The sequence below is a fragment of the Xyrauchen texanus genome, chromosome 1 (genome assembly GCF_025860055.1).
Source record: "Xyrauchen texanus isolate HMW12.3.18 chromosome 1, RBS_HiC_50CHRs, whole genome shotgun sequence".
NCBI lineage: Eukaryota > Metazoa > Chordata > Actinopteri > Cypriniformes > Catostomidae > Xyrauchen > Xyrauchen texanus.
In genome coordinates this window covers 32293603-32365691 of record NC_068276.1, presented here as the reverse complement: position 1 = coordinate 32365691, position 72089 = coordinate 32293603, and the positions used below count along the sequence as shown (strand labels likewise).

The 72089-nt window shown below is 38.2% G+C and overlaps 2 protein-coding genes across 6 annotated transcripts; one reads left to right on the top strand and one right to left on the bottom strand.

Moving 5' to 3' along the window:
* Nucleotides 1–15997: 15997 nt before the first annotated feature.
* Nucleotides 15998–41398, top strand: LOC127632183 (solute carrier family 12 member 4-like). The gene is made up of 24 exons (XM_052110813.1): nt 15998–16233; nt 22926–23023; nt 23352–23483; nt 24639–24785; nt 25046–25100; nt 25272–25402; nt 25772–26013; nt 26306–26520; nt 26706–26870; nt 27012–27110; nt 28725–28782; nt 29205–29379; nt 29846–29964; nt 36055–36153; nt 36458–36577; nt 36710–36814; nt 37270–37438; nt 37804–37999; nt 38188–38357; nt 39121–39252; nt 39351–39458; nt 40091–40278; nt 40756–40889; nt 41038–41398. The coding sequence occupies exons 1-24, from the start codon at nt 16095–16097 to the stop codon at nt 41127–41129; spliced, it is 3288 nt and encodes a 1095-aa protein (XP_051966773.1). The 5' UTR covers nt 15998–16094; the 3' UTR covers nt 41130–41398.
* Nucleotides 41399–41553: 155 nt separating this feature from the next.
* On the bottom strand, nt 41554–68700 carry LOC127633014 (dipeptidase 2-like). 5 transcript variants are annotated; one of them, XM_052112040.1, is made up of 12 exons: nt 68572–68621; nt 62989–63133; nt 62289–62437; nt 61295–61421; nt 60570–60699; nt 48065–48206; nt 47810–47879; nt 46447–46623; nt 46151–46235; nt 45970–46045; nt 45555–45690; nt 41554–44177 (listed from the first exon to the last, which is right to left on the bottom strand). In XM_052112040.1, exons 3-12 carry the CDS (start codon nt 62429–62431, stop codon nt 43986–43988), a joined length of 1278 nt encoding a protein of 425 aa, XP_051968000.1. In that variant the 5' UTR covers nt 62432–62437; nt 62989–63133; nt 68572–68621; the 3' UTR covers nt 41554–43985. The 5 variants fall into 5 exon arrangements, with proteins under 5 accessions (XP_051968000.1, XP_051968069.1, XP_051967867.1 ...); XM_052112109.1 differs by lacking the exon at nt 68572–68621 and adding an exon at nt 68400–68522 and having other exon boundaries at nt 62989–63079; XM_052111907.1 differs by lacking the exon at nt 68572–68621 and adding an exon at nt 68400–68481.
* Nucleotides 68701–72089: the final 3389 nt, after the last annotated feature.

Genomic DNA, 72089 nt, shown 5'->3' with positions numbered 1-72089 from the left:
TCCTGGAGACAATGCGTAGCAGTCATTTTAAGACCTAACGCTTACAGTGCAGTATTAATATATCTGTTATGATGTGGTGTGGAAACAGGGAAGGCAGACAGGTGATTAGGATCCAGTTGCGGTTTTATTGCAAATAACTAAATAAATAAACACAAAGCAAAGTCCACGATGGGAAAACCTAACTAAAACACAAAAGAACACACAGCAGGGAAAACATCCACGAAGAGAAGGGAGACCTCGAACGAACAAGAGCAGCAATCATACAACGATGACATTCACATACAATCAACGAAAGACAGGGACTAAACCAAAAACCAGGATATATATACATGAACATAGATCTAAGGGGCCAATGAACAAACAGAACACCAAACAAGATAACGAGGGAAGAAACAGAGGCAAGTGGCAAGTTAACGCAATGACGGAAAACACGAACGCTAACAAAGAGACTAAGGAGTTACATAAGGGACAAAAGTGAAAACTAAGGAATGCAAAAAGTGACGAAAATGGTAAACAAGAGGGAACAGTGAAACAAGACAGGGTAACCGTTACAATATCAAATGAATATGTCACCACAGTTTATTCAGATCCATTTAATGATTCAGTGACCATTACTGGTGATGCCAGAAGGTGGTGACAAATGTGTCTTGTGTGAAATTAGTTAGTCACTGAATCAACGATCAAAAGAACATTTTAATCCTTTCAAATTTGTATGTTTACAGACCTACAAAGAGACTTTAGTAGAAGTTTTAATATAAGGACAAAGCAAATCTGTGATTTCCCTACAGTTTGTGAGCTGCTGAGCATGACATTTATCAAAAGACAACAAAAATAGTATTATAATAATCATAATAAGTTTAATTATTGTCTATGTATTTTCATGTATGAAAAGGCGTGTGTACATACATATTCACTTCAGTAGTGTTCTAAGAACACAGCAGGTCTAACTTTTTTCTTACAGTTTGTTGTCTGCACACCAACATAGAGGTAAAAAACAGGAGATGATATAAAAAATAGCTTTTCATATTTAACACAGATCTAGTAATCTGCTTAAATTGTAAAAAAAACTTCAAAAACATAATGTAAAAAGCACAACTTAATGAAGACTCATGCGCTGATATACTCTCCACTTAAAATGTGTGCTTAAAAGAAAGATTGTCCTTTGTTTTTGTTTTTCTGCTGTGCATTTCACATAATGCTGCCAATAAAGAACAATATGCCAATAAATAACTCAAGTGTGTTCCTCTTCTCTAGATTATTAATTTAGATCAACATCAATGGCAATTAAAAAAACATGGATAAATTAGCCTTTTTGAAAGCAACATCGTAGAAATGAACGGAGCCACATTGGTTAGAATCTCTGACTCTCTGGCCTATTACGTAAGGGTTGTTTTGGCTCAAGAAACTCATCTGTGATTGGCTGGATGTTCGCTAAATCAGCCCAAAATAACAAAACACAACTAACACTGTATGCAAATCCACCATTTTGACTCTGTATGGGTTTAGCTGGGAAAAGTGTGGGGGACAAAAATCACCTTTTTAAAGAGTGCGGGGGATGTGTTCCCCATGTCCCCTGTGGCTACTATGCACTTGCCTGGAGAGTATAAGAGAAGAGAGCAGAGTCAGATATTACAAGATGTAAACTGTATGATTGACAAACCAAAAAAAAAAAAACCTGCATTGCTGTGGGAATTTTTCCATCTCAAGGACTCCCTAGTGTGTAAGTAATTGGTAGTTGTAAACTGGAAGAAAAATAAGATTAAATTTAGAAGTAATTGAGATAGACAGAAAAAGAGAGGGAGAGAGATTTGTCATATCTTGACGTTCAAAATTTAAACAACCATCTATGTTCAAGCAAACATTAGAGGCTTAAATTAAGTTGTGGACCTTGAGGTGGGTGTTTTTGTAACATGGTTAGTGGAGAAGCACATTCAATCAAAGTTGTTTTTCTGCCCTAATAAAACAAGACAGCACAGAAGCACACTTGTCATCAAATAGTATCCCACTGAGCCTTAAAGGGGAGACGTGAAGAGAGACTGGGAGTACAGACTTCGTGGACTAAACCAAAATCTACAACTAACTGGACCTTTACTATAAATGTATTGTACTATATACTTTATTGTACTATAAATAACATTCTACAATGTGCAATCGAGCATTCAGCTGGCTTTTTGGAGACCAAAAAATTCAAAGACGCAACAATGAATAATGGATGTTAGGATATAACTTATCAACAGGTGTCTGCTGTCATTAGATATTGGTTAGCTTAGTCATTTCTGAGAGATTGCAGAAAATGCCTAGGTATAAATCACTTTAATACATTCAGTTCATGTAATCCAATTCTAAATAAAATTGTGTATCTCAAGCCAAATGAGAAACTGTATATAACTGTTTAATGACACATGCCAAAGTACAAAAGACTCTCTGTCTGACCAGTCGTCCCTAATAAATACAATCCAACATAAAATCTTTTTTTAGGGTGGTGTATTTAAAAGAAGAACCAGTGAAGACAGAATACCTTGTGTAAATCTTTCAATTTAGCCTTTTTGGTAGTTCAGACTATCAGATGTTCCACAGGCAACAATCACACATTCCTATCAGCTGTTTTAAATGTTTGGTCTGATAACATGTTTTATCTTTATTTGTTCAGAGGAGGCTATTTTGAAATTTCTTCAATATCAGCTTTGGGGGGAGCATTAGAGCTAGTCATTCTTATACCAAACCAGTGTGTGGGATGGAAATCACACTGTTTGCCTGTACAAGACAGCAGCAATTCCAGTCAGTCACAAAACTGAACAGATTTGTTTAACACCACACAGCACACATGCATCCGGCACAGATGTTTTGTGTTTGAGCTTGATTTGTCTACTATGAGGTTTTGGTGACATGTCTTATGGTTCAAGGACATGTCACCACTTGAAGTGTCTCCTGTCAAACTAATGTGGACATTTCATCCTCATTGTCAACATGTTCTACTCATTACAACTACTTTATATATATATATATATATATATATATATATATATATATATATATATATATACATATATCATTTCATACTCTTTACTTTATTGTATTGTATATTGTGTATTCTATATTGTGTGTATTGTTTACTGTACATTGTATGTTATTATTGTGTTGTGTAAGTATATGTACATTTGATATGTAAATTGTTGTTGTGTAAATATGTTGTTTACTGTAATTGGTATATGTCTCGTCACTGTCATGACTGCTATGTTGCTCGGAACTGCACACAAGAATTTCACCTACTGTTGCACTTGTGTACATGGTAGTGTGACAATAAAGTGATTTGATTTGATTTGATTTGAATGTAACAGTCTGGTTCTGGAAGTAAAATTTCCATTAATTTATCCCATATACTAAATGATTTTCAGCTATAACTTATAAACCTTTAGAGGCAGACCTACTGCGAGCTACAAGGTTGTTCATCAATTGCTTATGCTTTCGTTGAAACCATCCATCTGTGCTATTTCAACTTCATTGTTTAAAAATTGTTTAATAGCAGACTTTATGGTAAACAACTACATTAACCATGGTCCAGCAAGAAAGCTTCACCAATCAGAGAACGCAGACAACGAAGCCTGCGAAACGTGCCTCATAGCGACCGCACACTCCCATGACGCACTGTGAATGACATAATTGAGTCATTCGCCGTTCACCTTTAAATTACTTATCTATTTATACATATCAGGATATTTTGCACAAACCTTAAAATAGATTTGTCTATATACTTGATTGTAGTTCATGCCCTAATAATAGACGGTAAGTTCATTGCCTTGTAACTTTGTCTTTTTGTCCAATTTTCAACTAATTTTTTGGCCTCAAAACATAGTTTGTGATGTTGTGATTAACCTCAGAGCTGATTGGTTTGGTTCATGGTTCATAACACTTTTAAAAAGGATTTTAAGAAAAGCATATGGAACAAATGAATGGGGAAAACAAATCGGAACCCAGACTGCTAAATCAGTGGGCGGACACATTTAGTAGGCTATTTTTTTTTTTTTTTTTATTTAAGGGGAGTTTGTCTTAGTTTGTATCTGGGCCGTTGCAACAATATACTTTGAGGGGAAAATACCCCCCCCCCCCCATGTCATTTGAGCCAATCAAATCGATGAAGGTGGGACTCAAGCTTAAGACGCTAAGCGGAAACTTTGTGGATTATCGACTGACAGTAATTTCCAATGGTGCAAACTAATCACCATTTGGCGAAATTCGTAGTTTTAAATATGTCATGTACATGTACAGTACAGTACAGTGATTTGTATGTCATTCATAACTGTGAATGTCAAAGCATTAACAGAGTAGTTTTCAGTGAATCAGGCTTAAGACAAAGAGTGAATGTGTGTATATTGTAAAGGAATTTAGGGAATGTGGTAATCTGGCAGGATTTTGAAGTAGCTTTTTAAAAAATTTACTTAACATTGTCTAAGAAAATTATCTATATAAAAACACAAGGTAGAGCATTATTATCACACTCAGATTAGAACTAAAACATGGAAAGACCTGTGACTTGTGACATCTATTGTGCTTTTAGGTTTTGGCAAGGATATTGTCATATATTGCATATTTGGGCAAATCTATGAGTTAATTTTTATTAATAATAATTATTCTGTCATCATTCACTCACCTTTATCTTGATCCAATCCCATAGGACTTTCTTTCTTCCATTTATGGAAAAGGTGCAATGAAGGTGAATGGAAAAAATCGAAAAGATTAGGCCTACTTCTGTGTAAATTTGTATATGCTTACTGAAATTTAAAACACTGCCCCCAGTGACTAAAATGGCAAGTGTTGTAGTGGGTCTCTTCAGATATTCTAAGACATTGCTTAAATCATTAGGCTGTGTTCTGCTGAATTCATATCATTCTTGTTCAAATAAAGTGTCTAAACAAATGCATACAGTTAAAGTCACCAGTTAATTTTATCCCTTTTGTCTAGTAAAAGGATTTTGTCTAGTAAAAATAATGAGTGGCTAGTGACTTATGAATACCACTAGCCGATGAGCCAAAAAGTTAATGTCATCTTTTATACATCTGAGAGGGATACATTTAGCTAAGCCTTCTAGTGTAAAGTTGTGTGTTAAATATTTCTGACTATACCATGTGCTGTTACAAATTAATAAAGTGGGAAAGAGTGGGGGGGGGGGGGGACTCATTTTGGCTTAAAATTGTTTTTGTATTGTATCAAGGAGCAGAAATTTGATCTTGACATTGACCTTTAGAACACTTTCTAAGGTGGAAATTTGAAATAAACAGTGTTTTCCTAAGGTTATTGTGAGAATTTGCCATCAGCCATGACACGCGTGTCTCACGTCAGCAAGTGAGGAACAGTGATGGGTGAAAGTTCATTTGGTCATGATTGTTTATGAAATGTCAATTTATCTATTAACCAAACACATTATGACAATAACATAAACTATTGCTATCTTGCAGTTTGGTCTCAGTGTTCCTTAGAGATCACAGCATAAGTCAAGCTTACTGGAAGTGATTTAAACTAAACATAAAACATTCACTGCATTTGTAAAACACAATATTTCCATCATAACACTTAAAGAGGATACAAGCCATTTCAAGGCTGTTTGGCCAATCTTATGTTCTTGTTCTAAACCTGTGACATATTCTACCCAGGAAGCCTTGAAGAGCCAAAACAAACAGAGACTGACAATGTGGAGGGTGTTCCCCAAATAACAGAGATCTTCTCCAAAAACATGCATGTGCTCTGAAAAGATTTTATGGAGAAAGCAACAACTTGTCAGTAAACTTAAAAGATAGCTAAAATCTTAAAAATGTATTGTAAATGTCTAGATTCATTATGACAAGTACCCCAAGTATGTCACTATTTCCTCAGATTATACAAGGTTATTTCATGTTCTCTCTGACTGTCATGCACGGTCATACATTTTCCCATTTTAGCAGGCAGAGAAGAGTTTTGTAAAGTAAACTAATTAAAGAGCTTAGTAAACTAATTATAGAACAACAGATTTTGAGATTAAGCAATGGGAAATGGGTGTTTTTTTTGAAAGAGGCAATTAAACGATTCATTGAAGGCACTTCATTGAGTTAATGTTTCTGAGTTCAGTTAAGTTTGATACAAACCATTCTTTGAGCTTGCTATGGCAAAAATTACAACTTCAAACTAACTACGGTCAGCTGAAATTAAATTTATGACATGGCCTACTAAACAACCAATGACCTGGCCCTCTGCTGCCAAAAAAAAATCAATTAAGGAACCCCACAATCCAGCTACTGTAATCAGTTTCCAATTCTAATTAAAGCAAACTACAAACAAACCACAGTACATTTCGATACATAGCTATGCGTTCAACATTACCTTCAATAAACTGTCAAAAAGGTGTCTCTCTGGGCATTTCACATAAAGATAATATGGTTTAGTTTTATTTATTTTATTATACTACATAGAGAGTGTTTTATTAATTTAAGTTCTTATTTATTTATGTTTTGGAAACTGGCTTCACAAGTTATCAATATCAAACATACTGCACAGTTACAAATAAATGTCCCCTTTGTATGTACTTTCATTATCTCTATCTCTTAGACAATCACAGTTTCCCTTGAGTTACTTGAAAGATGGTGGGAATATCAATTTGACCATCATTAAGTCTAATCCTTAAACATGTACGACAACACTAGAATCAGAGGAACAATTCATCCAAAATTATGTGCAAGTACAGCAATCTAGTTTTAGGAGATCATAACGAATTGGCACGGCAATCAATTAGTGTTATCAGATCTCTAAATCACATTGCATGTCATTACATAATCATCTTCACTCATCAGCAAATGTGCTGCAACATCACAGGGACTATTTCCCCATGTGAAAAAGTCCATCAACATCCATGACAACAAGTGAACATTAAAGGAAAACAGAGAACTGTCTGGAGTCTGGATTTTAGAGACCACAGTGGTGGTGGACTGGCTCAGATCATATCTTCATCCCTACAGGCCTACTAGGGAACAAACAGACTCAAAGAGAAAGCAAAGAATCAACATTGGAAAACAAATGTTTCAGAGTTAATGTTTTATTACATTTCATTGTACTCCATATAGTTCACTTATACATATGTGATTTTACTTGAATTGGTCTGTCTCGTTATCATCCTGTGGACCACATAGAGAAGGACATATAACTGACGTTATCCTGTCTACCTATAAAACACTACAGAGTGGAGCAGCTCTCTTTGTGTCAGTCACCCAAAAAGGTTCCAGTTAGGGTTGCAGTGGTATGACATTTTCACAGTACGATAACCATCTCAGAACATTTTGCGGTTTCACAGTATTACACAATTATAATTATACACTTGAACAAACGCTTTATTATAATTGAAACTTGAAACCATTTTTTTAATGGATATGTAAAAAAAATATATTATTTTGAAAATAAATGACATTTATTTTGATCAAAATAAATTAGGTGGAAAAAAGAAGCAGGACCTTTAAAAAGTAATCTCTCTTTAGAAACAAATCAATCAAACTTTTGAATAACATAAATGGGAGAGAAAAAGTGCTGGACCTTTTTGTTACTATTTTCCTGAGATCAGATTATCATAGCAGCATGTATTTCTTGATTTCTTTTCAGGCCAGTTTATGATGAAGAAACTTAAGCTGCTATATATTTATATTGAATAAAAATGATCTCAGTAATGAGTTTAAATAAGTTAAAATACATAAGGCTTGTGAATATTCACACTCATTGTGGTGAATTTAACCTGAAATTGCTTATATGATTACAACATTGCAACACAATGTTCACCCTTTATGTATTTTCCACAGACCCCCTGGCTATTTGAAAAGGAAATGTCCGCCACTTTGAGAAACGAGCCTAGCCGATACTAAACGTGACGCCAAAACCCTGCAGATCACTGATTGAATCTGATTGAATCAGAGAGAATCTATAACCTAGATGGCAGTTTAACTTACCCTTGTGCATCGTCGATCTAACAGCGATGTCCTTGTCTGCACTTTGGTGTATGATTTCCCAAACTCTCCTGCTTTTTTAGCGGTATTTTGTCTTGCTGCCTTCAGTCTCTTTTGAAACAAAGTTTGTCGGCTTGCTGTGAAAAACAGTCACATGCCGAGAATCAAGAACACCATTCCTTCAATATCCTCCATTGCTCATTAATTGTGTGTTTGTGTCACGTTTAAGATGATGTCACAGCATTAGAGCCAGCACAGCGCAACTATGACGATCTGCCTGTAATCCCACCCACGTTGAGACTGCACTAAACTGCAGTGTTTAGTGTGAGTGAAGCTCAGAAAAGTAAAGCGAGCAAAGTCGAATCGAATCGAGTCGAACTGTAACGTGCAGTGGAAAAGTGCCATAAAACTAGCCTGGCCTGTACGTCTGCTTGATGGGGAGCTTTGCGGCTACTAGACTTAATTCAGTTTTATTTGACTCTCAGTCAAATAGGGATCAATCTTTAGGACTGCAAATTAAAAAGGTGTTTAGGGTTCCATAAAAAAGACGTTTTGACTTTGAATTAGAAGTTAGTTCAGGAGACATTTCAAAGCTGTGGTACTTGAGAGCAGTGTTGGGTAAGTTACTCTAAAAAAGTAATGAATTACTAACTACTAATAACATCTTCTACAGTGTAATTATTCTGTACTGTACTAATTATTCTGTCTGAAATGTAATTGCATTACTTATTTCTAATTACTTTCTAAAACCCTTATCAACCTCGACCAGATCAAAAATAAAAGGAAACATGAAATTATTATTTTAAGTCTTTAAAATAAATAATATAAAAGCAAATATATTATTCATGAACTGGCCAAAGAATTTAACGGGGCTGCATTATATAAGAAATGAACTAACATTAGACATTAAATTTTGTTTGTAAATTAACTATTGTTTTATATAGAATTGTTCTAGATTATTCAGTCTTTAACTAAATTACGCCAGAATTAAATGTAATTAAATTTCTCAAAATTAAGAGTAATCTTTTTTACTTTTTTCGAAGAAAATTTTATTTAATTACAGTAATTAATGCATTAATTAATACAGTAATTAACTTAGTAATTCATGCATTACTCCCAAAACTGCTTGAGAGCAAGGGGCAGGATAATACAGGTTAATAATATAGTTTAGCTTCCTCTTGGACAGACAATGCTCCACTCTCATATCAACAGGCCATATTTAAGACAACGGCCGGAACTCTCTGTACTTCCTCAGAATCTGCACACTGGAAAAATCTGTTTTAAAAATTAATCTGAAGGAAATAGAAGGAAAATAATTTAACAGAGACAATTATATGTGTTACATAAAAACAAGTGTTAAATAATAAGAGTGCCGATGTTAAACAATGTACAGTAAACACCCTTGAGCAAACAATGCTCTCTTGTGGTTGCTAAAAGAATATGCATTTTTCAGGTTACAATTTAACAAGAAGAACTTTGGCTACACCCTCAGGGCAATAGTAGAAATTATCTATTTGTCAAAAACTGAAACGTTCAAAACAAGAATTTCAGAGATTGGGGTTTTCACGGCTCTGAAAACTTAATTCTTAGTTCTCAGTTTTTTTTTTTTTTTTACTTACATTGTATTTTTAAAAATATCGCAGTGTTCCACAGAAGAAAGTCATACGAGTTTGAGACAGCATAATGGTGAGTAAATGATGAGAGAATTATCATTTTTGGGTGAACTATTTATGTTACTAATTACTTTTGTAACTGTAGACTGGGAAAATGGAAATAACACAAGTCTCACTGCCAGGACCACAATCAGGATTTATGGACAGGGGGACAGCATTTTCCAAATTGGGCCCTCCATTTAAACTGTTGTTAAACTGTGCGGAGTGCTTGTATATGCTCATTGCCAACCTGGATACAAAAAACGAATATCCTAATAAAGAACGTTGTCTTACTCTTAATGATTTTATTGTTTTTTTTTTTTGTTTTTGTTTTTTTTTTACTAAATAATTGCTAAAAATATATTATTATTTTTAAAGAATGTTGTTTCTAGAGTAGCAACGTTAATGTTTACAACAACAAAGTCACTATATAAACTCAATATCTCACTGGAAACAAACCTAAAATGTCAATAAAATAATTGTATCCAATGGCTGTGAAGAAAGCAGGGAAAGCTGTCATCAAGGGGCTGTGTTTGATGTCAATCAAACTGCGCACACGTGGGTCAAGTGCAGGTGGACCTGTCACCATCTTTGCTGCCTAATAGGGTTGTAACGGTATGATAACCGTCACAAAAATTACCAGGATATTACGGTTTCGCTGTATTTAGGTGCATTGATAATATTAAAAGCAGTTCAATATTTGGTTATAAAATAGGCTATTTCTGATTATCACACAGATAAATATTTCTGTTATAACCAATTCTTGAACTTTATTTTGGATTTCTTCAACTTCAATCCTTTAATTTTTGATCTTGAACATCAGGACACTCTTAATCCAACAAGGTAAAAAAAGAAAGAAAAAGAAACATGTACAGTAGTCAGATGATTATAACTACAAAATATGTTTTTATTGTTATTTTATTATTTATTAAATTGAATTGTAATCATTTGTAATGATTATTGCCCAGGTTAGCACTTCAAATATGCATTTGCATGCATTCAGTGATTTGTTGCATTTTTTTATTTAGTTCAATTCTACAATACATACTGAAAATATATTATTCATGTGCAGTTTATTTATTGGCATTTTGTCCAATAATGAACATTTCTGCAACAGTTTCACTGTCAATTTCTTGCATGCATATTGTCAATGTCAATTTCCTAAAAATGTCAATTTCACCAAAAGCCATGCATTTTGTACCCTATTTAGTATACTACAATGTTTTACAAATAAAGCATTGTATTAGCATTATCAAACACATTGGCCTGCTGTTGCGCTGCACTTAGGCAAAAGAACAGTTTTGGCACATCATAAAGTTGAACGAGGTCTTAAATAAAGCATGACAGAAAGCATAAACATAACTTAAGCCTAACTGGTCACTACAAATCATGTAAATCTACATTGAATCTTGTGTTTTTATGAAACGGGCTATGATTTATTATCCCGTGTAGCCTACTGTATTTCCGCATATATTCATCTCCGCAAATTCGGATGGTGCTCACGGAGATTGTGCTTAAGGTTTGAAGTGTTTCCCGCCTGAGCTGATGAAACTTTACAGACTGGGTAGCCATCAACAGTAATGGTGCTTCGTGGGTCTTTTACATAGCCAAGTTATCCCAGACAGCGGAAATAAAGGTTCAGGCTAGCCCGGACATGTATGAATGATGCGCTCGTGCTGGACTTCAGATTTGCTCGTGATGCACAGCGCTCATGACACCTGCATGTCACCTTTAAAATTGAGTGACAGTCAAAGGCAACATGAGGAAGGCGCAATTTAAATATGTATTTTATCTAGCCAAGTTTATATGTTGATGTGTAAATGTCGCAGATTCTGTCTTAATTAAACTGATTAGGATTTTAGAAAAGTTCTGAAAAAAATCTGTCTTTATCTTCATGCAATAGCATCAATGAGAATATTTCAACGGTATAATAACCATCCATTTTAAAACCGATGTATATAGTAAAACCATGAAACAGTTACATTGCGATGTTTATTTTTTTAATTAGCTAGATGGTGAGGCATTTTGACAATGCACGTCGTGTGTGTTCCGCACATCTGATTGGCCAGGTGTTTCGACCGCGCCATTTACACATAACAGCGGGGGGATGGGGATCAGAATCAAATGACAAGGTGAAATGTGTTTTAATGATAACAATTAATGTATTTATCATGTAAATACATATGCATTGTATTTTCGGTGATATAAGTCAGTAAGGAAATTGCTGTATCTGATCCCATTACATTCCAACCACAGACCTTTGAAAATAAGCTTCAGGTGAAAGTAAAGTAGGCCTAAATAAGATAAACATATTACTACTGTATACAACAAATCCTGTAATAATTAGTAATAATAATATTACTGTGTCATACTGAAAAACTCTATAATTTATAATTATATTACATGACAACTGAATTCCAAAATGTTAGTGAGTAAAGTAGTAGGTTTTTACACCCTGTTCATCAAAAAAAAAAAAAAATATATATATATATATATATATATATATATATATATATATATATATATATATATATATATATATAAATTAAAGTGTTTTGTAAAAATATATGTAGGTAAATATTGCTTTTTCATCACTGTATTGTTGTACAAACTGGAAAACATGCATAATCTTTAACTAGAATTTTATTTAATTAAACATTTTGAATTTGCTTGGCAACCAGGGCTGATAGAATGAATTTAAAATTATGATTTAAAATCAATTTTATGTAATTTTTCAATATATATATATATATATATATATATTTAATGCGGTCCGGGTTGATTGGTTGGAATCAGAAATCATAATCACGCCCCTGGGAGCAGTGACATTCTAGTTTTTCTTACTGTAGCTTCTGTACTGTACAAACCCAATATTAATGATCAGTTTACTAACAATCAGAAACAACTGTGTTTTTTCTTACCTGGATTTTTTTTTTTTTTTACATGTTTGATAGCATTATGGCTGTCTTTGGGCAAAGCATATGGTCTGCCTACCACTGAGTGCCGAGTAGCGCACTGTAAAACCACTGCCTTAGGAGGGCGCTAGAGACACGTTATAGCTGAGAGATTCCTGTCTGAATGTAGAAAAAAGGAATATGCAAATTATACTTGCATGAGCATGGCTTGAGGTTGTATGACATCATCCAACCAGTAGCTACATTGTATTTCTTTGTTTTACTTAAAGGTGCATGCATATGTGTTGCAGGACATTGTAAATCCAGATAAATCAATAGTTCAATTCTAATATGAAACAATAACTGCTCTTAGCTCCCTCATGTCTACTTAAATTATATGAAATTACCTTTGGTATCCATGATTCACTACCATGAGCTTTAATACCTCTCCTTAAAAGGAGTGAAATACTGGATGTCTGGCTCATAGTATCCACCGTGGAAAACTATGTCTACCACTTCCTGCTACACGTGAGTCAGTAAGAAACAGAGACAACAGAGATTTTCCCTCTGTCCTCAGAGGAATATACTGCTTTCTCTTTCAAACTGCTCTTCTGAATCAATTTGGTTAAATCCCAACACAGTCTTTCAGACCTTTGTGTGATACACAACACCCATGTGAGACCTGTTTGTGTGTGCAAGTGTGTTTTGCATACGAACTGTTGGGTGTCTGTTTGAACAACTGTAATAGCTGTCAGTTCTTAAAAAATAATTTAAGTGACTCCCAGTATAATGTCAATATAAAGTTTTAAATAGACACAGGTAAAGTGATGTCAGTTTAAAAATGGAAGTGTTACGATTTCTTGTGGTTATTGAGTAGTATAGTTTAGAGAATGCACATGGAAATGATTACTGAACCCACAGAATCTACAGAGCAATTGTATAATATTTAAAGGGACATTCAGAAAAAATTATAATAAACAATAAAACTAGCTGCACTGATGCTGTTACTATAGCCATGCAGAAAAAAGTACAAGCACAAAACAATACCCAGTACCCAGCTTATTTAAAGGTGCACTCAGTAACTTTTTGTTCATGTCATCTTGGACTTACAGTGACACCTAGTGGTGTGGATGCAGTATCATTCCAAATCAATAGTTTTCTGTTAGAATTCACTATTCACAATCAGACATGATTCATTTAATCACAAGACCCTTGAGTTCCTGAGTCATTTACATTTTTACATTTATGCATTTGGCAGATGCTTTTATCCAAAGCGACTTACATTGCACTTATTACAGGGACAATTCCCCGGAGTTAAGTGCCTTGCTCAAGGATCGAACCAGCAACCTTCTGATTAACAGTTATGTGCTTTAGCCCACTACGCCACCACCACTCACTTTGATCTGTGATATTAAGTAGTATGTCATGTGATGCTAAAATTGCAGCCCCATGAGGTTGCCCCTGCCCCATGAAGAATAAAACTGCTTTATAAGATTACTGATATGACTTGAGTCATGTGAGAGGTTATGATTTTATACACACAATATGTTTCAAAAATTAATTACAATTAATTTCTTTTTTTTTTATTTTTTATTTTTTTTGAACTTTTCTTTTATTCAATTAATTTCTTTAAGAGTAAAACTTGTTTAAACGGGAAAACAATTACTGAGAGCACCTTTAATGTATAACACTGTGGGCAGTTTTCTAACCAAGTAATGCACAGCAGTGTGTGAAGACTGTTACACACACAAAAAACTTTACATTGTAAAGCCCAATTCAACAAAAAATGCAATGCATTTACAGTAGCTTTCTTTGGCAAGACAGAAGGACCTAACCTAAAATAGAAAGCTTAATTACAGACTGCTCCAAGGAACCCACATCTTCTGTGGCCTTGTAGTCCTTCAGTTCTTTGAAAGGAAATATTTAAAGTGACAGACACAAGAGACCAACACCCTTAAATGGAAAAACCCAAGATGATCTAAAGTCAATTAAAGGAATAGTTCACCCAAAAAAGTTTAGCATCGTCCCAAATTAAACACTTAACAGTTTCTTACTACAAGGAAGCATTAGCCTTTTAACAGCTGACGGAGGTGACATTTCAAATGCATGTGATGTGTTGCCCCTAGCATTAGCATGTAAGCCAACCTCAGTTCAACACTGATATCTCAAACAATCTATATATTCACAAAGTATGGGTTGATGGTAAAGCATTCAACTTACATAAAGTGCTGTCTTCACTGAAGTTTCGCTAGTTGCTGTAATCGCCATTATTTACAAATGTTTTGTTGACTAGCAACTCTGTCAGGTAACTTCGCCTCTTCCTCCATGCACGGCAAGCTGCTAGTTCTGAGTGCACGAAGTGTCCAACCATCCACACTCCGTTTTGACAGATAAAGAAGTACATCATCCGGGAACTTGTACTACACTTCTTTTTGTTGCATTTTCAGTGTACTGTAAACATACTACTCGCACTACTTACACTAAAAAAATGAGGTAGAATAGTGCAGAAGTTTGTGGTTTGGGATGCACCTTCTGTAATAAATTACTCGCCCTCGTGCTGTTCCAAACACATATGTTCCTTCTTCAAATTCTCAATTTTGGTTGAACTATTCCTTTAACATAGAGAATAATCTCGTCACAAAATGTGCCCTGATGTTATATTTACATAGAGATCCAAGCACCAGTTTTATGGTATTAACTTCTCTTGGTGCAGACACTGATGATGCATAATAAAGGTGCCAGTCACATGAAAGGGCATATCATTCTTATTCCAAACATTTGAGCAGAATTCTGGATACAGCTGAAACCAATTGGAAAGTAATTCTATAGATTGTGCTTTTTGATCAAATAATCAATGTTTTATTTTTCAATGTAAAGAGTTTTTCAGTTAATATCTATTTGCAATGCAAAGCCTTTTTTAGGGCAAAACTACTATTTTGTGAATGTGTGTGATTAAGCTGTTACCTATTAACTTGTTGGAACAGGCAGCTGTTTATACACGTATGTCTTGCCAAGGTATTTACCATTTCCTTTCGACATGCAGACAAATTCCATCATAGTGTTTTCCCTGTAAAGAAAATAGAGATTTTAAAAGATTAATTTTTTATCTCTGTCTTCTCATGTGTAAGTATACTCCAATTATATTCTCTCAGTCTTCAAATTAGAGCTGATTTCATGAGTTCAGCCCTGGACTAGAAAGAAAGTTGTTTTTATACAAAGACTTCAAAGGATTTGGGTTTTAACTGCTGAAGAAGGAGCCACCCATAACCCATACAGATCATCTTCCTTCACAATAATGTGATTCACATTTTAAGCCAGGGAAAATGAGTAAGAGGCATGAAGAGGAGAGTGAGACACAGCTTAGAGAGCAGGGGAAACAGTGAGACAGGCAAAAGTGGCAGGCCGCTCTATTTGCCCATAAAGGAGGAGGGGCTGTGGTGTAGGAGGTGTGGACTATGCTAATAGATTGAGAGGAAGTCTAGAGGAATGTGTTTGAGATTTGAGGGAGAGTTCAGCTGGGAACGTGCTATCTCCAAAAGAAGAGAAAGAGAGTAAAGGAGAGGGACACATGCTCACAATAAACAGATGAAAACATGCCCCATTTCACTGTGGTACCAGTGCAGGACAACTCACAGTCCAACTATGACAGTCTGGAGGGAATAAACTGGGTGGATTACACAGACACAGGACAGGGAGGATACCCTGGATATGGAGACACAGTCAGCTCAGATGGTAAGGATTTTTCTTATTATGTCACTTTGAGAAAAATGTTCTTCTAGGCTGAAGTTGTATGGGTTTAACTTCATGAGGAGCTGAGTTTTGTTTAAATTATATGAAGTTTGATAGGGATTAAATCTGGTATTCTTGACAATACCAAATACACTAAAGCCATCAGCAAGATGGTAACATGGCAGCTAAACAATCGCCAACGTCCTATGATCCATTGACTTCAACATTTTTTAGGAAATTCTAAGCTTTATAATGGCAAAGTTGTTTCTCTCTAAATTTACATATTTTTGCAATAAGGTGGGGGATTTAGGGGTAACTGAAGCAGAGACTATTGGCATAGTGCTGGCATATACTACTGTGGTGACAAAGGACAACAATCAAGATGAGATTTACAATAATAGGACTGGCCTCAAGTATTCATGCACATAAAAGATGTAGCTCTCTCTCTCATTGTGCCAAGTCTGTTTTTTTTACAGCAGCATCTGATGAGTTTAACATTAATTTCCTCCATCTTGTTCCTTGCTCTCTTTCCTTTACGCTTTCAAAGTAAATGTAATACATTTTAAAAGAGAGAGAAACAAACACCAAGAGAAGCAGGGAGAAATGAACAGCAAAATAAAGATGTTCAACCCTGAAGACATGATTAAGAGAGACCAGGTTCAGTTTAATGCAGCTGTAACTGGCATATGAGAGATCATCATGTCTGGTAAGATGCAGTCATCTTGTTCTTGGTGTGTAAGGGTGAGAAGATTCAAATTTGGGATGTGATATATGAGTTAAGCTTCTATTAATTAGATATGCAAACAATCTGTCACGATGCAGGAGGAGGCAGACAATGGGTTGGATCCAAATGCAGTGTACTTTATTGTAAATCAAAGTGAGACAAAACAAACAGGAACAAAGGAAATGACCACGATGGGTAAAACGACACTAAAACCTGGAAACACGGAAAACATGAAAGGTAGAACAGGCAGGATAAACATCAGGGGGAGCACGGAGACAGGCATCCACAAACATCAAAGACCGACAGGGGAATGGTGAAACAAACCGGGTTAAATACACAAACACAATGACGACTAAACCAGACACAGGTGAGACCAATGAAGAGTGCAGGCAGTGAGAGAGGCCAGGAATTGTGGGAATTGTAGTTTTATACACAGACAGTGAAACACGGGGCGGACAACAAGGAAAACGTGACATGGAATTTGACGTGCTGAGTGAAACAGAAAACACGGACCGGACCACAAGGAATGTGACATGGAATGTGACATGGAATGTGATAGGTGAAACGGAGAACATAGGCCAGACAACACAGGAACGTGACACAATCACACACACATATCATAATGAACTGGATGTATAATCCTAATTAAACAAATCACTACTAAGGAATAGTGATAGGGAGAGAAAGAGAGAGAAAGGGGCAGAGAGAGCTTTATGTTTGATTTGCAGTAGATGTATTTGTAGGTCCTTGCCTATTGAATGAGTTTGATTTGCTATGTGTGTGCATAGGTTGATGAAGACTGTTCTAGCGTGGCAGCTTCTGCACTGGTGGATTGTTTAACTTTAGGAGGGGCTGAGCAGAATCAGGGTGTTCACACTGCTAACTTTATTACACTGCGGTCATTGTGCTAAAACAGGCCTGTAGTAAATAAGCGACCAGCTCAGAGCATAAACCCCTACACCACATACTTCCACATTACTGAGGGGAAAAGAGAGGACGTGAAGGTGGAAGGTAGATAAAGACAGACTTTTTTACATGAATATGAAAAAAATATTAAGTCCTGTTCTGTGTGCCTGAAATCCTTAAGAAGTGCATACCTTAGAGAGAACATTAGCCAAGGAAAGACAACTTGATTCTATCAAAAAAATAGAATGAGGGAAAGGGCACAGAGAGAGAGAGAAAGAGAGAGAGAGTAAAGGTACGTTTCCACTGGCACATTGTGCGCAAAGCTGAGTGAGCGTTTTCAATTCGTTTTCGATTGTGGGATTGACAGCGCCATGGAGCAAGTTGTTTCCGTAGTGTTGTGAGCAGCTTTGAGCAGATTTCTTCTGCCCTAGTTGAAACACAGTGTAATGGCCTTAAGAGAGAAATGACTCTGAAGTTCACAGAATATATGGAGAGCACTGTGTGAGAGTTATACACAGGCAAATGACTTGCAGAAAAGAGCAAATATGAATGAATTGTGAAGAACATAGATACATTTTTTAATAGTTTTCAACAAAAACAAAACAGAAAGTTGAAGTGACCAACTGCAAATCTTAAATTATGTGTAACATGAATGTCAGGCTGCACATATTTATCCTGGCATCTTTAAGTAGTGGTATTAAAGATGTTGTTAGGATTAAATAACTGTTGTCTGACCCAGAGGCCAAGCAACATGGGTAAATGAAATGGCATGGAAATGTTATCCCTGTTGTTACATTTATTACATTTATGCATTTGGCAGACGCTTTATCCAAAGCGACTTACAGTGCACTTATTACAGGGACAATCCCCCCGGAGCAACCTGGAGTTAAGTGCCTTGCTCAAGGACACAATGGTGGTGGCTGTGGGGATCGAACCAGCGACCTTCTGATTACCAGCTTAACAGTTACGTGCTTTAGACCACTACACCACCACCACTCTTGTGTTTATGAGTGGGCATAGCACAAAACTAGCCAGTGTGTTTTACCTCAACTGCCTCCTTTTGAACAGGGAGTCAGAAATCCTCTCTAGAAGCTGAGGGAATAGTTATTTGACACAGATAAAAACACCACTGTGCTATTTTGGCGTGGGAGCTGCCTGGCAGTCCTCAACACCAAGAATGTCTTTGGGCACCTCATGTCCTTGCTGGTCCTTTAAGCCTGCTATAATGTTCTTACTGAGAGGAGGCCTGTATTAGTTTTTGTTGAAAGACAGCTTTTCCTGTGTCTCATATTGACTTATCTCTTACTAATCTGTCACATGAAATTGTTTTGTGGACTTACATAAAGATCATGGACAGATAAAAAAATAATTAATACTGTAGGTACAGTAAAAAGGCAGTCATTGTACCCTTTATTTATTATTAAGAGTTCACCTAAAGCTCATGTGCCGAATGGGGGCAAGTCAAGCCTCCAGTAACAGACACAATGTTCTCCTTGGCTTACTTTGGGCTTCTTTCCTAATGTAGGTTTGTTTGAAGGGCACTAACAGGACACTGGGGATTCTCCATGAAATTAACTCTGAAGATTTACGAGAACATTAGAGTAGCCAAGAATTTTTATGTAAAATGATATATAATGTAAAAAAAAAATATAATAAAGAAAATAAAAATAAATAAATAAATATATACTGTATATATATATATATATATATATATATATATATATATATATATATATATATATAGTGTCACTGCTTGATACGGCTTGATACTGTGGTTTTCATACAGTAATATTCACTTGAGCTGATCGACTAACCTGTGAGGAAGCATCAGGAGAGTTGTGTTTCTATGCAGGAACATCTTTCTCCAGATGAGAGAACAGAGTGACTTTGCTAAATACAATTCATCAGCACAGTGGTTAATCTAAAATGTTATAACACAAATAAAAAACATCACATGCACGCGCACACACACAGACACACTTTTGGGAATGTGCTCATACACCAGATATTATTATGCCAATCATGTCAAACAACCAAGTATTGCCAAATAAATTTTTAAGCTAAAATCGTCCTAAACAGCATGACTTTCACTCATAATGAAGACTTTAAATGTATATAATAAATGGGATGAACATAAACTCCTTAAGTGTTGCTTTCTGTGGTTAATCAGCTTGAGGATTTTCAAACACAAAATAGTTTTCAGACAAGAAAGGTGGGAACCAAGAATATTGATGAAGTCACCTTAAAGCAAAATACTCACACAAATCAACAAACTAAAATCTATGTGCATGTTTAAAGATGTCTGCCACTTGTTCACATATACCCATCTTAAATTTCAGGACTACTATGGGACTGTTCCATTCTCGACACTTATGACAGACAAGTGGTACTGTATAATTACAATGTCATAATAGACATATAATTTATTACTGCAGGATAATTACTGTACACCTTAGCAGACACTGTTCCACTTTAAAGGTTTAGTTAGCTAATTTAAAATTTGAACTTGTTGGTCTACCTTTGTGCTGTCATTTTATCAACAATTTGCAGATGTTCGAAGACAACTTTTCTCTACAGATGGTTCCCAAATGTGCCGAGTCCATGTACTAGTGTGGAACAATGGTTTGTGTGTGCAATGTTTAATGATTATAATTGGAAAGAAATTACACTGTAATCTTTAGAGAATGGCTAAAATAAAGTTTTTACTATAAAAATGTACTTACAACAAATACACAGGCCAGGGTCAAGTCTATAAACTGACTGTTCAATGAACATCTGAAAGGTTTACAAACATAAATCATGGATTGCATGCAGAAAAGAATAGAGAATGGTTTATTTTCCCTTAGAATTTTTAAATTCATTAAACAGTTTAATGTTCATCACAATGTACTTGTACTCTAGAATAGATACATTCCTAAATGTGTAGATTCCCTTAACACACACTAAACACTAAAACTGTGATGCTGGCTGCTTTGGCTTTGATCTGCAGCATTTGCACAGTCCTGTTAATGTGTTCAGACCTGTCACCATTAAGCTTTTGCTTCCCCCTCCTGCAGCCACCTAGCAAGAGACATTTTGTGTGGGGGCTGTCAAGTAATTTCAATTAGACTTCTAAACAAAGTATTACATCTGGGAACAAAGTTACTTTTAAACTTTTGCTCTTCAGAAACAAAATCACTGTTAACATTCAACATTTCAAAATGTATCCAAATTTGATTTTATATCTCACAGAGGGAAAGACAGCTGAAATTTCAGCAAAGCTTTTATAAAGCTCCTGAAATCTAGAGGGCAGCATTTGACCAATTTTAAGATCGTGGAGGCCTAGCATAACAGTGCTGATTTGTAAAAAAAGAAAGAAAGGAGATTAAGACCCCATCACTGAATGATAGCTGATGCGTTCTCTACAGTTTTAAATGTTTTAACATTATGTATTAGAAGTTTAATGGTAGGCCTTTTCTGAATTTAGATTTATTTATGCAGTATGTCCTGTGCTTGATTTTGGGGTGTTTCCTAGTTTTAAACCCCAGTGTGTGTTTCTGTGTACAGTCCTATTAGCACATATTGACTTTATTGCGTATTACTGTTTGTAGCAGTGTTTGTGATGCATCAGTACATGCACACTGAGCCTGAGGGGTTAAGTGGTTTAAGATGACTTTTTTAGGTTACAAACTGGTAATTACAAGGGTATTATGCTATAAATGTGGTTTATGAGGACATTTATAGTGTCCCCATAATTTAAATTGCTTAAAAATCATACTATGATACTATAATGAAAATGTAAAAATGCAAACTCTACCACTATTGGCACTCTACCACTATCTAATGTCTGACTTTTACCATCTAAAAGGCAAATATTTAATAAATGACACTCACGTCAATCAAAAGCTGTAAATCTGGGTGTTCAATATGAGTGTCAGCTTTGGTGTAAAAAACCCAAAGCTGTTTTTCTAAAAACAAAGAAGAAAATAGTGGACCAAACTGAGTAGTTCTAACGCTATAGACATATTTATTTGTATTATCATATTAAATGTTATTAAAGTTGACTGTGCATATGGATGTGTTGCTTTGTCAGTGTTATGTATTGACTCTTGTTGTATGAGAGCAAGTCTGAGCACAGAAGAGGGTGTGATAAAAAACAATTAAACTAAAGAAATCTTCTGGTTCAGTGGCCTGATATAAGGACAGAATGTTGGGAAAGAAGGGTGTGAGAGTGAAAGAAAGAGTGGAGGAACAGAAAGACAAGTAGAAATACTTGAGGTTTGAATACTTGCCCATGGAAAACCCCCAGGGTAACCATCAAATCCTTACTTAATCATTTCAAAGGTCAAAGATATCAAGTTTTACTCTTTTACAATATGCAACTTAAAGGAGTTGGAAGATAAATATAAAGTATAATAAATCTGAACATAACCAAGTTATGGTATAAAATGTCTGTCTACACACACTCCCCTTTTTTAAGACATAAAAATTGTATATAAGTACTGCACTGTTTTTAAAAATATACAGTGATGTGACTGATGTGTTGCACAGTTCTAACCATAATTACATAACATGCAGGACATTAGTGAGACAGGAAGTGACATCAGAATGTGGGCAAGAACTAACAGTGATTTTGAGATGAAAAAAAAACTCCACACTAAATGTGGTTGGATAATATGCTATTGACAGCAGAAACTGCAGTAAGAGTGGTATGGTAGCATGCCATTCTGAAATCAGACTTTTCCTATCTTTTACTCTTTACCTCTCTCTCTCTCTCTAAGTTCTAAATGTGCAGTAGATTCCTGTGATTCTTTACATAAACTTGAATACAAATATTTAATCAATCTAGATAAGATAGGGTAATAATATCATATTTGTGCAATAATAAAATACAATGGAGGTAAAAAGAAAAACATAAATGTATAATGGAGCAAATTAATGATAGAAGACTGTTGGTATATATATATATATATATATATATATATATATATATATATATATATATATATATATATATATATATATATATATATATGTCTGTATTGTCCATTAATGTAAATAAGGTGTAAATTTCCTTCTCCTTCAGGTCATGACAACAATAAAGAAGACAGTCCCTTCCTGAGCAGTTCAGACTCAGTATCAAAGAGGAATGACTACTACGACAGAAATCTGGCCCTGTTTGAGGTTAATTTTTTTACAATACTATTTTGATTTTGTTTAATTTTATTATTTATTTATTTTTGCATTAATTATCTAATCTAAAAACTTGCTAACCCTCCACTAAGTACTGTGATCTAACAATAAAACCATCGTCTAACAGAACTTTCCAGAAAGTAATATACATTCAACAAATTTTACAATGTACATTTATTTGTTTGTTTTTCTAAAAATAAAATAAAAAATAAAGCATTTAAAACTGCTGTACATTTTTAAAAATTCCATGTGAAACACAATTTAGATGTGTAATTTGTTTACCTTTTTTGTATGTGTGGTAAATTGTGTCTTTCGATAGGAAGAGTTGGACATCAGGCCAAAGGTCTCCTCTTTCCTAAGCCGGCTGGTCAATTACACAAATGTTACTCAGGGAGCCAAAGAGCATGAGGAGGCAGAAAGTGCCGATGCATCCAAGAGGAAACCCCCCAAGGTAGAGATAAAGGAAAGTAGAAATACAACTTTTAAATAGTAATAATTATACCACTGTATTTTCACTATAACCAAAACTTTTGACAGAGCAAACATATGGAAGCATGTGGTTTTTGTGTATTGCTTATTTTGACACGTTTTACTTTAGTCAGATTATATTAAAAAACATGCTTCTCTATGACAATACGAGACAAAACTTGTGACCTCTTGTGAAGCTGGTTCAGTTCATGCCCACTGAGTGTTAAAGGGATAGTTTATCCAAAAATGTAAATTCTCTCATCATTTAATCACCATCATGCCATCTCAGATATGTATAACTTTCTTTCTTCTGCCAAACACAAATTAAGATTTTTAGAAGAATATTTCAGCTCTGTTAGTCCATACAATGCAAGTAAATGGTGGCCAGAACTTTGAAACTTTGAACTTTGAATAAAAGCAATCCATTCAACTCCAGCAGTTAAATCCATGTTTTTCAGAAGTCACATGACAGGTGAGGGTGAGAAACAGATCAATATTTAAGTCCCACCTTCGACCAGACCCAACCAGTAGATGGCATTATGCATGAAGAATACAAATCGCCAAAAACCAAAAGATGTGGATGTGAAAGTGGAGATTTATATATATAATATATATATATATATATATATATATATATATATATATATATATATATATATATATATATATATATAAATAATAATATTTATATGTTTCTCACCCACACTCATATCACTTCTGAGGATATGGATTTAACCACTGGAGTTATATGGATTACTTTTAGGCTGCATTTATATGCTTTTTGGAGCTTCAAAACTTTGGCACCCATTCACTTCCATTGTATGGACCTACAGAGCTGATATATTCTTCCAAAAATATGAATTTGTGTTCTGCAGAAGAACGTCATACACTTCTGAGATGACATGTCAGTGAATGTGAGTGAATGTGAAAATGAAGATGTAATTTCATTTTTGAGTGAACGATTCCTTTAAGAACCACTGAAGTGTGGCCTTAATTGCTCTCCAAATCCCAGATTAATAATTTATCATTGCTTTGGAATAACTGTCTTACAGTTTACAAGACCTTTTAAAATCTCAAATGCTAGAATAAGAATAAACACCTGCAAATATGTTCTCTCTCTGCCAATTTTCCTCTCTAGTCTCCGAATATGGGCACACTGATGGGAGTCTACCTGCCTTGTCTACAGAACATATTTGGTGTGATTCTCTTTCTGCGCCTCACCTGGATAGTTGGTACAGCAGGTGTCGTCCAGTCCTTCTTCATCGTTCTCATGTGCTGTTCCTGTGTAAGTTCTTAAAAAAACAAAAAAAAAACAAACTGTCATTCTATATGATTATGGCCATTATATTTCGCCACATTGTACCTTTACTTCCATTTATGTCCATTTAGTACATCCGTATGCATGTCTTGTTTGTAAGCAACTTGTTTGTAAGTGACTACTGTCACTAAGCATAGCCTAAATAAGAATATGGATAATATTATTAATGTAAGAAATGCAATGTTTTAAAGTATGATTGTTTGGTTTTCTTTTTTCATCTTTAACAGACAATGTTAACAGCAATATCGATGAGTGCTATTGCCACAAATGGTGTAGTACCAGGTAATTTGAAATGTTTTGAGGTTCACACAAATAAAAATATTTACAAATGGTATATCACTGTGAAACTCTAATTCCTAATGCTTATGCTCTTACACTATTTTTTAGTCTTCTAAAAAAGTTATATATATATATATATATATAATTGTTAGTTTATTTATTTTTAATTTGCAGCTGGTGGGGCTTATTTCATGATATCCCGGTCTTTGGGTCCTGAGTTTGGTGGTGCAGTTGGTCTCTGTTTTTATCTGGGCACAACCTTCGCTGCTGCCATGTACATACTGGGAGCAACTGAAATATTTTTGGTCAGTTTCCTTTCATTATGACCAAAAAGCTTCCATTTACACACACACACACGCACGCACGCACGCAAGCACGCACGCACGCACGCACGCACGCACACACACACACACACACACACATATACAATATTGTAGATTTGGTTTGACCATTGAGGGGGACCAAATATATACACATATTTGTTTGTTTGTTTGTGTTTGTGTACTGTATATAAATATACAGTACACACACACAAACAAATATGTGCATAAGTGTATGCCGTACTAAAGTAAATAAGCTATAGCGCCTATACAGGCCATCCGACTATGGGCTCTTTTTGAACCCAAAGTGATCCAACCTTGAAAATAATCATTCATCAACTCTTTTGTCCACAGAAATATTTGATTCCTCAGGCCGCCATTTTCCATCCCAAAGATATTCATGCAGGAAATGGTACATTGCTAAATAACACTCGGGTGTACGGCACAATTTGTTTGAGCCTTATGGCTGTGGTTGTCTTTGTGGGTGTCAAGTATGTCAACAAGTTCGCCTCCCTCTTCCTGGCCTGTGTCATAATCTCCATTGTTTCCATCTATGCTGGAGCTGTCAAATCCATCTTCCATCCACCTGAGTTTCCGTAAGTCTGGCAAGACAGGTGTTGGTAGTCCAAAGAAAGCACAAAATGTTATACTTTAATTTGGTTTGATGTTAAATTTCCCTTGATAAAGATTGAGCCTAGAATATATGTTGAATATTATACAAAGGTAAATTGATTCATGACAAATAGGTTTTCCTTCTTAATAGTCAGATCACAAAAGTCAGATCGGAGTGTTGCTGTTGTTTTCCTGTGATGCAAAATGAGAATTAGACACAGATAAATTTACTTTTTCATTCTATCTGTTTACTCTTTTTTCATTCTTGCTGTGTAGGATCTGCATGTTAGGAAACAGGACTTTGGCCCGTGATCTGTTTGACGTGTGTGGGAAGACAGAAGTTGTCGGTAATGGCACAGTTCCCAGCAAGCTGTGGAATAATTTCTGCAGCTCTGAGAATTCCAGCACAGCTCATTGTGATGAGTACTTTGCACAAAACAATGTTACAGAGATCCAGGGTATTCCTGGGATGGCCAGTGGCATCATCAAAGGTAGGGACACCCATGTCTGGTCTACAGCATTTCATCAGGACAGATAAAATTACACAACAACAAGCTTTGTATGTAAGGATGGAATCAACTAGGCATTTAATGATAGCGTGTCTAGGTGCCTGCTTGTCAATTAATAGGCATGTGTCCCTTTATTTAATTAAGGCTGGGTTATTTATGTGTTGAAGAAAACATGTGGGGGGATTACATGGATAAGGGGCAGATTCTAGAGAAGGCAAGTCTGACCTCTGTTGATGTGCACGGCTCCATGGAGAGCTTTGGTTTCTACGTGACTGCTGACATTGCCACTTCCTTCACCCTCTTGGTGGGAATCTTTTTTCCCTCTGCTACAGGTAAAATTTATCTGTCCATTCTGATTTTAGTTAAGAAGTAGATTTATTTGTCTATGCCTGTACTATGATCTGAGTGAAAATTGCTTAAAATATACATTAGGATTTTTTCTCTACTTCAATCTGTCTATGTCTCTGGGACAGGCATTATGGCAGGATCAAACAGATCTGGAGATCTGAGAGATGCACAGAAGTCTATACCAATAGGGACAATTCTGGCTATTACCACTACCTCTCTTGTCTGTATCCTTTAATGCTATTACAACTGCTATGACATAAAAAGCAAAAGTTAATCTCATCAACAGAATATTATTTAGTTTATATGACTAGTGACATTATATTTGTGTTGCATTCTATTTTTCAATCAAACGTCTCAGTTACAGATGTAACCTCCGTTCCCTGACGGAAGGAACGAGACGTTGTGTCGATGAGTTGACACTAGGTGTCTCTCTGTGGAGCCCAGACATCTCTGATCTTGAGAAAATGCCAATGGAAATATGTGTGTGGAATTTGCATGCCACTCCCCCGGACATACGGGTATAAAAGGAGGGACGCTGCAAACACACATCAGGTATCGCACTGAGGAGCCGAGCCAAAGACCTGGCCATTTCAGCTGTTGGTTCAGTTTTGTGGCAGGAGGGACACAACGTCTCGTTCCTTCCATAAGGGAACGGAGGTTACATCAGTAACCGAAACGTTCCCTATCTGTCACTCACTCAACGTTGTGTCGATGAGTTGACACTAGGGGTCCCAATGGAAAACGCCACAAGAGCTAAACCGAGTTACGCAGGCTGGCGGAGCGAGACGGGCAGACCTCTGTGTGCCTCGTAGCCAGCGCAGCAAGCTGTCGCATAACTACCCCCAACACACTGGCAGGTATGAAGCGGTCCCCTGCACCTAGGGGAACGGCTAACTGCTCAGAAGTACAAGGACCGGCTGGCCCAGCCGTGGCTTTCTCTCTATTGTTCTCCCCAAGAAGGAATTAAATCATTCGGCTGGGGGCCAAATATGGTCCAAGCTAGGGGGTGTTCCAGGAGGAATACCCAGCGGAGAGGCTCCCACTGAGGTCCCCATATCGCCCCCAGTGCTTACCGACCCCGCCTCATACCCGTAGGTAGAAGGACCGAGTCAGGGAGCCGCTGGGGTGGCTTGGGCTCTTACGAGGGCGAGCCACGACCGCAACGTAGCCATGGTCATGCACTAGCAGTGAGGACATGAACCATCCATGAATGCTGACTCCGCATGGGTGGCACCCAGACACGAAAAAGGCAGCGATCGTGGCCATCAGACGGGGAGAGACATCGACCACAACCAGGAAATAAACACAAATGGAAAGACATTTTGAAAAAGACGCTTTCCGCCTCCGCCACTCTTTTAGAGAACTATATACTCTTTTCTGTGTTTTATATATATATATATATATATATATATATATATATATGTATATAGGAAGATATATAAATATATATATAAACGAAGTTATTCACTCCGTGAACTTTTTTTTTTCTCTGCTGCTGAAGCACCCAGGCGTGTGTGCTCAGCACAACGTAGTGCGCAAGGGGGAGAACCGCTGGAAAGATCGTAGATCCAACAGCGTGTCGACATGAATGGATGCAGAGGAATTCAGCTTGTGGCTTGCTTGCTCAACTCCGAAGAAGATCTGATGTGTGTTTGCAGCGTCACTCCTTTTATACCTGTATGTCTGGGGGAGTGGCATGCAAATTCCACACGCCAATTTCCATTGGTCTTTTCTCAAAATCAGAGATGTCTGGGCTCCACAGGAGCGACCCCCAAGTGTCAACTCATCGACACAACGACTCAACCATTTATGAAATAATTCCTTGATTAATTTGACAGATTTCAGCTCTGTGGTTCTGTTTGGGGCCTGTATTGAGGGCGTGGTGCTGAGAGATAAGCAAGTCATCTTGAGAGTCCAATACATACAAACACCACCATCTCTCAAACCATTTTACTGTATAATATTGCATGTGCATTGTTTAAAGGGATAGTTCACACTAAAATGAAAATTATGTCATCATTTACTCAACCTTATGTTGTTCCAAACCCATATGACTTTCTTTCCTCTGTTGAACATAAGAGGAGATGTTAGGCAGAATGTTAGCCTCAGTCACCATTCACATTCATGGCATCTTTTTCCAAACAATGAAAGTGATTGAGTACATTCTGCCTAACATCTCTTCTTGTGTTCAGTGGAGGAAGAAAGTAATATGGGATTGGAACAACATGAGGTTGAGTATTGTACTGTTTGCTGCAAAACATGTTTGAATGGATAAAAAGCAAAAATAAGCCATATGTGTTCTTGTGTGTGCTTTTTAGATTTGGAGATGCAGTCAATAAAAACTTGGTCGTTGGCACTCTTTCTTGGCCCTCGCCCTGGGTCATTGTGATTGGCTCCTTCTTCTCTACAGTGGGTGCAGGACTTCAGTCCCTGACAGGAGCTCCCCGCCTCCTGCAAGCCATTGCTAAGGATAACATTATTCCTTTCCTAAGAGTAAGAGCTTTACAGATCACATAATATCTACAGTACATGAGACACTTCACATCATTCATCATCATGTCCTTTTTGTTCATTATAATATTAATATGCACACACTGTACAGTATACTGTTGTATGAAAAGGAGCATTTTGGTTTTTTAGATGTGTCTTATAATGTTGAAAGCCTTTCTACCACCATTAGTACTTTTTACATTCACTTTTCAACACTTTTTGCCTCAACTTAATAGAAAGGAATTTTAATGAGATGGAAATGCCTGTATTCTGTGTTACTGGTTTATGTTTACTTCCTTTTCTGAAATGCAAAGCCACAAAAGCCATAAAAATAGGTATTTGCATGTCCATATGTAAAATGTTGTTCCTAAAATTGTATAAATATGTAATGTTGATTGCTGACAGCTGACTGCTACTTTCTCTTCCTGTGTGTCTGTGTTTGTTTGAATGTATATATTTGCATACACAGGTGTTTGGGCATAGTAAAGCTAATGGAGAGCCCACGTGGGCTCTGCTGCTGACAGGACTCATAGCAGAACTTGGTATCCTCATTGCTTCACTGGATATGGTTGCTCCTATTCTCTCCATGTGAGGCCTGTTACCACAAACCACAAATTAATTTAAAACTCAAATTCACAAAATAAATGCAGCCTACAGATTTGTGCTCCCAGAAACTTTCCATAAAGACAAAATGTTCCCTTTACAAAAAGCTTCACTATGATGCTGCGCTGCTAAGCGCTATGGGGAACAATCCTAGTTGTGACCGAGCTGTGAATAATGTGTGTAACGTCATTGAACATTGACCGGAATTTATAGCCTTGGCTGATGTAATCATTAGATGCGCCCGAGGCCAGGCTATAAATGGATGCGTCACCAGATGTCGTCAGATACTTCCTTTCTTTCCTCTGTTAGGAGTTAGAATTTGTTAGGCAAAGTGATTCGAGCTCGCCTCGCTTGCTTCCGGGAGTCAGCACTCACGAAAAAAAAAAAAGATGGTTTGTGGGGCTCTTGCATGGATTTGGCTGAGGAGCAGGAGACGGGTTTATCCCTTTCTCTCGCTGTCTCCCCAAACCCAGCTGGTCCTTCACATAATCTCGAAGCGCGTTCCGACGCTTCTTCGGATCATGAGGAGGATCGCGATTTTCTTCTCGTGAAGAAGAGAATCCCCCAAACCCTCCAAATTAGGGGATAGATTTTATCTTCCAGTCTAAGAAAGGGAACGCCTCATGAGTCCCTTCCCTTCTTTGATAACCTCCATGAAGAGCTTTCGCGCTCATGGAGGAACCTCTAAAAAAAATAATAATAATAATTTCTTCCCGTGTTCACATACCCTCGACGTCATTATATTCCACTATCGTGTGTGCTGAGGCACGGGGGTATTCAGTGATGCCGCCGGTCGGAGAGACGCTTGCGGGCTATCTCTCGCCGGGCTCGGCATTGTCACTTTTTTTTAAATTTTTTATTTGACCTTTATTTAACCAGGATAATCTCTCTGAGATTAGAAATCTCTTTCACAGGAGTGTCCTGGCCAAGAATGGACAGCAGTTACAGTCACAAAATTACAAATCAAAAACAAATATAAAATTTCAACACTTAAAACAGTTGCACATCATTGAGTCTTCTTCAATGGACCGAATAATAGTTTTGAAATGTTCCATAGGCACCAGAGTTTGTAATTTAAATTTTGTTTGTAGTCAATTCCATTCAAATGGAGCGGCATACATAAAAGCCCTTTTTCCCAGTTTAGTTCTTACTAGTGGAACAGAAAGGGTTAAACAATTTTCAGACTGGAGGGAATATTTCAAAATACTTTTCTTATGAATGAGGCAATCTAGATATGAAGGCAACAACCCCAGAATAGCCTTATAAATAAATAAGTAATAGTGCATTTTCCTTCTAATAGACAGAGAGGGCCAGGCTACTCTGTTATACAAAATACAATGATGAGTTAAAGGTTTACAATCTGAAATAAATCTCAAAGCACTATGATAGACGGCATCCAAAGAGGAGAGAAGATGAGAAGAAGCAAATTGATACACCACATCACCGTAATCAAGTACAGGCAAAAAAGTAGCAGAAACTAACCTCTTTCTTACATTAAATGAAAAACAAAACTTGTTTCTAAACCCAAGCTTTATTTTAAATTTTTAATTTAGTTGAGTTATGTGAGAGCCAAAAGATTAAGTATCATCAATAATGATGCCAAGATATTTTTACTCTTTTACTAACTCAATCACATTACCTTGTAAAGTCTGGATAGGAATAATATTGTCTACCACCTTTTTCAAATTTGAAAATAACATAATTTTGGTTTTGTAAACATTCAGAGCAAGTTTTAGTGTATGAAGCCGTGACTGAATGACATCAAAAGCCACTTGAAGCTTAAGCAAGGCTTGCCGTTTAGAAGGAGCACCACAATACATAACAGTGTCATCTGCATAAAAATGGAAGTTAGTATCTTGAATATCATAATCCAGACTGTTTATGTAGATAGTAAATAAAAGAGGCCCCAACACAGATCCTTGAGGGACACCTTTTGCAATCTCCAGTAGTCGCGAATGTTTACCTTCAGCCTTAACACATTGAGTTCTATCACTTAGATAATTTTTAAACCAGAAAATAACATGATTTGATAAACCAACACTCTCTAGTATGCAGCAACATTTCATGATCAACTGTGTCGAAAGCCTTTGATAAATCAATAAAAAGGGAAGCGCAATAATCTCCTTTATCCATTGTTCCCACAATGTCATTTAAAACTTTTAAAGTGGCTGTTGTGGTACTATGTTTTAACTATGTACTTAAGAAGCCCTCTCTCCCTCAAAGCTTTGTAGGACAACCTCCACTTTAGTGGGAAGGGCTTATCAAGCAGCAGGTCAGGCTGGTGCTGCTCTGCACACTATGCTGTTTTACAAGCGTACCAGGCTGACCTCCTGGACGACCTGAGTGTGGGTTCTGCACTTAACGAGCAAGCCTCAGACCTGCATCGGTCCTGTCTGAAGGGAGGCTCAAAAGCAAAGCGTGGCAAGTCGTGCTCCACCTCCCAGGGATTGGGGACAGTCTCAGCGCCCACGCCAGCCCCCGAAGCAAGACCTCAGGACTATAATTTCTAGTAAGAGAAAACCCTGATGGTCTTAAGCCTAGATTAGAGGGTAGCTCCCCTCGGGATGGGGCGCGTACTTCACTTCACCCGTCCCGGTACCCCCTCGAAGCCCCTCCATTCAGATATATTCTTCTTATAAGGGTGTCCGGATTTAATTCACTCGCCACTTTTCCATGTTTCAACGGCGTGTTCTCACTACCGTAAACCGGATTTCTTTTTTATGTAAAAAAACCCCCTCAAATCTCCTGGTTAAAGGGGCCATGGTATGTGTTCCCCTTCCAATGAGAGAGTTAGGTTATTACACTAAATACTTCCCGCTTCCCATGGAGGGTGAGGGGTGGCGTCTGGCTTAGGTCTTAAAGCTTGAACTGCCCGTGGGTGTTCAAGTCCTAGATGATGCCTATCAAGACGGTCGTGTCTCAAGCTCTACAACTCGTTTGGCTGGAAACCATCAATCTTATGACGCACTTCTATACTTCATTTAGAAGTTCTGCCACAACATGTCAAGTTCCTGAGGTTCGCTTCCGGGGGCAAAGTCTTCCAGTGTCCGGTTCTTTCACTCAGCCTAGCCCTTTTTAGCGACTCCGGGGCATCTGCATTCTGAATTATGTAGACGAATGGCTGATCCTAGTGCAGTTCCAGGAACTGGCAGTTCAGCACAGGGACATCGTCTTAGCTCATCTGTTTCTCTGGGGTTGAGGCTCAATGCCAAGAAACGCATCCTCTCTCCCACTCAGAACACTGTCTATTGGGGCATCGTATGGAGTTCAACCACAATGTGGGCAAAGCTGTCTCCCGCTAGGATTGAGTCCATTCAGATCACCCTGAGCAAAATCAGGCTAGGTCAAGGTTGCACTGTTATCAGTATCAATGATATCCAGGTCTCAGGGCGACTGTGTCCTCTGTGATCCCTCTGGACCTTCTGCTCATGAGACCGTTTTTGTCGTGGCCCAAAGCCAGGGGATATCTTACAAGGGCTAATAAGGGTTACGCGCCTCAGGCTTCGTTCCCCTTCTATGTGGTTCAGACCCCGGTTTTCTGCCTTGGGTCCCACTCTAGGTGCGTCTTGTTGTCGCAGGCTGCTAACGACAGACGTCTCCCTGACGGGCAGGGTAGCGGCCTTAAGTGGTCATCCAGCTTAAGGGGATAGGAGGGTCGTCAGCTTGGTTGTCACAGTCAGTGTCTCAGGTTGATGGCTGTATTTCTGGCCCTGAAATACCTCCTCCTGAGGCTGCCATGTCTTGGTGCGGGTGGACAATACAGCGGTAGCCTCTTACATAAATCATCAAGGAGACCCATGTTCTTGTCAGCTGTATTTCTGACGTGTCTGATTCTCCTTAGGGCCCAGGGCAAGCTCCTGTCACTCAGGTCAGTTATATCCCTGGATGCCCGTATGTGGGAGCAGATTTACTGTCCAGACAGAAAATACCAACGGGGGAGTTAAGAACTCCACCTTAAGGTAGTAGTTCGCCAGCAAGGGTTTTTGCCTCTTACTGATAGCACCGCGCTGGCCGAACAGGGCTTGGTTCTCTGAGCTAATTTCTTCCCTCGACGGCTCGCATTGGGCGATTCCGAACAGGAAGGATCTTCTATCTCAGCCACAGGACAATATTTCATCCCTGCTCCGAATTGTGGAATATTTCATGTCTGGCCCTTAAGGGTACCAACTGAGGGACACAGGGCTTTCTCCTGAGGTTATCGAGACCTTTTTAAATGCCAGGCTTTTTCCACTTGGAACAAGTTTGGGCGAGATCTTAGGTCAGAACAGGACCTTTTCGCCTCTATGAATAGCGCAATGTCTCCTCTACTTCTCCCTGAAATCACCCAGCCACCTTAGGTCTGGACGTTAAGACACATACATGACCCATAATGCGTCTGTATGCATTTCTTTCCCCGGTTTCTCTGCTCCCAGGAGTCTTGGCAATGTTCACCAGCAAGGGTCTTGCCTCCTATTAATGGCGCTGCGCTGGCCGAACAGGACATGTTTCTCGGAGTTAATACCTCTCCTTGACAGCTCACCTTGGCCGATTCCGAACAGGGAGGACCTTCTCATCCCTGGCCCGAATTATGAAACCTTTCATGTCTGGCCCCTAAGGGTACCAAATGAGGTTCACAGGGTTTTCTCATGAGGTTATTGAGACCATTTCAAGTGCTAGGGCTCCCGCCACTTGGAACTGATCTGGGTAGATTTTACAGGGCAGAAGAGGCCTCTGTTGATAGCGCAATGTCTCCTCTACTTCTCCCTGAGTCGCCCAGTTCCCCCAACCCTCGGGGCTGATCGTAGTAACGCATACATAGCACAAATGCACCTGCATACGTTTCCTTCTACTAAAGTTCACATTACAGAACCAGCTAACTGCCAGTTTGCTTCAGTTCTGGATTTTCTGTAGAAAGAACTGTCAGTGGGCACTTGCCTCCCCACTGCCAGGTTCTATGTGGCCACTGCGGTTTGCCACAGCTTGGTGGGCGGGGTGCCCTCTAAGAGGCATCCTCATTATTGCCCAGGCCTACGAGGCACGCGGTCAAGTTTCGCCAGTAGGTTTTAGGGCGCACTCTACCAGAGGGCTCTCCTCCTCTAAAACCTTGGCTAGAGGATAGACATCTCAGCCCATGCCTAAACAAGTTTGTGATGCGGCAGGTTGTCCTCTCCGCACGCATTCATCAAAACTTTATGGTTTAGATGTTTATGCTACTCTGGGCTCTTATGCCCTTGAGTCGACATCTCAAGCTCATGTCTGAGACCTCTCGCGTGTTTGTGAGTACACTGCACAACCGTAGGGGTCCGGACAGCCCCCTGTGCGGCGGCGTGAGTATTGCATTCCCCATAGCGCTTAGCAGCGCAGCATCATAGTGAAGCTTTTTGTAAAGGGACCGTCTTGGGTTACATGTGTAACCCTTGTTCCCTGAAAAAAGCGGAACGAGATGCTGCTCTTCTTTGCCGCACTGGGACGTCCCAGGTCTGCTCTTCAAAAAGAAGTATCTGAAGACACCTGGTGACGCATCCATTTATAGCCTGGCCTCAGGTGCATCTAATGATTACATCAGCCGAGGCTATAAATTCCGGTCAATGTTCAATGACATGTTACACAGCTCGATCACGACTAGGATTGTTCCCCATAGCGCTTAGCAGTGCAGCATCACGTTCCGCTTTTTTCAGGGAACAAGGGTTACACATGTAACCCGAGACATTTTATATTGAACACCATTTTTAAATGCATTTCATAATTTTCTGGTACATTTGACACAGATGCCAAAACTTGATTGAATTGTAAAGAAAATAAACGTATCTGTAAACGAACGTGCTGTATTGACAGGAGCAAGAAAATGTAATTATCATTGTGCCTACATACTGTAAAATTACTACTTAGAAGCTGAGATCAGCTTTAAAACTGAAAGTAATCTCTTCATAGATATTTATTGTGCAACTTAGTGACATGTAGCATGTCACTAAGGCTGCAGCATTCTTGCCACCCACACATTTGATAACAAACATGTGGTTTCTCACATGAATTTTCATTATATGTTTGTATTACCTATCAAAAATTCTAATTTAAATAAGCTTGTTCTCTCAACAGGTTTTTCCTGATGTGTTACCTTTTTGTAAACTTGGCGTGCGCAGTACAAACACTTTTAAGAACACCAAATTGGAGACCAAGGTTTAAATACTACCACTGGTATGTGTGTATTTGCATTGCGTGTGCATGCCTACACTCGTAGGACCTTATTTGTGCAAGTTACATTTGCATTCTGAAACTGTGTTCACAAAGAAGCTCACTGACATTCTGCCCTTGATATTACCCGCTATTTCCTTCCTGCTGTTACTTAAACAATTTGAGTTGGTGAGGTAGTGACAGCTATTCACACAAGTATACAAACTGTAGAATTGACCGTTAATTAAATAATTCTGACAATAGAATAGAATAAAATAAAGGGTCTTCTTTCTGATGTGCAGGATCTCATTGTGTTCTCTCCCTTCAGGGCTCTGTCTTTTCTAGGCATGAGTATGTGTTTAGCCCTTATGTTTATCTCCTCTTGGTACTATGCCATTGTAGCGATGGGCATTGCTGGTATGATCTACAAGTACATTGAGTATCAAGGGTAAGTGATTCATAATGATGTCCATTACACTGACATAACTCACTGGGAAGATTATGTGACAGGGAATCAGGATGTGGACAATTTTCCCTCCTTTGTTTACAGCCCACTCTTTTATATTTTTCTCTCTTTCAGAGCAGAAAAGGAATGGGGGGATGGGATTCGTGGGTTGTCTCTCAGTGCAGCCCGTTACTCTCTCCTTCGCCTGGAGGCTGGACCACCCCACACCAAAAACTGGAGGTTCATCACAATTTTTCTTAACAATAGCATGTATATCAAACACTTTTGTTTTGGCACAGATCAATAATGCCTCTATTTTCCACAGATGATTACTCTGCTTTGCATAGAATAGATTATATTATCCAAATCATAAAATAAAAAAAAATGCTAAATAAATAACAAATGGATTTCAGCTGATATATTCCAAAATAAACATTCGAGAATTATTTGGCTGTATTAATGTTTTCCCATCTACTTTAATGTCTACCCAGAAGATGTTAAAATGAATGCAGTCCTTTAGGCTAACTTCAAACAGTGTTTGTTTTACCAGTTAGTGTTATTTAGGTGACACATGAGTATTATGTAGGCTTCAAAACATCTGGTGTTGAAAATGCTATAAAAGAAATCATATTTTTTAATTTAATTTGTTGTAAATGATTGCAATATAATCACATTAACAAGAATAAGGTTAACAGGCCACAGCTGCTGGTTCTGCTGAAGTTGGATGAAGACCTACATGTGAAGTATCCTAGAATGCTTACTTTTGCCTCACAGTTAAAGGCAGGAAAAGGCCTGACTATCGTGGGATCAGTGACACAGGGCAACTTCTTGGAATGCTATGGTGAAACACAAGCCTCAGAGCAGGTGAGGAAGTTACCCTAACTGCACCAACTGTAATCCATCATCATGACTGTAATAGCAATATATTTTTATTTATATTTAATAAATAATTTTTAATAAATATTTGTACTTCTTCTAATTCATCATCATCAAGACAATTTAACTTTATTGGTCATGTTCAATATTGTGGTTACATGCAATATTTGTACTTGTCAAATTTTAGATCTTTGCAACTCTCTATACACTCTACAGTGTACATGTTTGAGTGCTATAAAACAAAATATGAAATGTGTTGACAAATAACAATAGGAGAAAATTAATATCTTTAAATAAAAGAAAACAATGGATATTGAGGTTTTAATGATTTAGCTGATTGGACCATTCGCCAGGCAATAAAGAATATGATGGAGATTGAGCGGGTGAAGGGGTTCTGTCAGGTGGTGGTCACCTCCAAAGTGAGAGAGGGGATTGCTCACCTGATCCAGTCCTGTGGTCTGGGAGGCATGAAGCACAACACAGTTGTTATGGGTTGGCCATATGGATGGAGACAGAGTGAAGACCCACAGGCTTGGAAAACGTTTATCAGTAAGAGAAAAAAAAAGTGGATATTTTCTGATGAACTTGTGAACATTTGAATTTTGGGGATTTTATTTTTGGAAGACTGTACGCTCTTAAATGTTTGCACTGAACCTGTAATTTTACATAATATCACTTAAGTTAGGCTGATGTGTATATTCATATGTTCCAAATGTTTTCATTATGTTTCTCAATAGATACAGTCCGCTGTACTACAGCTGCCCACCTGGCTCTGATGGTCCCAAAGAATGTGTCATTCTATCCCAGCAACCATGAGCGCTTCACTGATGGCTACATTGATGTCTGGTGGATTGTTCATGATGGCGGAATGCTTATGCTCCTGCCTTTCCTACTCAAACAACATAAGGTGAACAATTAACAATAACATTTCTGTATAATATGTCATTAAATCTTTACTGACTTAAAGTGTCTTGCTTTAAAAAAAAATTAAACAATACAAATTAATGTAATTTAAAAAACAAAACAAAAAAATTTTAAGTATTAAAGGAATATTCTAGGTTCAATACAAGTAAATTTTAATTGACAGCATTTGTGGCGGAATATTGATTACTACAAAAAATTATTTTGACCCGTCCCTCCTTTTCTTTCTTGTTGGGTTTAAAGGCAGAAATATGAAGCTTATAATAGTATATAAGCACTTCCATTAATTATTAAAAACTTGTTAAAGCTTTTGTATTTGAATTACTGGGATTACACGGTTTACTGTGTTACGTTGTCATGGCAATGAAGGGTCAAATTGGAAAGTGTGTTAAGATGAAACGGTTAACAAGCAAATTTATCTCACTAAAATCATATTAATATGCACATTGTTTACATCTAGTGGCTATACTTTTGAAACAGTTAGTATTGTAATGTTTACGGATTAACCACATTCACTTCTATTTGAAGTGCCTCACTGTAATTCAAAGTTTTGCCATTTTAAAGTAAAGGAGGGATGAAATTTATCTTTGTGGTTATCAATAAATGCTGTTGATTAATCTTAGCTTGCATTGAACCTAGAATATTCCTTTAACATTTTGTAAACTGTGGCATGTGTACAGTTTACTGAAAAAAGGACATTTTCAAGAACTAACTAAATCAATTTCTTTGGCTTCCTTTTTGTACTTCAGGTCTGGCGTAAATGTAAGATGCGAATCTTCACTGTGGCCCAAATGGATGATAACAGCATTCAGATGAAGAAGGATCTAGCAACCTTCCTATACCAGCTCAGATTAGAAGCAGAGGTGGAGGTGGTTGAGATGGTATGCCAGAAAATGTTATTTTTACTGTTTCATCCCTTCAGAAGCAGGATTTATGCCAATTACAGTGCATTATGATTTAATGATGCCTAATTTTGCAGCACAACAGTGACATCTCAGCATATACGTATGAGCGGACACTGATGATGGAACAGAGGTCACAGATGCTAAAACAGATGAGGTTAACCAGTGCAGAAAGAAACAGAGAGGTACTTTGCAACTCTTGTATTATATTGCTTCTGGTATATAATTTACAAACAGTATACAAACACAATATATTTGTATATTTTGTTCTTTACAGTATCGTGATAATTTAAGCATTTTCTTAGTAGCAACATTTTGTTCTGTGATTCTATTTGAAGAAAGGGATAAGTGTAGAGAGCTGCAAAGCATTTTACTGAATGCTTGCTGTGAATGCAGAGGAAGATGTATTTCCCTTTGTCTAGACACAAATCCATAGATTCCTCATCCAATAGGAAACCTTACATAAATAGTATTTCATAGTTAAGACATTTTTGGGAGACTGTAATTGGTAAAGTAAGACTAAAGCATCAAAAGGGCAAAATGCTTGTTGAAAATATAAGAGTTTGTTATAGCTAACTACAGCTATGAAGCATTGCAATAGAGGCATTTACAGTAATCTAGTCACTTTTTCAGCCACAGTATGAAAGGGTGATGTAATCAAGAAAAGACAGGATAGTGATTCTTTTGGAAAAGTTTGCCACAATTTTGCCTGCCAGATACTCTGCTGTGATTGTTACAGTGAAAAAAAAACAGTGAAAGCAAAATATAAGCATGATGTAGCATGTTTGTAATGTGTTCTCATAACTCTTTACTCTAGGCCCAGCTCGTAAAAGACAGACACTCGTTAGTAAGAATGGGCAGTCTATACTCCGATGAAGAAGAGGAAACAATTGAAGTATTACCAGAAAAAAAACAGATGACATGGACCAGTGAAAAGATAGAAGCAGAGAGACGAAACAGAAACAATGCACCAGAAAATTTCAGAGAACTAATTAGCATTAAACCGTGAGTAGGCAAGCGAGAACAAGCACATTCTTACCACCACTGCACCACCATCACCACAGCATTTGGGGTTACATTTGTAGTTTTTAATGTTTAACATTGAAACAATAGATCTATTATGTTTTACATTACACATTCGCAGTTAGTACAATAGTGAGAAGGATCTTTGACTCTAGGCTAATACATGGTTCATTTCAATATAGCTTGAAAATGTTCATTTTTGTTCCTTGTTGCATTTGCATTTTCCACAGATAAGCAAAATATGTTAATGTGTTTATTTATTTTCTTCAATGGTGCAACCTTTAGTCACCAAAAGCAAAGCTTAGAGTCCTTTAATATCAAATATATTGGTTGAATTGGTTTAATTTCTCCTCACCTCACAGATTTTAAATGTACATTTACAAATTTGCAAAACATGCAGTTTTGTTTGGATCCATCTTGTTCAATTCTATATTGAGCATGTACTTGTGTTTGTTACAGTGACCAATCTAATGTTCGGCGGATGCACACAGCTGTGAAGCTGAATGAGGTTATTGTTAATAGGTCCCATGATGCCAGACTGGTACTGCTGAACATGCCCGGTCCTCCACGCAATCAAGAGGGAGATGAAAACTGTATCCTTTACATATTGTTGTCAATCTCCCTATAGAATGTTACTGTTGAAATTTTGTTTAAATGTACCCTTCATTCACATTAATGTAGAGATTGCATTTCATTATATACAGTATTTCCCAGGCTGTTTCTTTAACGCAGAGCTTTCAGATATGGAATTTCTTGAGGTGTTGACTGAAGGTCTAGAAAGAGTACTTCTTGTAAGAGGTGGAGGTCGTGAGGTTATCACCATCTATTCCTAACAGTAGACCATCTATTCCTAACAGTAGATCAATACATAGACCACGTCTATGCCAAAATCATAAAAAAAAAAGAAGTGTTATTTAAAAATATGCATACTGAACTACACACCATCTTATGCCAGCCTAGACATATCTGTCATGATTATAAAGGGTTTTAACACTGATGTGCACAACCAGCAGTGCAGCAATACATATATGTGATGATGATGATGATGATGATGAAGCAAAAAGCACTTTCAACATGTCAACAATAAAAAAGGCAATTAAGACTTGGGCAACTTGTCGAGAAAACTGTAACAATTCATTATATTTGAAACCTTAAAATATTTGTACACAACATGAAACATTGTTTTATACACTACAACAACATGCAAAGGAGGAACTCTTTATCATGAATCTAACTGGTTAAGTTAGCAAATGAGTGTTCCAGATACATAAAAGACAGTCATTCAGAACACAAGTGCTGAAATTACATTTCCACTTGTGTTCTTGTAACTATTTAATTTATTTCGTCCTTATTATTTATTTGTAGAAACACCCATTATTGTGTTGAAAGTATTATCTTCAGAAAATAACCAAAGGAATAGGGGCCTGATTCACAAAACTTGCTTAAGATAATTCTGCTTAACTTCACATCTTCTTCTTAAATTCTAACTTAAGAAATGTTACCAATATTCTGTATTCCCAAAACAATTTCCTAAGAAAGATTGTTCTTAACAAAAACTTGTTCTTAAAACTTTTTTCCTCAGAAATCATCATAAATAACACCTTAAAGTTAGGCTAACCACCACACAGTTATCCTAAATCCCTAAAGGTAAGATGTTTGATGAATTTACTGGATTGCTCAAAATGTGACGCAATCTATAATGTTGAGTCAGAAGTCACGATGGACTGCTTATGTAGAAATGTGATTTTAGACCACAACAAGTTTTTGAATGTTTTAAGTAATTTTTATTTTCCGCTTTAAACCACATAAATGTTATGAAATTCAAACAATCAAAATTGAAGCTTAATTCTTAATGTGGCAGGTCAATTCAATAAAGCGATATCTCTTCGCGATCTTAAGAGTCCATAGAAACATCCAGAATTTACATAAAAAATTATAACAAGGTGCTTGCTACCTCAAATAGGTTAATAGAAAGATCAATTTATCGTTACGATTATACCAGTGTTGATGTAACTTGTTGTATTAGACAAGGCAACCTCATGAGCCTTCTAGAAGACTCAGAAATCAGAAAAAAAGACATTTTGTTGATAATGCCATTTTATTCTTAAGAAAAACAATTAAGATGTTCTTATGAAAATATTTAAGAATTTTTCAAGAATTCCACCTCTTATGAACTTCTTATGATTTATCCTAAGAACTTTTTTTTTCTTTTTGTTTCATAAGAACATTTTCGTGAATCCGGCCCAAGGAATGGGATGGATATTGGACATGCATGCTTCTGTGGGTTATGCAATTTATGAATGGACTGTTACACAATCATAAAGAGAAAGACATTTCTCATTGTAAATTAACTGTTCTTTTCAACATGCATTTTAGTGCAAAACTCAAACATTTTGGATACAATACATAATCTTTATTCTTTCTGTAGGGCATGATGTCTATACAGACAAAAAAATAAGTTGTTAAACAAATAAAAGAAATATATGAAAGATTGTATTGACTATTTTTACAATATTATATCTGGAATATAAAGGCAATAATCCATTATTGTTATTGGTCTTAATGTTCTATGAACTCCCTGAATAGTGTTTTAAGATTAAACACTTGAAACAAGCAGTTGACTTTGCTGTGCAGACAATTTAGGAAAGTACATTTTAAAAGCTATAAAACTAAAATGTGAAAAATAAATTAAAAAAGTTCCAATAAAGTGCTCCATGAATTTAAAAATATCCTACATGAAAATCTGCTTAAACCACAGATTCCGAGAGTTCTTTTTTATATTATATCTAAACGATTTTACTGCACACATCACATATTCTTGTCAAGCAGCTTAACAAGACACACAGCTGAAAATTACATTTAAAAAAAAAAAGGAAAAAAGAAAACGTTTAAATAATTTCTCATATCCCAGTTTAACCCTACTAGACTCTTCTGTCATTTTTGCCACCTGGGCTGTTTGCAGTCAGAATTGACCGACCTTAGGACATGAGTGGGAAATATCCTAACACAGAGCAATTTTTTTATATATATGTGTTGAATACAATCTATATATCAGCCCCAATGCTGGACGAACACACACAGAAATGAAGGGGTGAGGCTTTAAAACATCAAGAGAGCAAAATATTCACACACACACACTCACTCACTCACTCACTGACACAGAGAGAAAGAGAGATGAATGGGTTAGACTATGACGCAGCCAGAATGCATACACACACACACACACACACACACACACACACACACACACACACACAGAATGCACACACACACACACAATCACATACAGGATGCACACAGTCCCATATACTTACAGAATACAACAACGCCTTTATTATTTCATCAACTAATGGACAACTTAAGGAGTTCTTATTTAAAAAAAAAAAAAAAAAAGAACCTTTCCTATACTTTATTTCTCTTTAAACATTTAATTCAAAAGCTTATTGAAAGGCATTTCAGTTTTTAATTAGCTACAATAATTAAATCTGTCTACTAGAAATCAATATTTTAAAAATCTCAAGTTTAGTTTTCAAGAACTGTTTCCAAACCTGACGATGTATATCTCCAAAAGGAATAAATGTATCAGTTTCAGCCATTGAGTTAGCAGTCAATTTAACTCTTGGTCTGAAGCCAATCTGCAATAAGATATTTGATTGTACATTGTCCTTGGTTGATGTATTGCTCTACAATTAGATTAACTGGGCAAAAAGTGGGACGAACCAGGCTAGAGATGTCGCAGGCAGTAAAGGAGAATTTGTGTTTCGATAGTTTCTCTCAGATCTGATGACCGGATGGGTCAGTATCACGCGACAGCTGTTGTTTGCTTCCAAAAATGGGATTTCAACTTCACTTGGTAAAGTGTTAGACATATCATCTCGCACCTGAACAAATAAAAACAGAGAGAGAGAAAAAGAGAGATGGAAATACTTAAAATGTATCCAAATGAGCTTTGACCATACTGCCTCATTAAAGAGGGAAATAGTTTTCACTTGTTGCAAATGATAGAAAAAGCTATAAAAAAAAAAAAAAAAACAGGTTTAGTGTGACTTCAGATAGCCGTCAAAACTAATTTCTTCTTTGGCCATGGTTCAAATTGAACATTGGGATTAGATCAAAATTCTTCAATTTGGATGAGCAGAACTACTGCAATGGCATTTGGAGAGAAGGTAAGGGAAAAGGTCATGGGAGACATCCTAGACAACCACTGGGAGGGACAGGTTGTACAATGTGCACATAAAAGCTGTAGTATATTTTCATCAGCGATGTTTTCAGAGGGAATAAAAGGGAAATTGGTCATGGTGAATCAGAGTAAGAGAATTGTGATCTGAATATTAAATAACTCAGCAACTTCAGCAACTGAGTAACTTATGAGATGTTCAGCAATGAGAGAGAAAAAGCTGGATACAAGAAGGAACACAAAGTGGTGTGATCATTTGCATAGGATAGCTGCATATGTTGATTGTGAAATAAAAATAGGACGTTGATGTGGTGTTAGAAAAAAAAATGCCTCAGGATAACGTGTGATGTGTGTAGGGTGTGATGTGTGTAGGATATTAGTGGAAATACTGTAACTCATCTGTTCCCTGTTCTGCATTTATTGATAACCAATCAAGTCAGTAAGTGTGGCATCCTCGGCCAAAATCAAGTTGTATTTAACCCAATAGTAAGATGCTGGGTTCAATATACTGTTATGAGAAAGACCAGTGACAGTTCACATCAGACAGTGCTACCCGGCATGATGACGCAAATAGAAACCAACATTTCTATTAGGACACTATGTGTCTGTAGCTTCCTCAGCTTCCTCCATCTATCTGAGTTTGATTTCTGAGTACTCCAGTTCATACAAACAGAGCTGGACATAGAAATGCATCTCCTTTTTCACTTCAAATTCTTCAGTTGTGTTTTGTAAGTTTGGTTTTTCTGTTGTAAATATCTCTGTGATGGTCTGATCATACCAAAATAAATGAGTCTTTGCTTGAATGTCCCATCTCATGGGCAGGGGCATCATAATGAAGGAATAAGAGATGGAATTTCCATGAAGACATGAGCAATTCAAAATGTACTTGTTTTATGGAATCATATGTTATACATAATGTCAGTTGCAAGGGTCAATCAGCAACAGTTTACTATGTATGCTACATACTACTCTTTTTTAATTTTTTTATTTATGTGTACCTTGAGTGACTTGAATCTGAATGTTTAGAATAATAATACTTAAAAAAAAATTATATATATATATATATATATTTATTCCTGACCTTTTCAACCTTTTGGAATACTCTAAGGAAGTTCAGTCTTAGCACTCCTGACAACTCCTCCTCACTCCAGTTTCTTGACACCAGTTCCCCAATTAGAGCTGGATATTTGGATACATCCTCTAGGCCTTGAGGAAATCTGTAATAACACAGACATTCATAAACACACACACACGAGGCATAGGCCTTAATGGAATCTGCCAAAATATTTAATAAACAAACATGCAAGAGACAGAGGATATGTAAAGGTTTGTGAATGGCGTGTGTTCATATTTCTGCAGAATTCTGCACACACAGATCCACAGTAGGCACACATCAACACTGTTGATTCACAGTATCCAGATAAACAGTCAACAAGAATGCACGAACAAATCGCATGAGCTCTGAGATATAAACATTTATTCGGTTGGTTACTTACCCTTGTGCCCCATCAAAGTCTGCTCCAATCCCAATGCTTTCAGCTCCAATCACCTCCTTAATATGATCATAATGATCTAAAATAAACAACATAAGTCTCTGATTAAAAATAAAAAGCTGAAAAACACTTAACACTGACTACATGTCCCTTTATATGATGTACAGTATGTATGTTGTGTTACCAGCCAAATTAGAGACGTCTGCTTCCTTTGAGCATGCTACAAAACTGCTGTAGAAGTTTACCATGATAAGCCCGCCATTTTCTTTCTAGAAAGAAAACTAATAACGATCACACTTTACAGTAAGGTTCCATTTGTTAAAATTAGTTAACTACATTAGTTAACATGAATTAACAATAAAAAAAAGTTTACAGCATTTATTAATCTTGGCTAATGTTAATTTCAATGTAGTTAATTTTAACTCAGATGAGTGCTTTAGGGATCTATGCCTGTTATAGCACAATGAATAATGGTCTCACCAGGAGCAGTAGCAGGTCATCAGGTACATTGCGAGTGTTGTTACAGATAGCATGGGCTGAGGAGTGGCTGAAAATAACTGGAGCTGTAGAATGCTTCAGCACTGCTCTGGCTGTCTCCCAAGACGTATGGGACAGATCAATCAGCATTCCTAACCTGTTCATTTCATTCACCACTGCCTGGGAAGAGGAGGTGAACATATACATTTTCTTTTCTCCCAATTTGGAATGCCCAATTCCCACTACTAAGTATGTCCTCATAGTGGTGTGGCTACTCCCCTCATTCTGGGTGGTGGAGGACAAGTCTCAGTTGCCTCCGCTTCTGAGACTGCCAATCTGCGGATCTTGTCATGTGGCTCCTTGTGATTGACACCGCGGAGACTCCACATATGGAGGCTCATGCTACTCTCCGCAATCCACGTACAACTTACCACGTGCCACATTGAGAGTGAGAACCACTAATCACAACCACAAGGAGGTTGCCCAATGTGACTCTACCCTCCCTAGCAACCGGGCCAATTTGGTTGCTTAGGAGACCTGACTGGAGTCACTCAGCACACCCTGGATTCGAACTCGAGACTCCAGGGGTGGTAGTCAGTGTCGATACTCGCTGAGATACCCAGGCCCCCCGAACATATACATTTTCAACTAAATGAATTAATTAATTTATCACCAGTGTAAAGCATTTGATTCTGATCCATTCCTTTCAAACCAGGGGAGTCAGGGTATCTCTAGATCCATATCAAAATTGATTTACTGTGTACATATGATGTTAACCAAACTTCAACATCAGTTCCAATGCAAATACCACTGCAAAATGAGGTCTAAATATTTGTTCATGTTTTACTGTTTGGAAGTCCAGAAATGTTTGAAGGTTGAAATGGATTTTAAAGTGTTGATGTTTCTTTTTCATATACATACATATGACATGTAAAATAAGTTTGCTGTTCCCCATCATTGTAAGGTTTACATAGGTCACTATCGGCCAAATCCATCAACAATTTAACATAAATATGCTCAGAAAAATACAAAACCCCATACTACAAAGATTATCTTGAACAACTGTGCAAACAGGTTATAGAAATCACCATCTTAAACATTTAAATAACTCCAAGACCAAAGGCAAATATTTTTAACCATAAAAAGGCAAAAAATAAAGATGTCTTCAAATTGAATTGTGGCTCTGGTCTTTGGGTTCAAAACAGGGCAAAACAAAGGGATCTCCAAATATAGAAGAGGATGAAAGGCCTGTTATAGAGGGTCAAACTCTAACTATCTTGTATTTAACTTTATCTTAATCCACATCTATTGTGTTTAACTTTTACATTGATTTAATATCTTATGTCTGTTGAGAAGGAACCCTTACCTTCCCAAATTCTGTCAGGCTATTGTTCTTCCGCTGGTAGTATGGGTAATGTCTAGATGAGCTCTCAGCCCTACACATTTTTGGAGAGAGTTGCAAACAATAAATGAAGCATAAGAAAAGGAATATTTACCGAACAGCAGGTGTGTAAATAAAGTATGTGTGAGTAGTACTCCTCTCAAACATTATAAAAATACAAGTTTGAAGGACTGCACATATTTTTATTAGGGTATAATATATTCATGAGAGAGCATTTACCACGGTGTGTTGCAGGTGTGTGTAAGGGTCATGGATCTTACTCCAAGCTGGTAGAACATTCGCAATGCTGGTAAACTGCTGTCGATGGAGTGACCTCCCTCCACACTGATGAGACATGCAATTTTTGCACTGTTTCTCATTCCTCAAACAAACACAAAAACATTACGTTAATGTTTATCATAAATATTTGATTACCTTTTCCTGTGGGACACAAACCATTTGCAATATTGTGTAATTCTTTGTTTTTGTGTAATCCTGTATATATTTTTTTTTATTGTCTCCACATCAGTGACTATCATAAATACGCCTCTGGCCCTGTACAACACAAATTCCCCTCTTTTTAGTTAATTTTAAGTCAAAATATGAAAATAGTTAAAAATAAATAACATGGCATTTAAAATAACATTTCATTAATAAAGCTATTGTAGTTCCTATACTACACACAAAGTCAGTTCTAAGAACTCGTATTGAGTGTATACTGGCAGGGCCGGAGTGGGACACATTTTCAGCCCGGGAGTCTAATGCCCATGGCTTCAGTTGTTTATTTCAGAATAAAACAGGCTATTGAAAGATATTTATTTTTAAGAGATGACCAAATTTCAGATATCATGATACATTATAATCGCTAGGTAAAGAAGCATAAACAAATTGTTGTCAGTGCAAATATTTAATTCTCGAATTATTACATTCTGATGAAGGTTTACAAAGAATAACTTTTTTTCTCTTTGGAATTCCTTGCACAGTCTTAATCTCCAACAAAATCACAAACCCTTTGTCAACAATAACGAAGACGAGATTAAAATGGCGCATTGTGAAGATAATTAAACAATTTTGTTAAAGCATGTTAAAGCGCTGACAAAAATATGACGAGATAAAAATGTGCAAGTTATAAACAGACGAAGAAACATCTTGACGATTTGTATATAAAAGAAGATATTAAATATAGATTCATCTAATACAGTGATCCAGTATGTTTAGCGATTTATATGCTTGAGCTGCATGACTTCAGTGCCGATTAGAATGAATGACTAAGTGCTCCTGAGACATTGAGCTTCTTAGCCTGTTTTTGACAAACTTCAGTGTTGAGAAGCTTCTCTCACAGGCGACCTGAGTGATTGGGATAGTCAACAGAAACTTATATGCCAACCCAATTACATGGTCTGCATCAGTGAGAAGGTTGTACTGTGAGAGAATGAGATAAACACAAATGGCACAGTTTTTGCAGCAGGAACAGGTCCTGTTCTCCAGCTCTTCCTCTGGTTCCATATACAATGGTCCACCTGTATCCTCCTCATCTCCTACCAGCATACCTGTCCTTACAATGTAACCCTTCAGAGGGGACTTCTTCAGTCTCTCCCACTGGAATGTCAAGCTAGACAGCTCAGCATGCAATGTGCTAACAGTGGCTCTATCATCAAATTTAAGCAGACACTTAGGGAGCTTAGTTGCCTTAATTTGAACACAGTTTTTAGGGTCCAGACAAGCAAAATCTGTTAAATGTTTTGCATTTGCTGAAAACCTTCTATGTATGCTACCTGATCATCTTCTGAAAGGTCTCCAGGCATTTTTTTCTTTTTTCGGACCCGTTTCTCTGGAAGTGCAGTCTGCACTTCTAGCTCAAAGCTGTCCTCCTCATGCAGCTTTTGATTGGCCCAACCCACAAACTCATCAGCTGCTACTTTCACTCCCTCAAAGTCTCTGATACATTTGTTAAGGCGGTCCTTTGTCCCCTCAATCAGATGCTGAGCTGCTAGTATATCCTTTCCCTTTATCTGTAGGTACTTGGAGAGGGGGGATGTATGCTCAAAAATGTAGAGAAAGGTTTGAGCAATGAGGATTGTTTCATACTCATACAAGGGCTTCAATGTATCCCTTTGCTTTGACCCTCACTGTTGGCTTCATACTCCTATCTCCCTCAAATAAGGTGAGAGTCAGCAGCAGGTAAACATACAGAGCATCCTGAGGCTTACCAAGACCTTAGTCTGGTCTTTGGCCCACCATCTGGTTTCCCCTATTGGGCAGAGTCTCCTGTGACGTTTGTCATCACTTATCTTTTCCCTTCTTTTCTCTGAGGAAAACTGCAACATCATTAAGCAATGAAAAAAGAGATGTATTTCTACAACACTGCCTGTTGGGTCTGCCAATACCAGATTCAGAATATGTGCATATATTTTCCAGTTGATGCTTCACAGTCTACCACAGCAACCAATCGATCATGAATGGCATATGTAACATATCTCAAAATGACTGCACATTGGTCTTTTGAGGTGATATCTTGGGTGCAGGGATGTAGGAGGCTAAACGCACGTAAACGCCGTTTACGCACCTCCCAAAATTCGGAAATAGCATTTACCCACCTCCAAAGTGGGTTTATCCACCTCTAAATTGCGTTTATCCACCTCTAATTAGATAGTTCCTAAGCCATTTAAAATTAAGCTTATGTAGTTTTAGTTTCATATTGTTCATTATTAGTTTCATAGGTTGTTAAACCTAAGACGAAGTCTTTCATAATGCGCTGCTGCCAGTGTTTTCCATGCGCGTGCATCGATATTGACTACTTCCAGCTATATACAGCGTGCTGACCTCAAAAATCCAGCTGTATTCTAACAATAACTTAGCTCTCCTTATTAGCTAGGCTCCTTGCATGCTGGCTAATAAGTAATAACTGACAGTGCTGTGTTGGACAGATTTATGCAGCGGTGTTCCATGACGGAGAGAGAGCGCGAGAGAGAGAGAGAGAGAGAGGGACGAGTGCTGCGCGAATGCGCTACGGCTCTCTGCAATCAAATACGATTTTAAATAGGCTTAGTAAAAAATACAAAATAAATCGAAAATCAATGTGTGGTGGTCAGCGTTGATATTGTGGCGGGCCGCCACAAATAAATGAACGTATGGGAAACCCTGGCTGCATTACTGTCAGTGTTGACCAATCAGCAGGAAGCAGCAGACTGCATCAAGATTCATCCATCACTCACTAGCCCAAACGTCTCATGTAAAAATGGATATCCGGCAATTTTTTAAGCGCCGTCAAAACAGCAGTCCTCCACCTCCTGAGGCCAGCAAACGGCCTCAGCTACAATCCCAAAGTGAGTGAGCTTGGAAAACAGTACTAAACTTCATGTTTTTGAGGTTAATTTGGTTAGATTAATAGATAATTAGATTCATGTCACACTGTATATTATTTTGTGTTCAAAATGGAACTTCTATTGTCTTTCTTCTGTTAATTACAGAAACTGAGTTTTCTTAAAATTAAAATATGTGGCACCAGATTCATTCTTCTGTCGTTAATCTGCACTATTTTACTATCTAATCTATTTTGATAATCAATTAGTCGGGTTGAGTCATTTTTTAAGACAAAAGTAAAAAAATATTTGATTCCAGCTTGTTAAATGTGAATATGTTCTAGTGTCTTCTCTCCTCTGTGACAGTAAACTGAATATCTTTGAGTTGTGGACAAACCGAGACATTTGAGGACGTCATCCTCCTGGGCTTTTGGGAAACACTGATCCACATTGTTCTGACATATTATAGACCAAACAACTAAGTGATTAATCGAGAAAATATTCAACAGATTAATCGACTATGAAAATAATCCCAAATCCCTATTTATTATGTACAAGTGCATTGCATTGGAAGCCCTGGATATAAGCCTCCCTCTCTATCTCTCTTAAATATTTTTGTTCTCTCTGTTTTGTCATTTAGTAAACTTTATAGATTTCAACCATATTATTCCTTCTTGGGTCTCTTTAACAAGAACTTAGATTAATGTATGAATTGAATAGTGATTGTGTGACCTATGATGAGGGAACAACCAGTGATACCCTTGGTAGTACCATCAAATGATAGCCTATAGCGATGTCATCAGGATACACATACACCGGTAGGCAGTGGTCCACCTTACCGGGTGACCACGTCATGGTCCACCAGAATTTATAGTTTACCCACCTCTTTTTTTACCACTACACCTCTGCTTGGGTGGTATCTGAAAACAAGCCAGTCTGTTTAACCTCACCTGCAATTGTGCCCTTTATAATTTGGCTGATTACATCCACAGGAAAGTCACAAGAGAGCCTCTGCCCTTTGCCCCAATGTCATGGTGCTTCTTGCTTTGTTCAATACAAGTGTTCAAGTACTGTTGAAGACACATATCATACTTGCTTAAGAGTATTATCAACTCTAGAAAGTTGCCATTATTGACTGCAGTGTTTTCCAATGTATACAAGCCTCTGCTTTATCTCCTCTGTAACTAAGTCCACATTTGCCAATTATTTTTGTGACATCTACTATGCGCTCCATTACCTGGTGCTTTTTTTTACTTGTTCATAATGTAAAGACATTTGGTTTCCAGTCAATAGACTTTTCACATCTGCCTTTTTAGCCATTAGAAAGTAAGCATCTGCACTATCTCTGTGGACATGACATTTCTCATGCTCCTCAATCCTCTGATGAACATGTTTCCATGCATTCATACCTCCCATTATGAAAGGACTATCACCTGCAACAGGTACAGAGAATTAGTTTTTCCATTGTATGTCAACCACTTGCGGTTGGTTCCATCCTTTCTGTTATAACCTTTTACTATGTGATGTTTTGGTGGCTGTTGAGGATGATAACTGAAAAACATGTCCTTTGACTGAGGATGATCAAAATAATCAAACTTATCAGTCTCCTCATCTATACAACTAGCATTTGCTGGTGGCTCAGGGACCTTCTGCCTGACTGCTGTTGTCTCACTGAAGATCTCTGTCCCTGGGCCTGTCTCTTTCCTTTTCTCACTTCCCCAAGCTTATCTGCATTAAACCACAATCACATTAAAAATAAGTCAAAAGGCTAAAAGCACTGAAATGTCATTGAAACAGATAATAATAATTTGGCACACGACATCCTCCAATGCCAATGCTTTTTTTTTAACATGGCTTTTTTAGCTCCTCCTGAAATCTTTTTACAATCCATTTATCATTCCCGCGATTATCTCACTCGGCGCTCGCCAAGGCATGTAACGTCGGTGTGTGTGTGTGTGTGTGTGCGTGCGTGTGAAAGCAAAGAGATAGCGGGCGAGTCTGCCGGGCCAATTTATGAGCAGACAGAGCGGCACACTGGGAATTGTCCCGATGACTCTCGCGACTGGATTGCCTTTATCATATAGTTGTCTGATAAGTGATCCTTAAAGTTGATCTCAATGATCCAATACCACCATCCTTCTAGATTACATGAATAGTAAGTGAATTCAACCTAAATAATTTGTGGTTCATTGGAGCTAATTATACATATGCCTTGTATATTTTTATTTCAGACCTCAAACCAGTAAAGATATTAACAAAGAGTTAACTTAGACTTAGAAACAATTAAGACTGAGGAACTTCTAAAATGTCTCGGGTTACATGTGTAACCCTTGTTCCCTGAAAAAATCCTAGTAATGACCGAGCTGTGAATAATGTGTGTAACACGTCAATGAACATTGACCGGAATTTATAGCCTCGGCTGATGTACTCATTAGATGCACCTGAGGCCAGGCTATAAATGGATGTGTCACCAGGTGTCATCAGATACTTCTTTTTGAAGAGCAGTCCTGGGACGTCCCAGTGCGGCAAAGAAGCACAGCATCTCGTTCCGCTTTTTCAGGGAACAAGGGTTACACATGTAACACGAGACGTTCCCTTTACAAAAAGCTTCATTTTGATGATGTGCTGCTAAGCGCTATGGGGAACGCAATACCCACGCCGCCGCACTGGGGGCTGTCCGGACCCCTACGGTTGTGCAGTGTACTCACAAAATGCGAGAGGTCTCAGACATGAGCTTGAGATGTCGACTTAATTGCATAAGAGCCCGGAGTAGCATAAACATCTAAACCATTACACATTTTAATGAATGTGTGTTTAGAGGACCAGCCTGCCGCATCACAAACTTGTTCAGGCATGAACGGAGATGTCGACTCAAGGGCATAAGAGCCCGGAGTGCAGAACATCCAAACTATAGAAGTCCAATGAATGTGTGTGGAGATGACAACCTGCCGCATTACAAACTTGTTTATGCATGGGCTGAGATGTCGACTCAAGGACATAAGAGTCCGGAGTAGCAAAGCATCTAACCCATAAAGAACCCTATCGCAACACAAACTTGCTGCAGAGGGAGACCTCTAGCCAAGGTTTTAGAGGAGGAGAGCCCTCTGGTAGAGTGTGCCCTAAAACATAATGCCGAAGCTTGACCACGCGCCTCGTAGGCCCGGGCAATAATGAGGATGCCTCTTAGAGGGCACCCCGCCCACCAAGCTGTGGCAAACCGCAGTGGCCACATAGAACCTGGCAGTGGCGAGGCAAGTGCCCGCTGACAGTTCTTTCTACAGAAAATCCAGAACTGAAGCAAACTGGCAGTTAGCTGGTTCTGTAATATAAACTTTAGTAGAAAGAAACGCATGCAGGCGCATTTGTGCTATGTATGTGTCACCACGATAAAGGGGGGGGGGACTGGGCGACTCGGGGAAAAGTAGAGGAGACATTGCCCTATCAACAGAGGCGAAGAGGTCCTCTTCTGCCCTGAAAAATCTACCCAGATCAGTTCCAAGTGGAGGGAGCCCTAGCACTTGAAATGGTCTCGATAACCTCAAGAGAAAACCCTGTGAACCCCATTTGGTACCCTTAGGGGCCAGACATGAAAGGTTTCACAATTCTGGCCAAGGATGAGAAGGTCCTCCCTGTTCGGAATCGCCCAAGGCGAGTCATCGAGGAGAGGTATTAACTCTGAGAAACATATCCTGTTCGGCCAGCGCAGCACCATTAAAAGGAGGCAAGACCATTGCTGGTGAACATTGCCAAGACTCCCGGGAGCAGAGAAACCGGGGAAAAAAAACGCATTCAGATGCATTCTGGGTCATGTATGTGTCTTAACATCCAGACCCAAAGGGGCTAGGTGATTTCAGGGAGAAGTAGAGGAGACATTGCGCTATTCATAGAGGCGAATAGGTCCTGTTCTGCCCTAAGATCTAACCCAAACTTGTTCCAAGTGGAAAATTCTCAGCATTTAAAAAGGTCTCGATAACCTCAGGAGAAAGCCCTGTATCCCTCAGTTGGTACCCTTAGGGGCCAAACATGAAAGATTCCACAATTCGGGGCAAGGATGAAATATTGCCCTGTGCCTGAGATAGAAGATCCTTCCAGTTCGGAATCGCCCAAGGCGAGCCGTCGAGGGAAGAGATTAGCTCCGATAACCAAGCCCTGTTCTGCCAGCGCGGTGCTATCAGTAAGCGGCAAAAACCCTTGCTGGCGAACTCTGGGCAACTACTACCTTAGGGTGGAGTTCTTAACTCCCCCATTGGTATTTTCTGTCTGGACAGTAAATCTGCTCCAACATATGGGCATCCAGGGATATAAGTGACCTGAGTGACAGGAGCTTGCCCTGGGCCCTATGGAGAATCCGACACGTCAGAAATACAGCTGACAAGAACGTGGGTCTCCTTGATGATTTATGTAAGAGGCTACCGCTGTATTGTCCACCCGCACCAAGACATGACAGCCTCAGGAGTAGGTATTTCCGGGCCAGAAATACAGCCATCAACCCGAGACAGTGACTGTGACAACCAAGCTGACGACCCTCCTATCCCCTTAAGCTGGACGACCACTTAGGCCACTACCCCGCCCGTCAGGGAGGCATCTGTCATTAGCAGCCTGCGACATCAAGATGCACCTAGAGTGGGACCCAAGGCAGAAAACCGGGGTCTGAACCACATAGAAAGGGAACGAAGCCTGAGGCGCGTAAACCTTATTAGCCTAGGGGTTTTGGCCCTTGGAAGAAATCCCCTGGCTTTGGGCCACAACAAAAACGGTCTCATGAGCAGAAGGTCCAGAGGGATCACCGAGGACGCGGTCGTCCTGAGGCCTGGAAATCGTTGATACTGATAACAGTGCAACCTTGACCTAGCCTGACTTTGCTCAGGGTGATCTGAATGGACTCAATCCTAGCAGGAGACAGTTGTGCCCGCATTGTGATTGAACTCCATACGATGCCCCGATAGACAGTGTTCTGAGTGGGAGAGAGGACGCTTTTCTTGGCATTGAGCCTCAACCCCAGAGAAACAGATGAGCTAAGATGATGTCCCTGTGCTGAACTGCCAGTTCCTGGAACTGCGCTAGGATCAGCCAGTCGTCAGCTACATCATGCATTGTGAATGTACGGGTAAAAAGGGCTAGGCCGAGTGAAAGAACCTGACACTGGAAGACTTCGCCCCCGGAAGCGAACCTCAGGAACTTTCCATGTTGTGGCAGAACTTCTAAATGAAGTATAGAAGTGCGTCATAAGATCGATGGTGACCAGCCAAACGAGTTGTAGGGCTTGAGACACGACCATCTTGATAGGCATCATCTAGGACTTGAAAAACCCACGGGCAGTTCAAGCTTTAAGATCTAAGCCAGATGCCACCCCTCACCCTCTATGGGAAATGGGAAGTATTTAGTGTAATAACCTAACTCGCTCTCTGGAAGGGGAACACATACCATGGCCCCTTTAACCAGGAGATTTGAGTTTTTTTTTTTTTTTTTACATAACACGCCTTTGAAACACGGAAAAGCGGCAAGTGAATTAAATCCTGACACCCTTATAAGATTCACAGAAAAAATATATCTGGCAGAAGTTTACACGCTGCCAGGATCTCTGAGATGGGTATTAGGTTTTAACACTTCCTGTTGAGGGGTTGTCGAGTGTTTTGCGTCCTGAATAAAATTCAGGAACAGCGAAAACACCCAATTTTGACGGAAGCCTCTGCAACCCGAAACACCAAGAGGTGGCGGGAATGGAGGGGCTTCAAGGGGGTACTGGGAGGGGTGAAGTGTAGCACGTGCCCCATCCCGAGGGGCGCTACCCCCTAATCTAGGTGCAAGACCATCAGGGTTTTCTCTTACTAGAAATTATAGTCTTGAGGTCTTGCTTCGGGGGCTGGCGAGGGTGGAGAGACTGTCCCCAATCCCTGGGAGGAGGAGCATGACTCGCCACGCTTTGCTTTTGAGCCTCCCTTCAGACAGGACCGAGGCGGGTCTGAGGCTTGCTCGTCAAGCGCAGAACCCACACTCAGGTCATCCAGGAGGTCAGCCTGGTACGCCTGTAAAACAGCATAGTGTGACGATGCCGAGAGATAGCCAGCAAGCGTCTCTCTGACCGGCAGCATCACTGAATACCACCGTGCCTCAGCACCCACGATAGTCAAATATAATGACGTTGAGGGTATGTATTTTTTTTTTTTAGGGGTTTCTGCATGAGCGCGAAAGCTCTTCATGGATGTTATCAAAGAAGGGAAGGGACTCATGAGGCGTTCCCTTTCTTAGACTGGAAGATAAAATCTATCCCCTAATTTGGAGGGTTTGGGGGTCTCTTTTTTGCGTGGCCAGTCCAACTGGAGTCTGGCAACGCACGAGTAACAACATCGAGCAATTCCTCCGTAGATTTTTTTATCGCGGACGGAAAGCTCGGAGGCGAGAAGAGAATTGTGATCCTCCTCATGAGCCGAAGAAGCCTCGGAACGTGCTTCGAGATCATGTGAAGGACCAGCTGGGTTTGGGGAGAGAGCGAGAGAAAGGGATAAACCCGTCTCTTGCTCCTCAGCCAAATCCATGCAAAAGCCCCACAAACGATCTCTTTTTTGGATTTTTTTTCTTAGTGCTGACTCCCGGAAGCAAGCGAAGCGAGCGCGAAGCACTTTGCCTGAAAGCAAATTGCACCCGCCCTGCTGCAACGCGAGAGCAGTGTGCTCTTCCCCAAACAAACCCTTTTCAGCTATAAAGCGAGAACACGCATCGTTTGTGGCTTTCAGTCATTCTCTCTCTTTTTTTTTTTTATATATATATATAATATATATAACATGATATTTTCTAAACAGAAGAGAAAAGAGAAAAGGTTTACAGCACACTGCCTAACAAATTCTAACTCCTAACAGAGGAAAGAAAGTTTTGATAGGGTTTGTGAAACACACAGCCACAGAATCGTTTTGAAAAAAAGAGTTTCTGACGACACCTGGTGACACATCCATTTATAGCCTGGCCTCAGGTGCATCTAATGATTACATCAGACGAGGCTATAAATTCCGGTCAATGTTCATTGACGTGTTACACACATTATTCACAGCTCGGTCACAACTAGGATTGTTCCCCATAGCGCTTAGCAGCGCAACATCATAGTGAAGCTTTTTGTAAAGGGAACTATCTGCCCTGCAGAGTACAACATCTACTTTCCACAGAACTCTTGCACAGAATTCTGTGTGTGATATTTGAAATGCAAGGTGGTTGTTTTAGAATGCCTCAGGTGCACTTCATGGGGCATATCATGTTGAGTGAGGATACAGTATCCTCAGGCAAGTAGCTGGGAGATTGCACATGCTCTCTTCTCATTTCACATACACAACAAGTGGATGCAAGAATTTTGTTAATTGGAATGGGTTGAAGATTATGATTTCAACAATATCTTTGGAAATAGACTTCTGTAGTCTGTTTGTGAGGATGGAAGCATGTTTATGTCTTTAAGCATTCCAGTAAAGAGTTCCATTGGAGAGACATAAAAGCTGAAGCAACAATTTGCAATGTAACAAAGAAAATATATGACATGAATTCAATAAATTGACATGTATGTATCCTGTGTTTATGGGGCTGGAATCACAGAGGCTATTAATTTCTTCATTAATATAGTGATGCTGTAACAAACAAAAGTATCCAGTGTTTGTTTGGAAAAATAAAATGAACACAACTAGACTAAGACCTGTCAAGAATAGAAGCAATTCTATTAAGATTTTCAGCTGTGGGCAGACTCTGGCAAAGGTTGTGATTTTCTTTCTTGTTGTTTTCCCTTAAAGTCTCAATAAAATCATAGTCTACAAGCGATTTTGAGATAACATACACATTTATAAACTTCCTAATATTGCAGCAGTGCTTGAAGTGGAAGAAACAAAGTGCAGGTACTCTTCATGTTAGTATTAGATTATAATTTTATTTTATTATTTATTTATTTATTTTTGGTAAATGATACTCGGACACCACTTTTATTCCCAACATATTTTTATTTTAAAATAAATTATTAAATTTGGGGGTTACTATATGCTCTTCAACTACTTCCTTCGGGAGCTAGATTATCCAGGTGAAAACACAATGGGGGCCAAATATTTTTTCCATATTTTTCTTACCTTACATTTTCAATAAACATGAAAAACAAAACACTGTTAATACTGTGTGTTTGTTTACATAAAAAAAAGTTTCAATTCAACATATTTTAAGGTCTGGCCATAAATTCCATTTTAGGATCTGGCTAAAGAACATAAAGGACCCCACACCCTCAAATAACCAATAGGTTTCGATTAACTACTTTGAAAATAAAAAACATGCACTACAATGTAGGATTATTGTTTATGAAAACCTGAGGAAGAACATTTAGATCTGCTAAAGTCTGTATATCTTTGACAATATCAACCCACACGAGAAAACAATGGCAATCTAACATAGAACTGTCTTTTTAGATAAAATAATTAAAAAATGCAATGCCTGTTCTTCACTTTTCTCTATTTTCCTCCAATTCAGGAGGGGAAAATAAGCCTTTCCTTGTTCTGCACATATGGTGAATTTGTGCAGGAGACAGATATTTGTGCAGATAATCATTGGTAAATGGAGAAAAACAATTATTTGATGATGTTCAGGATTGAGAACTCTGACACACGTCTGATTATAGAACCAAACACAGTAAGGATATATGCATGTATGCAGGTTTAATGATGCTTCACGTTATTACTTTGGAGCATGACTGACCCTGAACAGATGAGACATGCCCCTTTAAAACTGGAAGAATAGTAAATAAAAGCAAACGTTTATGTGCATTTTCTTCAAAGGTTCGGTTTTCATCATCAATTTCTCTTTTGTTGAAAAAGGCTGTGCATATGAGCTGACATCACTTCTGTAACAGCTGATAGGTATTTTTTAAGTCTGTAGTTTTACTGCACCTGCTAAGCCATTTGTAAAAATACATTTGATTAATTAAGACGTGATAAAATGTGCTCACCTTAAAAGTTGCTGGTTCATGTTTTAAAGAGCAGTGTAACTTAACTTAGCCCAGACAAGCTTAAAAATTTGCACTCCGGTCCGAAACTGGAACACGGATATTTTCTGATGACCGCTGATACTGCTGCACATGCCGCTGAGTGTTGTTAAACTCACCACTGAGATTTGTGCAGAGATCGCTTGAATGTTTAGACTTAAAATAAATAAATTACATTGTACCGGGAGACTCTGAAAAGAGGTGGTGCACAAGAATAACTGCCAGTACTCTGTTGACTAAATTAGAAAAGTGCAGGAACTGCGTACAGGTGAGTACCCGGCTACTTCAAGCACTGTATTGCAGCATGCATGATTTAATATGTTAAAACTAAAGGATAGTATTGACTGAATTCCTCAAATTGATCAGCATATCCTTTAAAACATCAGACAGGCCTGTTCAATTACAGGAAAGGGAAAGTGTTCTTTTTGAGGGGTGGGGGCAACAGTACCTCCAGCTGTCATGACCAGTTCCAACTCTTGGTTTTCAGTACACAGACGACGAATGACATCAATCTGTTCCATAGTCAGTCTGACAGCATCCTTATCCTGAGCCGTACATAACACATATGCTGCAAAGACCTGACAAACATAAAGTGCTTAAGTCTCTCCAATCAAGCACGGATTACAGAAAGATGCAACTGGGCACTCTTGTGGGCCTTTTTTAGAGCAATTGGAGGTTTCAGTGGAAATTATGTCAAAATACATGATAGGGTAAGAGGAGGAGAGTGCAGATAATCAATAGAAAGTTGTTTTAACGATAGATATTTGCTTTAGAAAATATTACCAAGATAAGTATTTCTATCAAAATTACATTAAAATTTCTGGCATAAACTCAAAAATAATGTGAAAGCCACCAAAGCATACAGTATGTTGAAATATGCTATGTAATTGTTATGTTATGTAATTTTCAAACAATATAACAAATATAACAATAACAATGAATCTCTAAAAACCCAACAATCATACAATGCCTGTGGAACCACACAATTTAGAAGTGGTGTGTGACTTTGGGGAGTCAGGGGCAGAATAGCTTTGGACCTTTTGGTCTATGTCCAATAATTAAAGCAAAGTGTATTATTTCTAATGGTACACAAATAAGAGTTACTATAACTAGCAGATGACTGAATAAGACAAAACTAAAAATATTGTTAGGATCAAGCAAAAAAAAAATTACCTGTCCTCCAACATGACCAGCAGTGAGGCGAGTGATATCTGTAGCCACTTTAGGAATATTGTGCGGATTGAGCTGACTCAGTTTGTTTTTATACTGTATTCGCAGACGTAGTGCCAGGTCATTGTGACTGGGTGAAGAAGATAAGCAGTATTATTTGTGAAATCAGAAGATGTCACATGTGCTGTACCAATTTCATTACAGGTGTTCCTTTGTTATGTGTACAGACACGACTCATTCATCATCCAGTATTCCTGTCACATGTTTGTGTTCAATTTCATGTTTTCATGAATTTGATTTCATGTCTTTTATTTGGAAATGTAGTTACTTGTTTGTCATGTGATTTACTATGTGATTTATTAGTCTAGTCTTTTTATTGGTTCTTGTTAATCTTATCAGATCTGTTTTATCATTGTTTGTCATATTACCCTGTCTATTTATTTTTTAACCCCCTTGTTCTCTTGTTATGGTCGAGTATTCTGTAATGATGTGGCAGGCAAGCGAGACAAGAATGATGAAGATGATAACAAGACAAAGACGAAGTAGGACCCAAATGCAGTTTTTTAGGTAAAAACTGCCAAGTATCCAAAACAAAACAAACACCATGAGCAAAAAACTTGACATTGAAAGTTAGACAAGACCCAAACCGAACAATGTTACATTCACAATCAATACTCAACATCAGACAAGAGAACATGAGGGCTGTAAATACACAGACAGGGGTAACATGACAACCATTGGGAAAACTGCACTGATAACAAGATAAGAAGACTATACACAAGAACCAATCAAAAGACAAGACTAATAAACATGGTGGAACATAATGGTCACATGACAAACAAGAACTACATTTAATAATAAAAGACATGAAATCAAAACATGAAAACATGAAATTGAACAAAAACAGACAAACGTGTGATAATTCCATTCATTAGTATTTCTCTTGAATTTGTTTAATGCACAGATTAAAAAAGATCAAGTAAAAAGTGAGACCTACCCATCGATTAGTGGATATTTTGTCATAATGTCCAGTGCTCTGCTGGTCTCAGATATTACACCATGAAAAAGTGAGAGAAGGGTGCAAATGAACCAGAGTATCCATGGGCCACTGGTGCTTGCTTCTTTGTATATTAACATCATATGATGCTGATAATAGAAATAAGTGATATGAAGTGTTAGGGGAAATTATAAAAAATGTAATTCAATTGTGCTCCATTATTTTTAGTCAATTTGCTCAGAAACAGATTTTGAGTGTTATGCACTAAAATAAAACCTTCATATTACAATATCAGCCAACATTTAAATTATTATATCTTGAAAAGGTTTGGAGTAGAAACATAATAGTTATATCGTTAGACAGCTTAAATTTGATGATAGCGCATATAACTCAAATCAACCCAAAGGTCTAACTTTAATTCTAACTTTAATTTTCCACTTCAAAAATAAATAAATAAAAATGTTCCTCCTCCAAACGAAATGTTACTGTAGCCTACCCATGAATCCCCCATCATCAAATAGACACAAAAAACAGATCACTATTATCAGCATAACAAAGAATTGTCCACTTTGTCTGTCTCATATACAGTACATGTCTTAGAAAATAATGCCATAAATAGTTTTCATTTCTTAATTAACATCATTAACATTTCATGTCCATTAAACATGAAAAAAGCTAAACCAATATTTGGTGTGACCACCTTTGCCTTCAAAACAGCAACATTTAGGCTGTATCAGTTGCTTCTGTTTCTTCATGTAATCCCAGACTGACTCAATGATGAGATCCAGGCACTGTGGGGGCAATACCATCTGTTATAGGGCTTCTTGTTCTTCTTCTATTCAATTCTATTTGCAAAGAGAATGTTGAAATCTAAAATTGGCATTTCGTAATGATACACTAAAAGCAGAATATTTATAATCATCTTAAAACAAATGTTTTTTGTGAAAAATATAATGCGTGGTAGGGAGGGTTACTTCTGAAATGTATTCCATTACAGAATACATGTGGTAAAATTTAATTTGTAACATATTCCATTAGATTACTCAAGGTCAGTAACGTATTCTAAATACTTTGGATTACTTCTTCAGGACTGATAGATTTCTTCACTTGTTTTGACTATAAAAACGTTGCCAATACACCAAGACAAAATACACATGTTAAAAATACATTCTCTGAAAAACATAAATATCTGATGCAGTGTTGTTTCTAAAACAAGATAAATCTAATTGATATTGTTTTAAGGATTTTTACAGGAAAACAATATAAAAATTATTGTTAAGAATACGATTTTTGCCCTAATATCAAAGGTCTTACTAGAAAAAAGAAATTATGATTTAACGTGAATTTTCTTGAATTTGCATTCCCCAGACATTCCCCACCCTCTGACATCCGCACCCAGACCTCTGGAACCTCCAAGTCTGGCCCTTGGATGGGATGCGGAAGATCTAAACAGTCTACCATCAGCCGTAGTAGACATGATCACTCAAGACAGAACTCCCTCAACCAGGTAGTTTTATGCCCTAAAGGGGCACTTATTCACAAATTGGTGTTCTTCCAGATCTGAAGACTCACAGAGGTGCGCAGTCAGGTCAGTGCTCTCATTCCTGCAGGAGAGGATGGAGGGGCGGCTGTCCCCCTCCACCTTGAATGTTTATGTAGCCGCCATAGTGGCTCACCACGATGCAATGGACGGTAAGTTGTTAGGGAAGCATGACCTGATCCTCAGGTTCTTTAGAGGCTTCCAGAGATTGAACCCTCCTAGGCCATGCCTGTTCCTCTCATGGGATCTCTCCGTGGTCCTCACGGGCTTTCAGATAGCCCTGTTTGAGTAGTTGCTAGAGTCATTCAAACGAAAGGCCCTCTCCTTGAAAACGGCCCTCCTGATTGTGCTCACTTCCATCAAGAGGGTTGGGGACCAGTAAATCACAAGAGTGTGAGAGGTCTCAGACATGAGCTTGAGATGTCGACTCAAGGACATAAGAGTCCGGAGTAGCAGGAACATCCAAATTATAAAACTGATGAATGTGTGCAGAGAGGACCAACCTGCCGCATCACAAACATGCTGCAGAGGTAGAACTCTAGCCATTGCTTTAGAGTAGGCGAGCCCTCTGGTAGAGTGAGCCCTGATACCTACTGGCGAAGCTTAACCACGTGCCTCCTAGGCCAGGGCAGTAGTGTCTCACACCCAATGCAACATAGTCTGCTTGGTGGTGGCGGCCCCCCTGTTGCGGCCCCCATGGCAAAGAATTGTTGCCCTGACATACGCCACTGGCTAGTGCAGTGGACATAAGTCTGAAGGGCACAGACTAGACAACGTCTGTGAAGACCTTCCTGCTCCGGGGTTGCAAATGGCGGGGAGCAGCAGGCTTCAAGATTGATCAGGTTTAAGGTCGAGAAAGGCACCTCAGGTGGGTAGTCAGGATGAGGGTGCAAAATTGCTTTGGTCATTCCTGGGGCAAACTCTAAACAGGCTGGCAAAACAGACTCTCTTTAGAAGAGAGATTCTCTTTAGAGAGGTAATCACCATAAGAAACCATCTTGAGAGTCATAACTCTGCCAGACGCTGACTCTAGAGTTTCGAAGGGGGTCTCAACCAGACCCTCAAGGGCTATTGCTAAGTCCCATGAAGAGGTCCTGTTCCTAGCAGGAGGCCACAGTCGCATGGTCTCCCTCATGAACTGATGAGGCGCCGGAGCGCGCTTCAAGATCACGGGAAGGACCAATTGGGTCTGGAGAGAGAGCGAGTGAAAGGGACGGTCCCGTCTCTCTCTCCTCAGACAGATCCATACGAGAGCCCCACGAATGAAGTGTGGGCGCCGACTCTCGGAAGTAAGCAAGGCGAAAGTTCTGACTGGCTCGTGAAGCACACAAACACAGAGTGATCTGAAGACAAAATATCTGACAACGTGCCTGTGACGCATCTATTTATAGCCCTGCCGCAGGTGCATCAAATGATTACACCGGCAGAGGCTATAAATTCCGGTCAATGTTCATTGACTTGTTGCACACATACTCACAGCTGGTCACACCTAAAGCTGTTCCCAAAGCGCTTTTCAGCGCAGCATCAGAAGTGTAGCTTTTTGAAAAGGGAACATAAGAGAGAGAAAAGGCCACGGCTGGCGCGGCCTGATCCCATGCTAGTTATGTTGCTTCCCCCTTCAGGGATGTCGGGACCTATATGATGTCTTTTTGGGCATTGGGGAAGGTTATGTGCAGTCTGATATACCTGCTATTTTTGCATGCAGCAGCTTGCTTGCATCAGCAGTCCACTTAACACGGTTCAGTATTGTGGCATTTTTAGATAAGGACCCCTAATGTCACTGCAACGACACAACGTCAAGTGAGTGACAGAAGGGTAACGTCTCGGTTACTGTCGTAACCTCCGTTCCCTGATGGAGGGAAGGAGACGTTGTGTCCCTCTTGCCACAACACTGTACAAGCCGCTCAAATGGCCGGGACCTTACTCTCGGCTCCTCAGCTCAAAACCTGTCTGAACAGATGCACGCTTCCCTCCTTTTATACCCGTATGTCCGGGGGAGGGGCATGCAAATTCTGTTCAGCAAATTCTGGCCTTTTCTCAAAGATAAGAGGTAACCGAGGCCATCAAGAGAGACCCCTAGTGTCACTACATTGACACAATGTCTTGTTCCCTCCATCAGGGAACGGAGGTTACGACAGTAACCGAGACAGTTTCACCGCTGTTCAAATGCACTTTGGATCGCATCATTTATATGTATAAATGTTTTCCATCTGAAAGGACTAAATATTAAATGAAACAAATGACAATAAAATGCAAAGTAACCTGATCAATAATCAGAATACTTTTTGAATGTACCTGTATTGTAATTGCCAATTATTTATATTGTAACTGTAGTGGAATACAGTTACTTATAATTTGCTTTTTAAATATGTAATTCCATTGCATGTATTCCATATGTATGTATGTACAGTATCAATAATGTCAAAATTAACAAAAGCATAGCCATTCACGAAATGTACTAAAACTAATTAATGCAATAGTGACATCTATTGTTGTTCAATTATTTAATTTTTTGGTAATTATTTTACTGTTTACATTATTGCATTAAAAAGACGATATATTAATTATATATATTTTTAATTCTTTTAGAATTTGTAGTTAATTTAATTCATTTCATACAATCCCAATTCCAAAAAATACAAAAACTATGTATGCAAAATATCAATAATAAAAAAAAATATTTGTAAATTCTATTCACCCTTTGCTTTATTGAAAGCACTACAACAACACATTATTTGATGTATTACCTTGTGAATTTAATATTTTCTAAAATATATGCTTATTTCAAATTGCATGATTGCAACATGCTCCAAAAAAGTTGGGACAGTTGAGCGTTTATGACTGTGTAACATAATTTATACAAATTGCACTTTGGGCAATGAGCGAACCAGTTAAATTTGGCAAGCAGAAATGTCTCCCATTCATCCATTATGCAAGTTTTCAGCTGCAGAAATTACGGTATTGTGCAATTTATAATGCACCACATATTTTCAATTAAAGACAGGTCAGGACAGTAGGCAGGCCAATCTAGCACCCCCCACCAGAGACTATTTATTTATTAGAGATGGGCCACTTCTATTAAAATGAATGGGAAAAATTGGAATGCCCAACCAAGGAGCTATATCACCCAACAGTCAACGGATTTTAGAACAGAAGTCCCACCTTACAGGTAAAAGAGCAAATCACCTTTTAGACAAACATCAATCAACTCAAGAACACGCATGTGCATTAGCTATACAAAATTGTGCGATTTAGCGTAATATGTGGTTAAAAGAAATATGATACAAGTGTTGTCAGATTTTACTGCTGATTTGGAATATGTTGTTAAAACATAGGCTTGACTTGCCGTTTTTTTTTAGATTTAGGTGTTCCCCGATTCAAGTTGATAGGAGCTGCACTGTCATGAATGAAAAAAGCCTCCCTGGAGCATTCCAAATTTGGCCGACAGTGGGCTCACTTGCTAGAAAGACTTTGCCCGCTCCCTCTAATTTTGCAGCCATGCACTTGTAATCCAGGCAGAATGTGCTTGGCATTGTCATGTTGGAAAATGCAGGGACATCCCAGGAAAAGACGTCTGGATGGCGGTAGGCTATTTGTTGCTCCATATTTATACAAACCTTTCTGCATTAATGGTGCCCTCATAGATGCGCAAGTAATTTACATATGCCATGGGCACTGACACGCCCCCACACCATGACTCACACTGGCATTTTGACCTGATGCATATAACAGCTTAGATGGTCATTTTCCTCTTTTATTTGACTATTTGAAATGTGGACTCATCTAGCCACAAAACACGATTCCAGAGTTGTACTTTCCATCTCATATGAAAACCGAGACCAGAGAAGTCTGGACAGTGTTGATGTATGATTTGCATGTTAAAGCTTAATTTGCATCAGTGGATACAGTGCGAATGGTGTTGACTGACAAATGTTTACCCAAGTATTTCTGAGCCCATGTCAAAATATCCATTACAGATAAATTACGTTTTTTATGAAAGTGATGTCGAGGGTTCGGAGATCACACACATTCAGAAGTGGTTTTCGTCTTGCCCTTTACGCACCAAGATTTGACTGGATTCCTTGAATCTTCTAACTATTTTGTGCACAGTAGAGGGTAAAATGTCCAAAATCCTTCCAATTTCACTTTGGGGAACATGGTTCTCAAAGCGCTTAAATATTTGCTAACAAATCTGTTGGCAAATTGGCGAGCCTCCAGCCGCAACCCATCCTTGCTCTTGAAGGACAAGGCTTTTTTTGGAAGGTCCTTTTATACTATATAAACACGATTGCCTCACCTGATTCATATCACCTTGTTATTTCAATGGTCATTGTTATTAGTCCTAAATTGCCCCTGTCTCAACTTTTTTGGAATGTTTTGCAGATGCATCAATTTCAGAAAAAATAAAATAAATAATAATCTTCAAAAAGCTGTTGATTATGGTTTACACATGAAAGCTATCTTGTCTTTAAACTGTTTTTGTTTGAAGACAAGTCAAAGTACGTTTACAAATCAATTATTTTTGTTTTATTGGCATTTTGCATATTGTTCCACCTTTTCTAGAAACCTACCTTACTCCGACTTCAGTAGAGTACAAAGTGTGACAAATAACCCGTCTCCCCAACTCCGTTATACAACACAGCTTCAAAAACAGCATTAAACACGCCCCAAACGCCAAACATGATGTCTATTAAGAAATCATATGTAAAAGACACAACATATTATACATATTAGCACTATTACTTATCGCGTTTGGATGCTTGGCTTCAAGTTCTCATCGACCTGGAGAGATGTCTAGACCGTATGAGGTTATGCGTCTGTAAACTGCTCTTCGTTGCGGAACTTGATGAAACAGGATTTGCTCGTGTGTTGTACACTAGTTTTTCTCAGATTACGGTAAATGCTTTGCCAATCGTAGAAGTGTCGCCCTCTTCTGCGTGTTTTTAAGCACATAAACAACATATGGACGGTATATTGTGAACCAAGACTTTATCACAAATTTTACAACCACAATAATAAAACAAGCACAAGACCAAACAAACATAGCCTAAAATAAGATCTATTAAATGTATATAACATATAGTTACCAAAAAGAAAAAAAGGATGACCCAAGTATACTTTCTATTTTCAGTGAACACATGCTACAGGTATTTTCAGTCAATACGTTCTTCCTTTCATTTTATTTGTGGTGCATGATGCTCTTTGAGGGTGCACTTGGTCTTAACATATACTGTATCAACAGTCAATAAAGCTCTCCATGCCAAACCATCCAAATTGCATGATTAAGTTTTATATAGAACTTGGAACATAGACTTATTAGAACACGGCCTGACTTTAAAAAGCAAGAATACATTTACGACCTGTTTGAAAAATACTAGCTTTTGGTAATCTACAAATTGTAATTTAAGAGGCATAGCTTCTAGTAAGGAAGCTGCAAGTGTAATTTCATTGTACGGGTTCAATGAGGGTTCAATAAAGATTCAATTCAGTACTGTAAGTTTATTTTATGAAGAGCATCTTTTCACAAGTCAGTCCACATTTTATGACCTCAATTAAACATAAATTAAAAAAAACATTTTTAAAACACAAGGAAAAATTAATACAATATGTTGTTTAATTTCTTTGGGAAATGGAAGTGGAGCGTAGTTCTAGCGGGAAGACCAGCAGGTGTACATCATCACATCATTAGCTGGGTAACTCCTAGCCAATCGCATGTAAGCCATTGCTTTATAAGTCCGCTCACAATCTATCACATTGCTGTTTCGGTGTGCTAACACTGCAACCTCCACCTCCCCACCACCACCAGTTGAGCCCTGTCCCACAGGGGGTTAGGCTCCTCGCCCCTGCCTCCTGTCTCCGGCAGGACATGACGGTTCCGGGTACAACTCCCTCGGACTGCCGGACGGGGCCTACGCCAAAGAGAGAGACATCACCTCCCGTTTTACATCTATCGAATAAATGGCATCTCAAACTTCACTCAAGCCTGCGTGTCTTCCCGATAGAAATGTTTTTAAACTATTGACCTTACATGTTTTATCGATAGTCTACCTATTCTATAACCAAATTACAGCGACTAATATTTGTGTTGAAAAAAACACAATGTTTTTATGTTTCATAAAAAAAAACAATTGTTGCACTTTAACTTTCACAGACTTTCATCAACCAACTTAAAATGGATGTCTCATTCTTTTAACCCCTGCTCAGGTAGTTCTCAAATGTGGTCATTACTAATTCTTCTAAACTTGTTGTTTTCAAATCTTGCATTGACTCCTCAGGGAAATCTAGGCTGACGAAATACCTCTTCCTCCAGGTGTAGGCTACCTGAAAAAGGTTATGTTAACTAAATGAAACGTAATTGACCAATACAATATTCACCTCAACCCAAAGTGGATTCATATAATATGACAGCTACATCACCAGAAAACAAATTAACAAGGGCAAAGTAGATCAAAGCACTACTATTTCACCTGATATTGCCTGTGAGTGGTCTGCCTGTAGTAGAACTACTATATTGAAGAGTGCACCGATTCAATTGAAAAGTCTGGCAGCCAGCTAGCAATATGAGAAGTATATGGCAGGGGAAATTTAAATCATCTTAGCTAAATGGCACATTTCTTAAAATATGATTAAAAGAGTAAATGCAGGAAAAACTTGGATCACGATGATGTCAAACTGTTTTTACAAATGTAACAAAACACATTTGCACGTCAACATCCCATTTAGCCATAAGATTAAGCAGTAAGGAGAACCTTCAATGCATTCATGTGGATGATAAATTTTTAAGTATTGTCCACAATGCCATTTAGACAATTAAGCAGAGAAACAAATTAGAGGTTACTCTATAGTGTGTAAGAAATTTATTGGCTGTTCCATCAAAATAGAAGAAATTATTGGAGCTCTTTTTGGGCTTCGCTTAGTAGCAAACTGCCTCTCAGCAGGCCCAAACTGCCTTTTAGTGATACCCTCTCCTATTCATTTGTGGTATGACCTAGCAATGCAATCGAAAGATATCCTTCATGTGATATATGATACATCCTGGTCCAGCCATGAACACAAGCATGTCATGAGAACACACAGAGACACCAGCATCTGAGAGACCATGTAAAGATGTTCTATTGCAAATACATTTAAATATGGTTGCCTGAATTATTGCCAGAGAAATACCATATAGTCACCCATTCAGCTGCTACGTGGGGGGATAATTAAATTCAGATGGAAGGCTTGGTCATCATTTACTGTATGGTGGATAAGTGCTCTTGTAATCAAATAAACCTTTTACCATGTTATGCAAGATGGTCATTTCCTTAAATATGGAAGAGGTGACCACAGGGAAGCTTGCAAGCTGTGTGCATCTTTTCCCCAGCAATAGTGCATCTGTCATCATGAAATGTCAGCTCCTCCATTGTATGGAAAACATGCCATCGGGTATTGTGATTTTAGAGGCCTGTTTTTATTTCTCAGTTCATTAGTGTGAATTACCACAACAGAGTGCATATAACATCTGTTACCTTACTCTTTTACTGTTGCACACAAAATAAACCAGCATTATAATGCAGCTAATACAGCAAAGGAAGAACATTTTAAATCAACATGTTAGGCTATTTATTCAAATACATTTCTACAATTTGGAAATGTATAGTAATTTTTATAAAAAGACACTTTTAGATTGTTTCAAAATACTTAAGGATTACCTAAGGTTTACCTAATTAATTATCTAATAAGCCAATTAAAATTCACTGTAAGGCTTAAAACGATTTTAAAACTTACCTGATGTCCATAAGATTTTATATATCACAAAGCACTGCAAAATGCACTACAAAAAGAAGTTTGTCTAAAATTAATCTGTATTGCATTTCCTGGGACAAGAGATGCAAGTGTTTCAATGTAATCACATCAGAAACGGAGAACCAACTAGTCCCATGAGCTGAGAAAGAGGGAGACAGAGACGCTTTGGTTCGTCAGTGATGAAACAGCTCTAAAGTTAAAAGTGTCTTGTTCTTCTTCTTTTTGCGTTTTATGGCGGTTGGCAAACAAACGATAGGTGCATTCCCGCCACCTACTGGTCTGGAGTGTGGACAATTGACGGAATGGGGAAAAATAAATAAGAAATCTATAACCTTCTAAATCCTATTATACAATTCTACCGTTCTTAAGTATCTCATTAATGCACTATATATTTTATGATGATTCAAGTCACTAAGCAGCAGTGTTTTAAGATAAGGTTTCCTATCCCCATTTCGCTTATCCCTTCCAACAGAAAT

Coding starts and splice junctions, on each gene's coding strand:
- LOC127632183 (XM_052110813.1), top strand. CDS start 16,095: ATGCCCCATTTCACTGTGGTACCAGTGCAGGACAACTCACAGTCCAAC. Junction 23,024..23,351: donor GAAATCTGGCCCTGTTTGAG/GTTAATTTTTTT, acceptor GTCTTTCGATAG/GAAGAGTTGGACATCAGGCC. Junction 36,578..36,709: donor AAGTACATTGAGTATCAAGG/GTAAGTGATTCA, acceptor TCTCTCTTTCAG/AGCAGAAAAGGAATGGGGGG.
- LOC127633014 (XM_052111970.1), bottom strand. CDS start 62,431: ATGATGTTAATATACAAAGAAGCAAGCACCAGTGGCCCATGGATACTC. Junction 48,207..60,569: donor ACTGGTCATGACAGCTGGAG/GTACTGTTGCCC, acceptor TGTTTGTTTGAG/GAATGAGAAACAGTGCAAAA. Junction 46,624..47,809: donor GCCTGACAGAATTTGGGAAG/GTAAGGGTTCCT, acceptor TCCTCTTCCCAG/GCAGTGGTGAATGAAATGAA.